Source organism: Magnolia sinica, chromosome 4, assembly GCF_029962835.1.
Source record: "Magnolia sinica isolate HGM2019 chromosome 4, MsV1, whole genome shotgun sequence".
NCBI lineage: Eukaryota > Viridiplantae > Streptophyta > Magnoliopsida > Magnoliales > Magnoliaceae > Magnolia > Magnolia sinica.
Window position 1 is genome coordinate 37,692,621 of NC_080576.1, and position 72,089 is coordinate 37,764,709.

Below are 72,089 nucleotides of genomic sequence, written 5' to 3' on the forward strand. Positions count from 1 at the left end.
ATCCCCATCAATTTTCAATGGTGGGGTCCGCTTGAACTTTAGATCTGACCCATTCTTTTTCTTGTGCCCTCAAATGGTTGGACGATTGGATACAACACATGCATCATGGTGGGTCCCATAGATAGTCGGCGTGGATGAAACAGGTGGGACCCACAAAACTTGGTGATGTCATGTATAGTAGCTAGGAAGCTGCGTCTGATGCAGCAGCTGCTGCTTCACATAGCATAGGTGGGTCCCACGTAGGGCCCACCATATCATTTATATTATATAATATATATATATATATAATATAAAATATAAGATCAACGTCCAAGCCCTGGACGGCCTGGACAGATACATACATCAAGGTTTAGCCCCACACGTGGGGTGGGCCACATACATCAAGCTGGCCCCACCGTCCAGTGGTCTGGACGGTGCAGGCGTCACACATACATCATGGTTGGACCCACCGTCCAGTGGTCTGGACGGTGCAGGTGTCACACATACATCATGGTTGGACCCACCGTCCATGTTTTGGACGGTGAGGATATATTACATGAGGTGGGTCCCATGTTTTGGGCCACCCTCCTTATAATGATATTATATTATATATATTATAATAATATCATACTTATTATTATTTTTTTTATATTACATATATATATATATTATCTTTTATATATATATATATATATATATATATATATATATATATATATATATATATATATATATTGTTAGCTTGCCAGTACACTACACTGTCAGTTCACACTTCACTGCTGGCCACGTCCAGCGTCCTTAGACACTGGACGGTGTGAATACAACACAGGCATCATGGTGGGTCCCATATGAACGTGGCCCACCTGATTTGGATCAATCTGATATTTGTGTTTTCCCCACATTCGGACCTGTGGGTTATGGGATGCCAGGCGGCCCACTTGATGGACGGCATGAATAAGATGCATACTTCATGGTGGGGTCCATCCGGGTGGACCACACGGCCATATCATCACCAAACAAAAGTGAAAGAGAGAGGGAGAGAGAGAGAGAAAGATAGACGAGAGATGTATCGGCGGTGATGGAGGGGCCTCGCCACTATGGGCCCCTTTTTGTTACAAAGCGTACATCAAGGTGGGTCCCAAATATATGGATCCTTAAATAAAAAAAAATAAAGGACAAAAATCCAAGTCACCCACCGATTGACCTTCTTCTTGGTCCGATGGAATGCCAAACTCATTGGCTTCGACTTTAACAGAGGATGATGGACATTGGACGGTTAGATGGTGGAGATGGGAGGTAAGAAGTGGGTGACACAAAGCTCTCTCATGGAGCTCTCATGCCTTAGACAGTTGCTTGCTTTAAAATGGGGAAATGAGAGAGAGAGAGAGAGAGAGAGAGAGAGAGAAAGAGAGATGATGGGATGTAAAGAGAGAGAGAGAGAGAGAGAGAGAGGGATGGGTGTAAATGATGGGTGATGTGTACTTGACATTTAAGGGATGGGTTTGTAAGAGAGAGAGTTGACTTTAGGGGAGGGGTAGTTGTACTTGACATTGATGTGTGATGTATACTTGATTGATGGGATTGATGTGATATTCTCTTGGAATTTGCAACGCACGGCATTTTTTCTCGAACAGAACGTGGGCTCACATCTACTGGCCTGGGTATCACATCGGTGTACGAGATACGGCATCGGAATTGCAGCGACGGTGCGGTCGCACTGGTATAAGTCTCGGGTCGAGCCGACTCTGATATACAGGACACGTCTCAAGATCGCGCGTAAATACCGATAACAGATCGCGGGTCACCGGAATTCGACTAGGAGGACCGCGAAAGCCTAAGAAACGGTACAGGCTAGGATATAGGTCTTACATAAAAAATATAAACTAAACTTTAATTATAAAGAATATAAACTAAATCATGGAGGTTCTGGAATAGCAAGACACATGCCAAAGCCTTCACGATATACGGCACGAGGCCAACATAAATAGGAGAAGAGTGACAATGGTCAACTCAACAGAAGTGGCAATAGCCAACATAATAAGAGAAGAGTGACAATGGTCAACTCAATAATAAGGAGAGTGGCAATGGCCAACTCAATATAGAGACGAGTGGCAAAGCCAACTCAAATATAAAGACGAGTGGCAGGGCCAACTTAACAAATTTAATAGGATAAGGGTAAGGCCTATATCCATGGCCCCACATAAATTAAGAGAAATCACTTATAATCAACATTATATTGTAAGTGAAAGGCAAATAATTGATAGTACAACACATGAAGATTTCAGAGTAACATGAAGGCATGTAAAAGGTAAAATAAAATAACATGAAGGCGGGTAAAAGGCAAGATGAAATACAGGAAGGCATGAAACAGGAAGGATAAATATAACAACTTAAATTAGTATAAGCTTAAAGGATAAAAGCTGAACCTCTAATTATTCGATTGTTGGGTCCTAAGTAACCTTAGGATAAAACTTGTTTCTTCTTATCCTACTTCACATGATTGGAGTAGTTAGGCTTAGTTGTAATTAAGTTCCATCTAGACTTAAGAAATATGAAGGAAATTCCTAGCCGTGAATAAAGGAGAAAGGTTTTGGGAAGGGAGGAGAGGATTAAAGATCTCGAACCTGGTTTGGGGAATAAAACGAAATCGAACACGCGTGTGGGATCGGATTGGTCTTCCTTGCTTCTTCTTTTTCTTTCTTTCTTCTTTTTCTTCCTGTCCTTGGTACGTCCAGCAGGAGGGGAGGCTGATCGTTGGCTGGATCTCTCTCTTTCTCACGTTTTTCCTCTCTCTTGTGGGGCGGTAGGCCTTTTATAGCTGTCTGAGTCCGCGAGCTCCCTTGCGTGAGTCTGTTTATGCAGCAAGGGATTTGCAAGATCTCCTTACGCAGCAATCTTTTGCGTAACCAGGAGAGGGAACGGCGCTGCGGTTTTGCTTGCACACGCACACATGTGCATCAACGTGTGAGGCTGACGTGGCTTGGGTCGGTTTTGGATGGCCGACAGACTGAACGATTTGGATCTCTTCGTAGACCAGTTACAATGGCCCACTACATCTTCAAATAGACGTCGTTTGTTTAACTACGAACGGATCCGATTCCGACTCTTTGCTGGAATCGATGGGGCCCACTTTCGATGATCTTTAAATGGATTTAGGTCGTTTACTTGTTTTTCAGGGTCGGTTTAGGCCATCACTCATGATTTGAGATGGCTCCGCGTTTTGGGTGGGTCACACCGCTAATCAACGTGGTGTTATGGTTACCTGTCATTGCGAGCTCGTGCGTATGCATGGATGCACATGAGCACCATGGTTTTGGTCGAATTCCCCTCTCGGACACGTTGGACGGTCCGGATCATCCATCCGGATGAAGGTGGTGGGCCACCATTCGTCCCAGCAGACGATCATCTGCACGGACGCGAGAGAGGAGAGAGAGACTCCCTCTCAAATTCAAGATCCGTCGGGTCAATCTATTTTGACCGGAAGTTCCGATCCAGTGCACTACGGTAACACGTATAGGATGTACACATGCTTTATAGGTGGGGTCTACCGAGATGTCTTTGGGAAATCTACACCGTCCATTCATCTTTCCATCTAACTTAAGGGTTTGAGCCCAAATTTGAAACATATCCAAGGATCAGGTGGACCGCACCACTTGAATAGTGGTTATTTGTGATTTCCACCGTTTGAAACTTGTCTAGGCCCTATAGGGATGCTTGTTCATCATCCAATCTGTCCATAGGATTATACAGACTTATATGAAGGGAGGTATATCTTAATTTGACTACCCGTGACCATTATTGGACATCAAAATCAACGATTAAGGGGCTGATTTGTTGATTGGGTATCTTCTACAATGATCCAAGGGCTGAAATTCTACATGTACGCTTAATTTAGGATTCCTATGCATGGTATAAAAATTCAAGTTAATCGGATAGTGGGAACTACGTGATCTAGAATTCAATTTTAGATTAATGGCATTTTCGTAATTATTGTTGATCTAAGAGTTTCATGAAATCTAGTGGGTTTACATGGTTGTAGGCACGTTTCTAATTCATTCTTATAAAACAACTTATGCCTAAATCATCATGGATGAAGGGTTATTCATTATTTTAGTTAACGGAACGAGTACGTATTACACTACGTGATCAACGGTCGGATGAATTGATCTATGGAATGGAGGTCATTCCCAATGGTTAGATCCATGTCAGTTAATAGATGTAAAGCTGGGATAGTTAGATTTGTATCGTACGTGTGTACATATTACATTAACTTCTTGGTAACACTCAAGACTTTCAATACACGGGTATTGAAAAGTTTGGGGCGTTACACTTACTGTCACGCCCCAAACTCGGAAAGCGGGCTCACAAAATTTTCGATCGCTGAATCCGGCACCGACAGCCTCCGTAGTTCCCTATTCTCGGCTCCCAGTGCCCATTCGTCAGTTTCCGATCCTGGGATGTTACGAGGAGAATTTTCAATGTCAGTTTGATTTATAATAAGCATAACAAAAGGCATAACACACAAACAACAACCAAAAACTCCATCACATTTTCACTATGATCAAAAACTTTACAAGTACAATGAGCATAAAGGGAAATACAATAATAATAGACAAAAGCTCCAAGATGATCTGCTATGCTCTCCTGCCTCAGCGCTGCTGCGGTCCAACGTCACCTGCACGCAACGGTCGTGCATAAGCTTATAAAAAGCTTAGAGGGTGGTGAAAGTATGTGATCAAGGTAGTAATACAATTATGTAGTATCAGAGTAATGTGGAATATGCTGACGAATCCATGAATACTATTAGCCGTACCAAGGCTATGCGATGTAAGGCATGAATGATGTCGGCCATACCAAGGCCATGCGATGCGAGATGCAACTCAAGCATACGAATCTTCATCTAAGTCCACATATCAATACAGCTCAACTCTGGAATATAACCGGAGTCTAGTACACTCCAACCAGGTTGCCGCCCTATTGTGCACAACAAGGTGACTGGAAAAGACCTCACTATCCGTCTGTCAATATCGGACTCAGCTCGTCGATAGCGGACCCATTCCTCGAGCTGGTCAGACTCAGCCTATCTTTGCCCCCTCCTCTCAGGAGGGTAAGGCTGCACCCCCTTCCAACCGACCACGACACAGTGAAAAGCACAGCCTCCTGGTAATCAACGCTCATGCATCCACCAGTCTAGACTTTGGAGTAACCTCCTGGTACCATAAGGGTTTAGGAACTTTCACCTAGGGATATTTATAGCACCCCATGTAAAACAAAATTTTTGGTATCCAATCCTGCCAACCACAATACGCCTGTGGTGGTTATGGCCCTGATGTCACTAGGGCGTACAGTAACTATGTCACGCAATGCAAGATGCATGAATCACTCAATCCAGTCATACAGCAAACATATGCGTATCGCACGCTCATGTAAGGCAACTCCGCCTATCAGGGAGCCCATAAACAATCTACTCGAAGGCATGTGCTATGATCAATCACTCATCTCATCACAAGCATGCAGATGATGCGTATGGACATATATCATGATGCTATGTTGTTACATAATCGATAATCGAAATCGGTAATCGAAATCGGTAAATCAAATACGGTGAATGGGGCCCACTTATTTGGGTTAACCCACGAAGAGATTGGGCCTAACAAGGCCTAAGGGAAGGTCACAATGACGACATTTAACCATCATTGCCCATTAATGTGGACATCTAACCAACATTGCTCCCACGGCATGACCGCTAAAAACATTATTACATACATCATGGTGGAATCTCAATCAAATGGGCCGAATCAATAGACTGCATCGAATTAGGCCGAATCGATGGGCCGAATCAATTGAGCCGAATATATATCAAAATCGAGCCCACCCCTATGTAGTTTGAGATCCGACCTATTCATAAGTTAGCATAGAGATGGATGAAGTGAAAACAAATATCAATTTAATTGGAAACTACCGTGGTTCATAGGAGTTTGAACGGTGGATGTCACGATCCACTATTTAAATGGTGGGGTCCACTTGAACCTTAGATCTAACCCATTCTTTTGCTCACGCCATAAAATGATATTTCAAATAGTTGGACGATTTGTATACAACACATGCATCATGGTGGGTGGCATAATTAGATGACATGGATGGATCAGGTGGGACCCAGGCATCTTGCTGCAGTGTACAGTAGCAAACTTGTCGCCGTGTACGACAGCTGCTGGTGCAGAGGTGGGTCCCATGTAGGGCCCACAATTATATATATATATATATATATATATATATATATATATATATATACATATATATATATATATGAGATATACAATATAATATATATTATATATATACAACTGCTACTAGTGCAGCTTTTAGCATTAAAGGGGGTAGGGCCCACCCTCATATGTAATATAATATTATATAATATTATAATATACTATATAATATATTATATTATATATTATATTAATATAGTATAATATATTAATATTATATATATATATATATAAATTGAAAACGTCCAGGCCCTGGACGGTCACAGCCGTTCAAGGGAGGCCCCACACGTGGGGTGGGTCCCACCGTCCAGGGATGGTGGAGGTCCCACACACACATGATGGTGTGGCCCACTCCAAATGGATGGACGGCGTGGTTGGGTCCTATGGACCCTACTGTCAGGTCACACTTCACTGTCAGCCTCCTCCACTAGGCATTCAATGCTAAGACCCCAGCGTTGAAAGGAGGTATCTTTCACTCCGCCTACCACTGGAGCTATGGATCTGGGTATGCACACGCACCAAGGAGGGCCCACACGGGCATGGGTCCCACCTTCCAGGGGTGGTGGATGGTCTGGATAAAGCACATACACCATGGTGTGGCCCATCAAAAAGGATGGACGGCGTGGATGGGTCCCATGGACCCCACCGTCAGCACCCACTCCACGGTTAGCACACCCACTGCCAGTACACCTCCACTGTCAGTTAACACTTCACTATGGTGCACGTCTAGCATCCCTAGACGCTGGATTGTGGATCCAACACAGGCGTCATGGTGGGTCCCACTTAGACGTGGCCCACCATATTTAGATTTATCTGATATTTGTGTTCTCCTACATCCAGGCCCACCTAAAGATGGTCAGCAAGGTGGGCACTACGGATGGGATGGCATGGATCATACATCATAGTGGGGTCCACAATACATGAGAAAGAGAGAGAGAGAGATAGAGAGACATCACTTAGGATGGAGGGGCCCCGCCATTATGGGCCCCTCTTTGATACAAAGCCTTCATCAAGGTGGGTCCCATCATAAGTGGGCCATTACATCATAAAAAGATAAAGAAATGAAGATCCAAGATCACCCACCGTCTCCTTCTTGCTCCCTTGGCTTCCTTCGCTCCTTGGCTTCGATCCTAATTAACGAAGGAGATGGAATTTGGATGGTTGAGATGGGAGATAAGGGGGTAGGAAGTGGGCCACACAAAAAGTTCTCTTGGAGGGCTAGGGAGGCTTGGGATTTTTCTTGCTTGGAAAGTGGTTTGAAAAATGAGAGAGAGAGAGAGGATTGTAAAGAGAGAGGGAGAGAGATGGGTGATGGAGTGATGGATGCGATGAGTGATGGGTGTAAGAGACTTTTTAACTTTAGGGTAGATTGTGTAAGAAGGGGTATGGGCTTGTAAGAAACTTTTGACTTTAGGGGTTGCTTGGTAAAGGGTGAGAGGTGATGTGTACTTGACATGTACATTACCCTTAATGGGATTGATTGATGGATTGAGGTGACATGTTGTAGAGATTCTCTTAGGTTTTCCAACGCACGGCGTTTTCCTCGAACTGAACGCGGGCCCACATCTCCTGGCTTGGGTATCGCCTCGGTGCACGAGTTGCGACATGGGAACCACGACGACATTGCGGTGGCGGGTAGAAGTCTCGGGTCGAGTCGACTCGAGTTGACAGCGTATAACTCAGGGTCACGCGCAAACGTTGAATAAAGGTCGAAGGTTGCCGAAATTTGACCGAGAAGATCGCGAAAGCCTACGAAATGGTACGGTCTAGGATATGGGGCTTACACTTACAGCCCCTACCCTCGGGCGGATAAGGTCACACCCATTTTCAACCAATAATGAGAAAGTGGGAGATACGACCTACCGGTATTTAGCACGTAAACGCTCATGTTATCCACTCAATCTCGACGTTGAAGTATCCCACTTATACCACAAGAGTTTAGGGACTTTCACTCAAGGACATCCATAGTGCTCAAGTGCTAGAACAGATATTTTCGATATTCAATCCAGTCATCCATGATATGCCGGTGGAGGCCACAACCCCGATGTCGCCAGGGTGCAAAAATGTTCGTGACATACAGGATACGAAATGCATGAGTCATACTACCCAAGTTATGCACCAAACATGCGCATACCGCACGATCATGTGGGGTGACCCTATCCCATATAGAGTCCCCTGAGTTTCTCAAGCCGATGGATATATGCTATGAAAAATCGTCATACATAATGAGCATACAAATTATGCGAATGAGCATATAATTCGGCATGATATCATTACACTGAGCATGTTATCATTGTGTCTTATTAGGCCAAGTACACTTGCATGTTATCTGACATATCATGTGATAATTGACCTTAATTATCACATCATATACATAGAGCGAGACCCGAACGACAGGCGCCACTAGAAATGTAAATGTCTATGTGGCATGGCCCACTTAAGACTAGAATTGGCCCCATACTTAGGCATGTACACTTAAAGGAGGTAACAAAACAGATGTACTATTTAGATTATATATATATATATATATAGGAAGAACCATGGCAGGCCCTTCAGTTTGGTTGGATAACAATTAAACATTACGGTGAGCCTAGGAAGATTTCCAATGGCATGCACCTGACCACCTCTAGTTTTATGTTGTGGCCCACTCAAATTCAAGCACCACGCCCCTACGAAGATGGATGGTAGGGTAGCCAACACATCCCTCCAAGTGGGATCCTAAAATAGGCCTGAGAAATAAACACCAAAGAAATCTAAGGAAGGTTTCAACAATAGACATCATTGTCCTGATTATTTCCTGCAGTACAGCCCACCTGACATCTGGATTGGCCAGACGTTTGGGCTCCTAACCTAAAATGATTTGGCAAAATAGATGGGCGGCATGGAAGAAATACATGCACCATGGTGGGTCCCATGAGTGGGCCCCCATTCCACGCCCTGGTGGGCATCCGCTCAACCTTTAGATGCTGGCAACAGTGCCATTTATATATTTAGTTTATATATATATATATATATATATATATATATATATATATATATATTTATATATATATATATATATATATGGGAAATGGTTCTGTGCGGTCAAGCTCATGGGAAGAACTTTCCATGAGGTTGAGCTGTGTGGACCTCACCGTAATGCGTGTCAAACATCTACCCCATCAGTCAGATGCACTATCCCATAGTGGACCTCGGGATTAAAAATCGAGTCAATCCGTGACTTGTGTGGGCCACACCACATACAAAAGTTGAGAGGGGTTTCCAGCCATGAAAACATTCATAATCATTTGTTGGGCCTACCGAGATATGGTTCACAAATCCAGCCCATCCATTATGTGTCCCACTTGGATGAGGGGTCAGACCAAGTTTCAGACACATCCAAATTTCAAGTGGGCCCATACAGCTCGACCTCATGGGAAGTTCCGATGAGCTCGACCGCATAGAACCTTTTCCATATATATATATATATATATATATATATATATGGAAAAGGCTCTATGACCTCATGGGAAGTTCCCATGAGCTCGACCGCATAGAACCATTTCCCATATGTGTGTGTGTGTGTGTGTGTGTGTGTGAGCCGTGTGGAAATGGTTCTATGCGGTCTACCTCATGGGAACTTCCCATGAGGTCGAGCTGTGTGGGCCCATGTGATGCGTGTTAAACATCTACCCATCAGTTAGATGCACCATTCCATGGTGGGCCTCGAGCTTAAAAATCAAGTCAATCCACGACTTGTGTGGGCCACATCACATACAAAAGTTGAGAAGGGTTACCCTCCCATTAAAACATTCATAATCATTTGTTGGGCCCATCGAGATGTGGTTCACAAATCCAGCCCATCTATTGTGTATCCCACTTGGATGAGAGGTCAAACCAAGTTCCAGATGCATATAAATTTTAGGTAGCCCCCACCAAGTGCTTTTATATGTTTTAGACATGTCTTCACATGATTTTAGATCGTATGGCCCACCTGAGTTCTGTATATGGCTGATTTTTGGGATATCCCCTAATTTAAAGGGAACCCATCAAATTCACGTTGCTGATGTTGACACACATCATGGTGGAGCCCACATAGCTCGACCTCATGGGAAGTTCCCACACTGCATAGAACCATTTCCTATATATATATATATATATATATATATATATATATATATATATATATATAGAGAGAGAGAGAGAGAGAGAGAGAGAGAGAGATGCTCACACACAACTAGTTGGACCATCTAAATTGGTCCAACTAGTTGTGCATTAAATGTCAAAGATTCCTCTTTTCATCTGCATGTAATGGGCTATATGTGAGGATATGTGACATTGAGTCTTACATAAGTATGATGGAAATTATGTGTCATAGATCCAACCCATTCATTAAATAGGGCCCACTAATGAAATTTTATGTATTAAAAATTAATAAATTTTCATCACCACTACAGTCACATATGTAACTTGAATCTGGACTATTGGAATGGATTTTTAACAGTTTGTTTTTTCTTGTAGATGATATCTTTCTATTGATCACAAAAAAAAAAGAAAAGAAAAGAAAAATTCCTTCACATGCTTACAATGGACCCTACCTAATTAACGGACCGGATTTCCAATATATGTGGCACATCACCCGAATATATCACATGTGCACAACTTCTTTAGTCATCCCATTTCTTTAAAAATATTCCTCTTTTTTTTTTTCTCTTTATTTAATGAGTAGTTAATGCTAGCAAACCATGATAGTTATTTTAATTAACAAATTGGATTTGCTTGCTTGGGTGGCACCCACTATAACATTAATAAGGAATCCACCCACCCATTAGGTGAGTCACTTCATGTTAGATCCAGTGCAAAAATACTGGCCCCATCCTTGGCTCACGTGAACCACATAATTGGAAAAAGTGTAGATAGAAAGCTCACTGTTCAAACTCTTTCCTTTGGTGTGGCCCACTTGAATCACTTATGGGCCTTTTTTTTGTTCGAGTCCTAATATTTGGTGTGGTAGCTAATGGTTGGATTTGATTTTATATTCTCATCATGATGGGCCCTATAAAAATCAAGGGCAGACATCTTTCTCAACTGTTTCAATTGATATGGACCGCTTAAATCATAGATTAACATGATTTTTTTGCTTCTGAATCCAATAAGGGATTATACATCTAATGATCAGAGTGGATCTCTGAACACCTCACAGTGGGCCCCTTAAAAATGAAGGTGGGCGTATGCTAAAACTATTGTTAGTTCCGAGAAAATGGTTTAGTTTCGTAGGAAGTGGATTAAGTATTAGCCGAGTAACACCATGGTGTTTCCCTAACCATGGGCTCATCATGATGTATGTGTTGCTTATCTACGCTGTCCATCAGTTTTTACGGATAATTTTAATACAAATTCCAAAAAAAAGGTAGATTCAAATCTCAAGTGGACTACACCACAGGAAACAGTGGACATTTAACGTCCAACATTAAAACATTCCTAAGGTTCATTATAATGTTTATTTTTCATCCAACCTGTTCATAATGTCACATAAACGTGGATGAAGGGAAAACACAAATGTCAGCTTGATCCAAAGCTTCCATGTCCCTTGAAAAGTTTTAAATGGCAGGCATTGAATCCCCGCTGATTTCTACGGTGTGGTTCACTTGAGATTTGAATCTACCTTATTTTTTACTTTATCTCCTAAAATGATCTTGGAAAAAAAGATGGATGGTGTGGACATAACACATACATCATGTTAGGGGTTGTAGACTTTTGCCATGTTAATGCATTAGGGACTTGATCTGAACTACACCATGCAACTGGAGTCCAGAGTAATGACACTTTATTAGGGGTGTACACAAACTGAGCTAGCTCGATTAGCTCGCTCAACTTGACTCGAAAAAGCTCGATTTGACTCGGTTCAAAGCTGACTTCGAGGTGAGTCAAGCTGATTTTTTGAGCTCGAAAATGAGTTCTAGCCGAGTTCAAGCAGGCCCCAGCTCAACTTGACTCAGATCAAATCCAGCTCGAATCGAACTCGGATCGAACCAGTTCAGTGACTCGATCACTTTGCCATTGATGTTGCTTACCAAGTGTTTGATAAAATGACTCAACGAAATGTGGCTGGTGGCAAGGAAGATATGTACATGAAACAAATACCCTTTTTCTCTTTGTTTTTATTGATTTTTATGTTGCTTAGAAGGTGTTTGATAAAATACATGTAAAACCATTGCCTTTCTTTGTAAAACAGTGGGATTTTGAAGTTGCAGTTCAGGTGTTTGTGAAAATATCTCAATGGCGAACTCGGCTCAATCTTGGCTCAAACTCTGCCCGAGTTGGCCTGAGCTATTGTAAGGCCCGTATCCTAGTCCTTATTGTTCCGTCGACTTTCACGATCCTTCCCGACGAATTCCAGCAACCTACGACTTATAATCAACGTTTGCGCGCGACCCTAAGTCATATCCCATAGATTTGAGTCGACTTAATCCGAGATTTGTACTATTGCGACCGCACTGTCGCCATGGTTTCAACGACGCGTTTTACACACCGATTCGATACCCTGGCCAGGAGATGTAGGCCTGCGTTTATTTCGAAGAAACGTCGTACATATGCAAACCCAAGAGAATCTCTACAACCCATCTCATCAATCAATCAATCAATCAGAGTACACACCCATGCTTTCTTTCCCCCCAAGACAAGCAACTACCCTAAGTCAACTCCCAAGTCAAGTACACCCATCACTCACACCCATCACCTCTCTTACAACCACCATTTCTCTCTCTCTTTCTCAACACATTTTCCAAGCAACAAAAAAAAAGTGGACGTCCAAGCATTTCAAGGAGAGAAAAGTGTGTGTGTGGCCCACTACCCACCCCAAGATCCATCATCCTTGCCCTTCAATCCTCATCACCTTCCATTAAAGTGAGACACAAGGAGATTAGCGTTTCATCGAACCAAGAAAATTGAACGGTGGGTGCTTTATTGGCCTAGATTTAATGCTTTGATGATGGGCCAAGTGAGGCTTACCAATTGATGGTATGGATTTCACTTTGGACCCTAAATGTGGCCGATGGCCCACCATAATTCACATGATTATTCCATGATGGGGCCATTCTCCATGGACCCCATCATGATGTTTACTTTCTAGTTTGAAAGGGGTCATCTAGACCTTCCATTTTGGTGAAGAAGGAATCTCCACCATTGATTTTGATTTGGTAGGCCCACATGTATTGGGACCCACTTGATGTATGATTGAAATGCATGGAAAGAGAGGGCTCATAGTGGCGGAGCCCTCCATCGCACGTCTCTCTCTCTCTCTCTCTCTCTCTCTCTCTCTCTCTCTCTCTCTCTCTCTCTCTCTCCTTCCTTCCCATATGTTATGGCCCACCTTGTGATATGTTTCATATCCATATCATCCACCTTCATGGGACCCACTTGATGGACGTGTTGGATCTACACCGTCCAAGCCATGTGGGCCCTACCTTAATGGTGAGGGAAAAACACAAATATCTGATTGATCCAAATCAAGTGGGCCACATCCATGTGGGACTCACCTTGATGATGATACACACACACACACACACACACACACACACACACACACACACACTGTCCGTCCAGCATCCCTGGACGCTGGACATGTTCAATGAATGTGAATAGACAGTGGGATGTACTAACAAAAAATATATATATATATATATATATATATGTTTGATTCTTTTGGCTTTTTGGGTCGGTTGCTCATGCAGGGCCCACCTTGATGTATAAACTTGACCCACGTCGTCCATCCCATTCCCCAGCTCATTTTAGGCGTTGAGCCGAAAAATAAAGTTAATCCGAATATCTGGTGGGCCGTATCTTGGAAAATAGTGAGTTTTTCATTAAAATCCGCTACAGCCCACTCTAATGTTCCTACAAACCGAAACATGCTGAATATTAGACTTGTTTGATCTATCATGAGTTATAGAATCCAATGGATGGAGCAGATCCTCCTGATGTGGGCCCCACCTGGGAAAAATTGTGGAAAAACTTGTTTAAAAAAAATACAAAGGCAGCAGGCGCTGCCGCTGACGTCCAGAGGATGCTGCAGTAGAGTCCTGCTACGTGGTGCAGCGTCCTGTGCCGCTAGGTGGAAAGGGACCAGGGACCGTGGGTCCCAGCCATGGTGATGCATGTGTTTTATATATGTCGTTCATCCATTCTGCAGGGACAATGGGTCCCACTGTTGTTTAACATCAGCAAGATCTGTGGGACCCACGTAGATGTATGTATACCCACACTGTCAGTCCATTTGGTGGGACCCACCTCTGATGTCATTAACGCCTGCAATTTCAGTGGGTCCTAATCATGAGGAATGCATTATATCTAAACCGTCCATCCAGTTGGCGAGCTTGCCTTATGGCTTGAGGCAAATGAGGCAGATCTGCCTATCAGGTGGACTACACTGCAAAGATCAGTGGAAGATGATCATCCACCATTGAAACCGTCCAGGGTCACAGAAGTTCTGGATTAACAGGGAATTTGTTTTCCCTCTTAATCCAGGCCTTTAAGACCTTATGATTAGATTGGGTGGAAAATAAACTTCATGGTGGGCCCTGTGATTTGTTTAACAGTGAGAATTATTATCTCCACTACTATTTGTGATATGGTCCAAGTGATCCTTCAATAAGACTCTTTTTTTTGGAATTTATGAGGCCCGTTGTTGAGGCCCACCCTTGATGTGTATACGGCCTGTTGTCAAGGCCCACCTTGATATATATGAGGCTCATGTTATGAGGCCCATTTGATGTATTGGAGGCCCATGGGTCGAGGCCCAATGGGATGTACATAAGGTCCATTGCAATGTGTGATTCCACCATGGTTTATGTTATGATGTTTATAGCGAGCTACGCCTTGGGAGCAATGATGGTTTGACTCCCACAGAACAATGTTGGTTAAATGTTCGCATTGTAACTCTCCTTAGGGCCCATTGATAGGCCCATACTTGTTGTGTGTAGGCCGTCTAGGCCCATCCTCGTTATGAAGAAAGTTCATCACCACATAACATGCTTAGTATAACTTCATGATTCATGCCCATACACATCATATGTATGCTTGATATGAGGAGTGACTGATCATAGCATATGTCATTGAGCAGATTATTTATGGGACTCACTGATAGGAGTTACGCACATGAGCGCGTGGTACACGCAGGATTGCTGCATGACTGAATAGCGTGATTCATGCATCTCGCAATTGTGTGTCATGATCATTGTACGCCCTAGCGACATCAAGGTCGTGGCCTCCACAAGCACACCGTGGATGACCTTATCGGATACCGAAAATACTTGGTTCTAGCACTGTGGGTACTTGGGATGTCCTTGGGTGAAAGTCCCAGTACCTTTTTGGTACCAGGAGATGCTCCAACGTCTAGACTGAGTGGATACACAAGCGCAAGAGTGCCAAATACCAGTAGGCCGCGTCTCCCACTTTATCGTGGTCGGTTAGAAGGGGGTGTGGCCTTATCCACCCGAGTGAGGGGATTATAAGCTAGACTGAGTTTGACCAGCTCGCAAATGAGTCCGCTATCAACGAGCCAGATAGGTATTGGCAGACTACTGGTCAGACGGATAGTGTGGTCTATTCCACTTACTGAGTTGTGCGGCTAGGGAGGCGGCAGTCAGTGTGAAGTGTATTAGACCTTGGTGATATTCCAAAGAGAAACTGTATTGATATGTGTACTTGATGAGCACTGGCATGTCATGCTTTGCATCTCGCATATGACATTTGGTTACGTAGGCCTCGCATCGCATGGCCTTGGTATGGCCGATAGCATTCATGCCTTGCATCACATAGCTTTGGTACAGCTGATTGTATTCATGGACTTACCCGTATATTTTCGCATTACTCTAATATTATATACTTGGTGCTTTCCTTGCGCACACACTTACACCACCCTCTAAGCTTTTGTTAGCTGATGCACGACCGTTGCGTGCAGGTGACGTTGGTTCGCAGCAGCGCTGAGGCAAGAGCGCGCATCAGATTATTTTGGAGCTTTTTGATCACCTTGTATTTCCCTTTCCGCGTTGTACTTAAAGCTTTTGATATAGTGGATATGTGGTGATGTTGTTTTGTGACTGGTTATGCTTGTGGTTATGCTCCATTATAAAAAATAAAAAATAAAAATTATATTGAAAATCTTCCTTATAGGATCTCAGGATCGGAATCTGGCATATGGGTGCCAGAAGTCGAGAATGGGGCACTACGAAGGCTGTCAGCGCCAGATTCGGTGATCGAAAATTTTGTGAGCCTGTTCTTCGAGTTTGGGGCGTGACAGCTGCTGACCGAACCGAGCCAAGCTGGCCAGTTAGGCTCGAGGACCAAGCCGAGTTCGAGCTGAGGTCAGCCGATGGCCGAGACGAGTCAAGCTGAGGCCTACTCGAATCGGTTCGACTCTATGTACACCCCTACACTTTATACATTGGAAGTAGATTAGGTGTCGCCTTAACCTCACCTAACGTGGTGCGTACCTGATCGTGGGGCCAACTTGATGCATGTATTGTATGTCCACATCCTCCATCCGTTTTTCCAGCTACCTTAAGGCATGAATAATAATTAAAAAAAAAAATCAAACAGATAAAATCTTAGAGTCAGTGATGAGTGTCACTATCACCCGATACTTCCACTTCCTGTGGTGCCATCCACTTGAGCTTTGATTTTCCTGACTTTTAGGCTTATACCTAAATGGTATGGCAAAATAGATAGACGGTGTGGATAAAACCCATACATCACGATGGCCCCTCAGAGCCCTTGCCCGTTCCTAGCTAGTAGTGGCGCGGTTAGTACCCAAACGACATTCCTTAGCACAGAAACGAATCCAATTCCCGCGGATTGAAAAGGCCCGTGCCATGGGAATTCCTTCCAGGGGAAGCCAAGTGGGGCCCATTGTGATATTTGTAACAAATCCATCCTACCCATCCATTTTTTACATCATGTTAGAAAATAGGACAAAAACTGAAATAGATCCAAAACTCATCTGAGCCACACGAAAAATGGGTAAGGGAATGACAACTGTTGAAACCTTCCTATGACTCCCGTGATATTTATATGCCATCCATACTGTTAATAAAGTCATTTATACTGGCATGATCTAGCAAAATTGGCCCATGTCCTGACATGATCTGGCAAATTAAATTGATGGATGAATAAATTTATCACAAACATCACGGTTGGTCCTACCTATCTTCTCTTAATAAGAAGGCTTTATTAGGAAATGCACCTCCATTTCCAATTGCATACGGATAAAGAGCATTAAATGAGGAGAGATAACATTAAGTAAAGAAGAAGAGAGAAAGAAAGACTTATTTTCAAAGAAAATGGATAATTAGACAAATTATGCACTCGTGAATTCTTGTGAAACACTGTATGAATAAAAATTCAGTCTATTGATCAAGCGAGGTTCCTTGTAAGTGTGTGTAGAACATAAAATATTATTTTTTTGTGATTAACAGAATGATATTTTTTCATAAGAAAATAATGTTATTAGAAATCTATTTCAACTGTCCCAATATAACTCAAATGTGTGGTTCCAATGATAATGATCATTTACTAATTTTTGCCAATAAAATTTAATAAATGAGACCTATTTGATGAACTAGCTGGATCGATGATGCTTATTCCTATTGTACCTATATCAGATTTGATGCCATATAGGGAATGATAGGTGATTAAAGAAATAGGTGATTAAAGAGAAATAATTTTGCTACTTAATACACAGCTAGTTGGACCAATTTGAATGGTCCAACTAGTTGTGTGTGAGCATATCTCTCTCTCTCTCTCTCTCTCTCTCTCTCTCTCTCTCTCTCACACACACACACACATATAACATTTTCATCCAACTAGCTGTGCATTTAATGAAAACTTTCTTCTTAAATAATGTAAGTGCTTTCATTGTCTACTAATTTCATTTTAGCGTAGAAAAGTGGCCACGCCTTGGGTGGGCCATCATGGTGTTAATGTAAAATCAACCCCGACCATCACGTATGTCACTCCATTTTAGAGTAAGTTCTCAAAATTTATCTCCATCGAATCAGTGGGCATGGAAAGGTTCACCCTCCGAACAGTTTCCCCTAGTGTGGCTCACATGAATGATATATAAATCTGATTTTTGGGACCTAGGCTTACTTTTCTTATGACATCTAATGGTTGGAATAGATTTCAAAGTTTCGTCGTGATTGGCCCGGTAAAAATCAAGGGTAGATGTCTCTCCCCTAATTATTCTCATTGGTGTGGCCCATTTGAATTGCTGTTTAGCCTGATATATTGACACTACGCCTATTACTTGATTATACATCTAATGGTCCGAGTGGATCTTACATACATGTTAAGTATATCCATTAAAAAAAATTAAAAATAGGAGTGGAAGTCCATGATATATGTGTTTCCAAAACACTAGTAGTACACGTATTTTAAGGTCGGAAGTTAATGCCGGTAAGTCATAATGCTTGCTGTTGCCGATTAGCTCCTTAACCTGAAGTGATGTCACGCGTTCTGTGGGGCCCACCATGATGTATGTGTTGTATCCACACTGTTAATACATTTGGAGAGATCATTTTAAGGCATGAGTCAAAGAATGATGTAGATCCAAAGCTCAAGTAAACCCCACCACAGAAAACAGTGGGGAGAATGACACTCACCGTCGATACCTTCATAGGGCCCACTATGGTATCTATTTGATATCCAACCTGTTTATAAGTTAACACGGACATGGAATAAGGGAAAACACCAATATCAGCTTGATCCAAAACTTATGTAGCCTCAAGATGTGTTTTAAGGGTAGGCATTCAATCCCCACTGTTTTCTGTGGTGGGATCCATTTGCGCTTTTGGATCTGCCTGGTTCTTTGTCTAATGTCGTAAAGAAATCTTTCCAAATGAATGAATGGTGTCACCATGGTGGGGCTACAGAACGTTACATCACTTCAGTAGCGAGACTCGCTTAGCTAATCAGCTAGCGTCAATGCTGGCGGAGAAGGGGAACGGATCGACTACTCCCCTGCCACTGCCAGCCAGTGATCAGTGCTCCGTCGGCCATACCATGATGTATGTGTTTCATCCATGCAGTATGTCTATTTTTCTAGATTATTTTATGATATAATATAAAAAATGAGGTATATCCCAATCTCAAGTGGACCATATTACAGGACACGGTGATGAATTAACATTAATGTTGACCATTGAAAAATTTTGGGGGCCATAAAAGTTTTAGATCAAGATGATATTTGTTTTTTTTTTCCCTTCATTGGGTCTGTATGGGCTAATCAACGGATTGGATGTCAAATAAACAGTACAGTAGACCTTAGGAGGATTTAAATGGTATATATCCAATGACTATTGTTTTCCTGTGGTGTGGTCCACCTGAGATTTATTTCCCTCTTATTTTTGGTGTAAAGTGCTAAAATGATTGGTAAAAACAGTTAAATGGAATGGATGAAACACTTACATAATGGTGTGGCTCACAGGATACTGACCTGGTGGTTAAATTAGAGAGCATTAAATAAGAAAAAAGATGTTAAATAAGGAGAGAGAAGAAAAGGTTGAGTGTTTACAAAGAAAATAATGGGGACACTATGAAAACTGTACATATATGATATATTTGGGTGATGCACCATATATATATATATATATATATTATCAATAGTACGATATCATCTGCAAGAAAAGTAAGTTGTTAGAAACCTACTCCAACATTTCAGATTCAAGTTACATATGTGGCTCTAATGGTGATGAAAAATTATTAAATTTTAGTACATAAAATTTCATTAGTACACTCTATTTAATAAACGGGTTAAATTTATGACACATAATTCCTAACATACTCATGTAAAACTCAACGTCACATATCCTTACATGCGGATGACCATATGAATTTTGACATTTAAAGCACAACTAGTTACAGTTGTGTGTGAGCATTTCTCATATATATTTATATATATTCCACCATCGAGTGGGCCCCATTTAAATGATCCAATCCGTCCAGCGGATGGGCCAGCTCGAGGAGTACAATGAAATCTTAGTGGGATTTGTTTGGACGAATACGCAGCCCACAGTGGACCTTGGAATGTTTCAACAGCTTGACATTTGTTTCCCTCAAAGCAGCAGACTCAAAAGTCAGAATTGTCTAATTTTTAGCCCATGGTCTAGAATGATACGGAGAAACAGATGAACAGAGAGGATTACACATAAACAGAACGGGTCTCATGTGTGAGACCCATATTTGCCCATCATGGTTCCCTCCCAGCACGGCATCAAGGTGCTTGGCTCTTTTATTATAATTATAATTATTATTCTTTTTTTCCACCATCAAAGTGGGACCCATACATATGATCTACTCTGTCGACCATTTTAGCCTGCTCTAACGGGTCTAATAGGTTCTGAGTTGGACTGATTTGGATGAACAAAGAGCCCACGGTGGGCCTTGGAAGGTTTCAACAGTCAGGAATTGTTTCGCGTGCAGCCCACTAAAAAAATTCAGTTTGGCCTTATATTTTGGATCATGTATTAAAATGATATGGAGAAACCGGTGGATGGCTTGGATTAAACATATACATCAAGGTGGATCCCACCAGTGGAGACGCCCCTCCCACGCATGGTTGAGGTGAGTGGTGCTCCAACCCACTGTCGCCTCTGGTGTGGTCCGTTCAATGGCTGGATTAGCCCGACGTTTGTATTCTATGGTTAACTTGAACCGGGAAACAGATGGATGGTGAGGATCTAATAAATACAGCATCGTGGGTCCCATGAGTTGAAACCCACCCCAATCTTCCCATGCATGGGCGTCTCTGACAGGGAGCTTCCCAGTGTCTTGCACCTTACGGTGTAGCCCAATCTAGAGTTTTATCAGCTTCAGTTTTGAGCCCAATAGCCAAAATGATCTGAGGAAGTGTATGGAGGGCGTGGATGGAGCAAATACATTAAGTTGGGTCCCATAAGTGGGGACCCACTCATCCAGGCGGTACTCAGCAGAAGCTGTTTGCATCCAGCAGCCACGACTGCTGAGGGGTGGTGGGGTCCACCTAGACAAATCCACTCCATTCATCAGATTGGGCAGGTCATTGTAGGCCAATGGGCTTTTGTTCAAACTAATTTCAGTGGTTTCCCACCATCCAACAGTGTTGTCCATATCCACATGTTAAATGACAAATAAATATCACGGCGGGCCACAGAAGGTTGTCCGCGCTGTGATAGTGTGCAAGGCATGCTTTCCATCATGTGGGGCCCACCTTCAATATACATTGCTCATCATGTAGAGCCCATCTTTGATGTGGGTTGTCCATCACGGGGGGCCTGCCTTGGATGCGGGTCATTCATCATTAGGAGCCACCTTCAATGCCAACTGTTCATTATGTGGAGCCCACCATGATCTGAATCATCCATAATGCTTGGGCCACCTTCAATATCAATTGCCCATCTTGCATAGCCCACCTTTGATGTAGACATTCCATTGTGTGGGCCCACCTTCAACGTGGGTCGTCCATCATGCGGGCTTTGAATGTGGATCATTCATCATTAGGGGATGACCTTTGAAGAGGACCGCTGATTATGTGGGGCCAACCTTCAATGTCCACTACCCATCATGTGGAGCCCAACTTCAATGTCCACTACCCATCATGTGGAGCCCAACTTCAATGTGGACTGTTGACTGTGTGGGCCTCACCTTCGATGTCGGCTGTGCATCATGCGGGCCAAGGGGAGAGAAAGTAGAAAAGTGAAAAAATAAAAAATAAAAATCATTTTTTTTTTTTTTAAATATCTATAAGCAACTTTAAGGTACTTATCACAGTAACTTAAAAAAGTAATTTTCTACTATATATATATATATATATATATATAGGTTTTACTTATGAAGTGGTATCCAAACAAGCCTTATAGTGAAGTTATGCCCAAATCGTAATTATTTTCCACAGAGCATTCGAACTATGGCATTCCAGATGGCTATTATGTTTCTTTCAAGCTCGGCTATAAATGAGTAAGACTGAAATTAGAGGGCCACGTCAGATCGCGTTATTTTATTAATTTATTTTTTTATTTTCCTTTTTATTTTAATTCACATTGAATTCTCTTGTCAGTCGAAGACTAGCCTGCTAAGCCTTACTATTCACAATGACTGATAAAACAATGACTACAAATACCCTCAACACCCTTGCAAAAGGAAAGGACAAAAAACTAACACCTTTCATGCTTCCCTCATATGAATACTAAGAAATATCATTAATATTATGGTGTAGAGCGGATCGCGGACAGTTACATGGCCAAGATGGATCAGAAAAGGCCCGGTTGACGACAGAAATGATCCAGACCATCGGACCTTAAATCGGGCGTATCTCACAATCCGGAATGAGTTATCTGACGTAAAATATATGATTTTGGGGTAGAACGAGCTACTTTAGCCAACCAACCATGCTACGCTGGGTTGCGCAAGCCGGATTTGTGAAATACCCCTGGATCGACGGTCATTTCCCTGTTTTAATTTCATTTTTACTATAAATAGTAAGTTTTAGTTTGATTATAACTCTTCATCCATCGGGCTTTAGGAATTGCGCCCAACATGAAAAGAGCTTAGAATAATTAGGAGAACGGCTTGGTGAAGCCAAATAGGACACTTATTATTTTTGGCTGAAAACCTTCCGCACTAGTAGACATCACGTCTGTCTATAAATAGTAAGTTTACTATTTATAGTAAGTCACGAATTTTAGGAGTGTTAGTTGTAGTTTGATTCTGATTTCTTTCCAATTGCTTGGTACCCCTATTTAAAGGGTTGTGAACTCATTTTTATGAATTTATTAATCAATTTCGAATTTATTAGAATTTATTTCTATTTCTTGCTTTCTTTCCTCGTGGATTCGAGAAGTCTCTGTGAGGAGTCTAGAGAAGTTCCATGGATTCGGTATGGTTATCCTCTTGAGGAATACGGTGCTTGACCTCACGTCCTCCCCTACGTCACATTATTTCCTCCTTTAACTGAATTTTTGCAATTCAATTTAGATGCTCATCCAAGCACATCCTAAAATTCATCCTTTAAATAATTTTTATTTTTTTAAAAAAAAAAAGCGTACTTTGTAGATATATAAAATCAACAATGCAAATAACTTGAATAGAATTATAACTTACACGGTTTGCCAATTCATGATGTTGGATCCTTACTCTTGCTCGGGTGGCAGACTCTCAGGAGTTTCAATACCCGGTCAAGGGTTCGAGTATACATAGGTGGTGAAATTCCACTAGCGTGAGTGTGTGGGGTGTGTGTGTGCGTGTGTTTAAAAAAAAAACAAAAAAAATATATATATTCTTGATGTTGGCCAACCCATCTCTTTAGTGTATGAAAGTGACACCAAGTGGTCATCTTCATCTGTAGAATATTTGAAGCAGTGCTCTGTTTGGATGTGATATCCAATCGAATTGCAATCATTAGTTCAGTAATTTGGAAATGACCAAACTGTAATTATATTAGCATTCATGAAAGAGTATGGTCCAATAGTGATTACATTCCTTTCGTTTAGGATGTGAAATAATTGTAAATTCATCTCGAGGGCTATATTCTCATGGACACTAAAAAATGTTATTGAATGGATACTCACAATCCAGTCCACTCATGCATTCAAACACACCTATAGAAAAATGCAAAATCACATGACATAAAGAGGAAAAGACACTTGTTATTTTAAAGAAGAAATGGATTTTATACCTTCTCATCTGTTTATAAGTATCCAATAAATTACAGCAGTAAATAGCCTTCAAATGTAAATATGCAAATCGAAATAATGTTGTAAAGCACTCAAGAACCTGTAACAGTTACAGAGTTTTCATCTCTTCTACATTTTTATGTGCAGGCTCAGTCTTCCTAAACATTATTTTAAGTTAAAGCATAACATGCCGCAACTCCAAAATGGGTGAAAGTAAAATTGAATAGCTAAGATAATGGAGCATGGACCTCTACTTGGACCCATGGTATAAATGCAAGCTAAAACTGTGTTGGTTAGCTATACACTTGAAAGCAGTCCATCTTCACATTAGTTACATCAAGTTGCAAGCACTCCGCTGTGCAGCCTAATACTAAACAGATGCTAGGATCAGTTCGGACATACACACACACCAGCTTGAGTACATAGATGCAATAGAAAATACTGATCGCTTCCAGCAATTCTCTCAACCCACATCCAGTGCATTCTCCATTTGTGTTCCAATGGACTGCAATGATGAAGAACTGTAATTGGTTTTCTTCACAAAATATCCATGTTCTTGAGTGAAATACAGCTCACAGGTCGGTATCCTCAAGGGTGTGAGAAATCCATACTAGGGCAGTGTATAGCTTCTGTTTCTCTGCCTCTCCTTCACGCATCAGGTCCTAAGTTTTCAAGCGGCCTGATTTTCAGAACTCAAGGAGAATATAAGAGGTGCAGATGGTAGATGAATTGGATCCTATGCAAACATCATGTTGGGTCCTGCGTCTCACTTTGCAGGTCAGGTCAAGCATACCTACAAAGCTTTGGAGTGGATCCAATAAGCATTACAAAAATGCAAATTTGAACACAATCAACCACAAATTTAATTAAACCATTTAAGAAACTTGTAACATCTAACCTTTAGCACCCAATCCCCGTGACTACAATCAACGGTTTGATTAGTGCCTTTGATGAAAACCCATTTTCACCATCATAATTACCAAATTCATTGACCATTAGAGAAGCCCAACCCTAGCAACTTTGACCGTTGTACAGCCACTATGGGCTCAACCATGCCTTGAGCATCTTTTCCCAACCCATGACCTTCCACAAATCCCATCTTGGACAGCATCTTTGATCCAAAGCCCCTTGTGTGCATCTCAAATGCACCCAACCTGGTGGACCTCGCGATAGTCTTCATTCCACAGGCAGCAACATTCTCGCTCAAATCAGATGTCTCTATTTCCTCTACTGGTTCAACTTTCTTAATGCCACTCGATACAAATGACATAGGCTGATCGCCATTTGTGGTGGGAGGTAGAGATGAAGCTTCTTTCATCACCCATTTTATTTGTTTTACCTAGGAGAGCAAAATTCAAGGGGTTACTAAATCAAAATGCCATATTACTGTTGATTTTGTAGATTAAGGGATACAATTTTCAAGACCCTTCCCATGTCCCTTCTTATTACATGGTTCAAGTGTTATGAATGGCTAATTGTTTGTAATTTTTTGCCCTAGCATTACTTGTTATGCAAACGGTACATATGCAGTTTTCCACCTCTATTTTTTACCAGAACATGCTAAAACTAAATTATTTTTATCACAGGTTATTCATGTAGCATTTTTATTACTGTTATGAAGTTCAAATTACTTGAAATAAAATACAAAAAAGGCACAAAAATGTTTTTTTTTTCACTTGTAGTATTCCTGATGACTAACTAAGCAACGTATGCTATGGTCTCACAACATTAATAACAAATTTCATTTCTTCCAATTCCTATGTATATAAACAAATTTCACACCTCTGCAACCCTTATTCTAAAATGCATTAGCCATCTAGTTGGTTTGATCACAAATTGTTTTCCATCATGTATCAATTGTCACATGAACGAAAAATAGAGAATGGAACGTGTGGGACATGTAAGTTGTGCTCGAGGTTGATTCCACCAATTCACCTTGTAAATGACATGGATCAAATGGAAAACAATGCATGAATGAGCATGTAAGAATAATCAATATGACCTAACAAACCTTTGCCAAAAACTTACTTGTTTAAGTTGTGAACTCCGATTCCTGCACACCAACAACCCAAAAGATACATATCAGAATCAACAAAGAATGCAAAATGTAACATCACCATGAACAAGCATGTACGACGGTAAATGCATTGGACTAGGCCTGGGCCAATCAAAACAAGCACAACCTGATGGGCCAAGCCAGTTCAAAATTTGGACTGAACCAATGCAAGCTATGTATATTAAAGAAAAGTTTTACATTGTGTTAGATGTTATTTGATGCCCAAAATAAGAAAAATACAATAACAGAAAAGTATATGCATAAATGACTCTAGGTCATAGATGCGTAAGGGTACATAAGTTGGGATATGGGAATTGGAATCTAGTGAGTAGAATGATAATAATCAAATAATGATGGTGACGACAACAGTAATGCTGATCATAGTCTTTGCAAGAATATCTGCAATATTGATGCAGGACATGATGTCCTCATCAAATATGATCCTAAGATGGCGCATGTGGAAGAGAAATAATCCTAAATTGAAACTTCTTGTGAATGAAGTGACAATCAACCTCAGTGAGTTTTGTCTTTTCGTGAAAGACCAGAATAGAGACAATTTGGACAGCATTGTTGCTATCTACATGAAGAGGAATCAAGATAGAAGTTTGAATCCCAAAATCTAAAAGAGGTCCTCGAAGCCAAACGATCTGACTGCGGGAGGAAGAAATAGCTCTATACTCAGCCTCTGTGCTGAATTTGGCGACTATTGCTTGCTTCTTGCGCCTCTAAGATATAAGTGAAGTGTCAAGAAGCATACAATACCCCACGGTAGATCTTCGGGCGAGGACACAACCAACCCAATCAACATCTACAAAAGCAATAAGCTCAAGGGGAGAAATAGATGCAAAGAACAGTGGCTGACCTATGATGCCTCTCACATATTGGATAATCCGCAAAATAACAGTCATATGCAAGGTACAAAGCTTGGCAATGAACTAACCAACAACCCGTACAGCATAGGCGACATCAAATTTGTTCATCATCAGGTAAATAAGACTGCTAACGAGACGATGGAATAAGATAGGTCGCTTCAAAAGATCACCATCTTGTTTACCATATTGAATATTAAATTCCATCCGTGCCATGATAGTCCTTTGATCAGAAAGGTATGTGAGGTTGATGAGATCTTGAGTATAATTTGGTTAGTTGAAAAGTACGCCACGATCAATTTGAGAAACCTTAAATCCAAGGAATTTGTAAGTAGACCCGGATCCTTCATGTGGAAGGATGACTGAAGAACCTGTTGAAGCTCTACAATTTCAGCTCTTTCACTATCAATCAAGAGCAAATTGTCAGCATAAACTAAAAGAAATATAATATAACAGGCTGAAGACCATGTTGATAATGAAGGATCACGACCTCTTTGGTCAAAACTAGCCCCAATTACAACTTCGTGGAATAGTTAAAACCAAGTACAAGGTGTCTATTTTAGCGCATAAAGTGATTTATGATGTCTGCTTGCTAAATCTTTCTGACCCATGTTGGAAAAAGGAAGTCATGTACACAGTTTTTTTTTTATAAATTCTCGTTAAGTAATGTATTCTTGACGTCCATCTATCGAATAGACTTATACGAGTAGCAACATTTGAAATGAGCATTCAGGCAATCTTCATCTTGGCCAATAGGGCAATGGTCTCCTTATAATCAATGGCATACTCCTGCTTATAGCCTTGGGCCACAAGATAGACCTAATACAGATCAAGTGACCAGTATGATTTTAGAGTGATAAAATAGACCCACTTACTACTAATCACCTATTAACCAAGTTGGCAAGGAACAAGATCCCATGTATGATTATCTGCTATACGAGTGGACTCTCTCTCTCTCTCTCTCTCTCTCTCTCTCTCTCTCTCTCTCTCTCTCTCATCCGTACTAATCAAAGACATGCATAAGATAAACCTAAAAATCAAGCATGTGTTCCTGACTGCCTTGGATGTCTTACTACACAGATGAGAACATAATCGAACCGACACATCTTGCTCATTCTTTTTCTGGTGTTTGTTCTTTCATGCATTGCAATGCATGGTACTCATGCAATTGCTCATGGGGATCCATATGAAGCCATAGTCAGATTATACCAAGACCATGCTAAAAATGTCAAACATAGACAATCATTCTGACCATCAATCTTTTCACAGAGTGTAGACCATTGACTGTTATTGTTTTCGTTCGTTCATTTAATGCCACCATTCAATCATTGGCATTATCTTTCCAGCATGATTTGAACCTTGGCCCATACACAGTAATTCCCAACAACATGGTTTATTCCAAAATTGGATGGTTCCAATTGTCCAACCATGGATGAGTGTGGGTCCCTTCTAGAGAAACATGCATGGGGAGCAAGCAATGCAGGAATGCAAAACGAATTCAGTTTTCTGAGAAGAGTCGCATATAATTGTTACCAAAAACAACAGCATCTCATTAATTCATGTGAAAACCATAAAAAATAAAATAAAAAATAAAAAAATAAAAAAAAAAGTCAAAACAAACAAAAAGAAACCATAGAAACTGTTATCAACTGTAAGAAATACATGGATTAAAAAATGCTATGACCTATTTCTTATATCATATGTATGGAAGCGGGTTCATTGCAAATTATAGAGTTGATACTTTGCACAGAACCTGCTTTCAATCCCGAGCTATTGTTGGAATCTCTGTACTTGCATTATGCATAAATGGGATTGCAATAAGTAGGATGAAAAATCCAAACAACTTTCAACACAAGATGAAAATTTAAAATGTTGGTTCACCTCGAAATCATGGTTGAATCAGCATGTTCATTCCCTAGATCAAGTGAAGCTAAGAAACTTGATAATCCCTCCATGGGGTCAATTCTTTTGGGATTCTTAAGATGTGAAGTCTTACCCCTGCAATAAAATAGACAGGAGTATTAGCAACAAGGCATGCAAGACACTAATGTCATTGCATCAAAAGGTCCTCGCAAGTGAAACTCAGCCTGTTTTTTGATTTAATAATGGAAAAGAATATTTCAATAAATATTACTATAATTCTTTTCACTTTGGTATCCAACATGTTCAATATTCATCATAGCCATTTCCAAGCTGCTTGGGTTTGGCTTCATGAATCCAGAGATTTGTATCTGAGCCATGTCGATGAAAGCATACAAAAAGAATAAAAACCAAACACCAGTATATGGCTGAAATTAACATGGTTTTATAGGCAGCTAATTAATTTTTGTTTGCCAAAAGGTGGGCGTTTCAGCAATCATCTCAAAATCAAGTGCATCATGGTAATTCATGGAAAAACCATCAAAATAAAGTAAAAACCAGAAAACATAGCACTTAAAAATATAAACAGGAGAGCAATGTAAATGATCTTACTAAGCTTAGATGATTACTGACACATTTAGGACCATGACCTCCTACCCCTGCAATAAAATACCTGTCAGGTGCAACACCTTTTGCTTTATTCTTTGTTTCAGGCTTCAACTGAGTAGAGGCACTCATTGGTAGACCATCAATACTTTCCACCAAAACTGCTTTCGTCCAGGAGCTATTCTTTGAATCTCTGTACACACAATTTTTGTTAATAGGACTGTGTTAAGATGTAGTCACCAAGAATAATGACATCTTCCAATCAGTTTTCGAAATATTACTATCGTGTTAGATATCGCATCCTTGGGATACAGATACCGATCGGTTATCGCACGAGATATATTGTTTGTATCGGGTAATTTATCACACTTTTTGAGAAACATGGGGAGACATTGAGAAAATGGTTGAATTTTTCAATGAAACTTCAGGGATTGTTAAAAAAAAAAACCTTAATACACACTTTTAAATCATAGCATCTCAAAAAAAAAGTGCACATAATAGGTTTCGTACATAGAAGGTCCTCAGCTATGCGCTATCTAATTGAACTAATGCAACTATATTCACATTGAATGCATAACATTTAAGGCATATGTGATGATCATTTCATCAAACACTCCTAAATACTTTGAAATTAGTCTCAACTGACAGCTGGTTGAAAGAAATTTTCAAAAAAAAAAAAAAGCATGGAGGCGACGAAGAACCAATGGACATCAAAATCAAAGCTCCAACTCCATGATTTTTCATGCAAAACATGAAGAACCAATGAATTTATAACCATTTGACACTGATTTAATATAATTTCAACAACAAAAAAAAAGGATTAGAAATTCAAAATGCTCACCGGATCGAACATGTGGTATATATCTGCACTGTCTGTGCATTTCGTATCGCACAAGTAGGATACAAGATATATCGTGGGATCTATCGACCAATATTGTCGATATTTAAAACATAGCTTCCAATATAAGATGAAATTTGAAAATGAATTGCAGGGCTCTCTGACTGTTGGCATATACACAATTTTCTGATGTGCAGTATAATGTTCATTTGGGACCATGGTTCGGCTTATCCAGAATGTTGATCTGGTGGGCACACCCATGGATGCTGATGCCCCAAAAGGCTCACCAATTACAAGATCCTAGTACTTTAATTATTGCCCAACAAACAGCCACATTCAAGTGGAATGAAGTCCAAAGATTCAAAAATTACGATCTTCCATTCTACAAGATATCTAGGACACCCATGGTAGGGAGAGATCAACCATCCAAATCATAAAGTGATGGATTTCACATGTTCACAACTCTTTTTTTAAGGGGCAAGACCATATAAACAATTCTTAAATGTAAAATAACAACCTACCTTAACTGTTGGGCTGAACCACCATGCTCATTGCCATGATCGAGAGAAGCAAAAAATCTTGACAAGTCCTTAAGGTTGTTGGCACAATTGATTGCTTTGGCCAAACTCCTATCATCCTTGGCATTAAAGAAGCATCCTCGATGCTTCGCGTCAAGGACTATTCTCTTCCAGATAGAACCACTGTTAATTAAAGTCTGGCCATTCCCCAAAATCCAAAGGCAGTGCCTACAATGGGAAAAAAAAAAAGTACTACTACATTAGTGATCTCTATGTTGTGTTTGGATGTATAATTGACCTGGAAAGTTACTACAAGCTGGAAGTGAATGATCACACTTTTTATAATCAGAAATATTATTTCCTACTTTGCTTGCACACCCTTTGGGGCCCATGTCTAATGAATTGGGCTCATGGAAGTACTGGGCGGGACTGTTCGAATGCGAGTGGTGTTAATGTGAGCCTTTAGAAGAGCCCAGTAAAAAGATGAAGGTTGACACCTGGTGGGCAGCTGATTGTAAAACTTTCACCAATCTGGAACTTAAAAGTCAACCCCAAATTGCTGGGAGAAAGGTTAAGGGCATGTTTGGTAGACAAAAAATGAGTTTATCTGACTTTAGTTTATCATAATCATGTATTAGAAATCACATTTCTTTTCATTAAGGATTAAAATAATCTTGATAACCAACAATCATGATCTATAATACATAATTATGGTTAAATAAAATGAACTTATTTTTAGGTGTCTACCAAAATAACCAACAAACAATGAAGATGACTACTGTTGGTATTTTTCCCACTTAATTTTATCTCGAACTCTCTACTCTAGATAGGGTAAAGATTAGGACAGTCTGCTTCATTGCAACTTAATAATAGTATTATAAATTAGTACATCCAAACAAACTTAGTAAAAGGATTTATATGTGCTTTTAAGTGACGGGATGGTAAGTGATGGCTCCAACTAAGTAAGATAAGCATACCTGGCCCTGGTCAAAGCCACATTTGTCCGTTGAGTATTGGAAAGGAAACCGACTGATCCGTTATTGTTAGACCTGACAGTAGACATTATGATCACATCCTCTTCGCCACCTTGAAACCCATCAATGGACTTGACATTCACAACAAAGTTTTCATACGGTTCATATGTTTTTCCAAGTCTTTCTTGAATTGCAACGATCTGAGCTGTGTAGGGTGACACAACACCAACAGTAACCCTCTGTCCCAAAGCAACGGATGCTGTAAAAGAAAAATTAAAGCTAAACTATTCATGCCATAACTAAAGAAATGAAAAATGCATAAAGAGTGCCAAAGAAATACTCATTGCATGAGTATATGCATAACCATTAATCAAAATGTGGCTGATATCCCACAACCAAAGGAACAATATATGTAATATGTATAGCTAATGCCTAGTATATAATTCCTTCATCTGTCGCTTAACCTCAACTGGGTGCTATTCGCACATGTCTAGGGCATGCGAATTCCCATACAGACATGAGGGAGGAGTGCACTAGATCCAGTTCTCTCATCATATAGGCAGACATCAAGGCATTTCAATTTCCAACTGTCCATATTTCCTCAAAGATTATAATGAGGAGGCCACACATGACTGAAATGTCGGAGATTACAAAGGGGAGCCCACTTACCAAATGTGACCAAGAAATCAGAAGCAATGATCACTAGACTGTCACTACAACCTATAAAAAGATTATCTAAACATCGTTTTGAAAAGCATCCGTGTACTGAGAGGGTCCCACCTTCTAGATGAGCCGGCCCAAAATCAGGCTGGCTTAATTATCAGGTGGGCCACACGTATAACAACATTCTTTAAAATAACTGATACATCAAACAAAAAATAACAGAAGTGAATTTGCATATTCATAATCCCAAGGTGAAATATTTCCTGCTAAAAATGAATTGTAGAGGATAATATTAAACGATGCACGTACCTTTGAAAAGCTTACTCAATATTTGCAAAACTGCAGCCATCTCTACCATATTCTTCCGACTATGACCTTCATCGACCATCTCCCTTCCTTTGTCAATATTAATAAATGAATATGAACCATACATACATTGTAAAAGGTATCGCCTTTCATGACTTTTATGCTTGACACTTGGAGCATCGAAAATCTTGTTCTCATAAAAATTGGCATTCGGGAAAGTACTTATGGAAGGATGCATTCGGTACTGAATGTTGAGAAGGTGCTTCCCATGTCCCAATGAACTCAACCTCTTAAAGAGGCTTCTTCCAAAGCCAGCTTTCTCTGAAACCTAAAAGAGTGCAAAATATAAAAATACAGAGAAATATATCAGTGACAATAATATGCCATTAGCGACTATCGATACAAGAGAAGATTTTTTGGGTGGGAACAATCCAGTAGGGCTCATCAGATCAACAGTCTCGAACACCCAACCATTGGCCCACTTCTACAAACTGAGGACCCAATGAAACAACAAAATATGGTCCATTTGTACAAACTGTGGACCCAATGAAACAACAAAATATGCAGTTAAGACCCAATAGAGAAGCAAATACAAACCTTGCTTTTAACAAGTGCAGGCAATTGGCACTCATCGCCAATAAGAATAGCATGTCGTATGCCCGGCAGTTGTAATGGAATCAATGACTCACATTCTTTCAGCTGAGCAGCTTCGTCGATAACTACCATCTCAAATGGTTCAATCTCTAAAGAATGCAATTTAGATGAACTAGAAGCCGTGCAAAAAACGAGGGTAGCACTTTTCAAGCAAAATTCTTGAATCATATCTATGTCGAGAAATTGGGGAATCTTAATTTTTCCTTGAAGATCTCTTAGAACTTGAAGACACTTGTTACGGGCCTTGCACATATTGTTTACTCCTTTGGACTGCATAAATAGTTTCTTGAGTGTCTTGTTACTGGCATTATTCGCACGTAACAAGCTTTCAAAAGATTCAATTGAATTGAAAGCTAAAACCATGTTGTTGTAGTTCTTTTTTGAAAGTGAAGACGATGGTAAGTGGGTACAAAGGCACCTTATATTATTCTTCAATGACTTCGCAATGGCACCAAATCGGCTCTTGACAAACTCCCGAAACGTCAAGTCATCCATGCCCATCTTATCCTCTTTTGCCTTTTGATTTGCCAAATAGATATCATACTGAAGAACACAATCTTTGAGAAATTGTATCATTGACACTAGCGTGTATCTCCACCCTGATAGTGGTGCAAAGCACTCCAAAAGCCTACTGATGCGGTGATTCAGAAAAATATCTTCAAGATCTTCGGTAATGTTCATACGTTCTTTATTTCCCATTAAAACTATGTCTCCCAATGGGCATGGATCAGTAGGACATGACCCTCTTAACAACCTCAGAAGACGTGAGGCCACTTCTAATACTGCAACATTTGTCGGTGCACACGTAAGTGTTCTGCATTTCAATGCTCGAAGTGCCAGTAGCATTGTACTGACTGTTTTCGTCTTTCCTGTCCCCGGTGGGCCCCAGATTAGTTGGATCGAATGCTTGTGCTTGCATTGCTTTGCTTCTATAGAACTCAATACTGCTCTGATTTGTGACTCATTCAGCTCGAATGAGTATAAACTGGATTGCACCTTTTGCAACAAAACTTTGATTTTCTCTCCAAATTCTCCTGAAGAACAGTTTTTGCAACTACTCTCAACCTGTGTAAAAAAACAAAACACTGAAACAGGTTAATCGCTGAAGCAAGGCTTCTGGGTGACATGACAATGCAAAATGCTATAGATAATCTTCTATTGCTCTTCTTCAGAGAAAAAGTATTGATTGCTTAGTTGTAGGATTTCCATAAATGGACCCACCATGGATTGGGGATGCTCCAACAGTACTTTAGAAACTTAAAATAATAATAATAATAATAAATAAATAAATTTTTTTAAAAAAATAAACTTGACTCACCTGTGTTGACTCGAATGGACCAGATTTCACTAAGACTCAAGAAAAACTCGATCTGGTCATGACTCAACCAAAATTCAAGAAAAACCTGACTCATACTTGAAAAAAAAAGGTATCTACAAATCTCGACAAAAATTGACTCAGCTTATATATATATATATATATATAGGGAAAAGGTTCTATACGGTCGAGCTCATGGGAACTCCCCATGAGGTCGACCTGTGTGGGCCTCATCATGATGTACGTCGAACATCAACACCGTGCATTTGATGGGTCCCCTTTAAATTATGGGATATCCCAAAAATCAGCCTTATACGGAACTCTGGTGGCCATACCATCTAAAATCATGTGAAGATATGCCTAAAACATATAAAAGCACTTGGTGGGGCCCACCAGAAATTTGGATGAGTCTAAAACTTGGTTTGACCGCTCATCCAAGTGGGACACACATAATGGATGGGCTGGATTTGTGAACCACATCTCAGCGGGCCCAAAAAATGATTATGAATGTTTTAATGGAGGGTAACCCCTCTCCACACTTGTATGTGGTGTGGCCCACAAAAGTCATGGATTGACTTGATTTTTAAGCCCTAGGCCCACTATGGAATGGTGCATCTGACTGATGGGGTAGATGTTCGACATACATCATGGTGGTGCCCACACTGCTCGACCTCATGGGGAGTTCCCATGAGCTCGACTATATAGTACCTTTTCCCATATATATATATATATATATATATATATATATATATATATATATATATATATCAGCCTGACTCAAGTAACTCACCCGAGTTTTTGAATCAACTCAACCCACCTAGGTTTTAAGTTGAGTTTTCATGTTTTTAAAATACAGCTCCAAATCTCCCAAATGTTAGTTCATGATGCCTCAATCATCGGCCTACAAATGAATAGTCAAGAAACTAAAGGACATTCATCCACATTAAATGTGAATTAAACCAAAGATGAAAGTCATAAGATCTTCCAATCTAGGAGACTTTCGGGACATCACCCTTCCATAGACTCTCATTCATATTATGAATGGGCTAATAAAAGAAATGGGCTTCATTGATATTCCCTGTGACCTACATAATAATAATTAAACTCTATTAGCGTGTATTTGAAAAAAAAAAGAAATTCAAAGTAAAAGAGGTATGTTTGCGAGAAAACATGGCCAATGTATCAAATATATCAAAAGACAAATATTAAGGGATGTGGCATACCAAAGAATTGGTGCATAATGCTTCCTTTATGACATTGGAATTTCTATGAATCGTATGCAAGGCCATCCAGATACGATTGTTCGGCGTTATATTGATCAAGAAAACAGCGAAAAGAGATTTCTCCTTTCCTTTTGGAGCCACAACATCCTTCAATACTTTGGCTCGAATTTCAAATGGTGGGCCACTTTCAGCATCTTCATTCTTAGCAACTAAACCAAGAGTGTAGAATCTTCCATCACAGTTTAGATCAGCAACGCTTGAAGGTGCCACATCACACAAAGCAAAGATATCTCCGTTCTTTGGACCGGAAGTTTCTTTTCCTCCCTTATCTGAAACATTTCTGAAAGGTACCATTGAAATGCCATATACCGACTTGTTAGAACCAGATAACCCAACTGATTGTATTCTATAGACTGGTGCTTTAGAGAGAACCTCCATACTCGAACACAAGTCAGACCGTGTTTCCTCGATCAAAGGAAAAATGAAAGATCCATAATACTGCTCAATGGATTGAAATGTATCTGGGATCTTACTCACCTGCAAAAACAAGTAGCTATCTGAAATTTCATATGAAAGTAGAAAACACAGAGAAGTCAATGGAACATTGATTCACCACAGACCAATTCAAGATATTTCAAGTTCAAGATAAGATGAAGAGTGAGTTGAGAGAAACATGGTCAAAGATGAATAATGTTGTTTTAAAGCACAAAACTTTGTTATGTTTCTCTTAATCTACTTTGCGATTTGCTTGAGAGTTCTTATGTGTTTGGATGCACAAACAAATATTATCTTAAGCATTCAATTCAATGAAGAGCAAATTACTAGTTTAATGATGTTCCTAGTAACTCCAAAACAGCGAAAAGAGATTTATCCTTTCCTTCTGGAGCCACAACATCCTTTGATACTTTGGCTTGAATTTCAAATGGTGGGGCACTTTCAGCATCTTCATTCTTAGTAACTAAACCAAGCATGTAGGATCTCCCATCTCAGTTTAGATCATCAACTCTTGAAGGTATCACATCGCACAAAGAAAAGATATCTCTGTTCTTTGGAACGGAAGGTTCTTTTCCTCCCCTATCTGAAACATTTCTGATTGGTTCCATGGATATGCCATATACTGACTCCTTAGAATTAGATACCCCAACTGATCGTATTCTATAGACTGGTGCTTCAGAGAGAACCTCCATACTCGAACAAAAGTTGGACCGTGTTTCATCGATGAAAGGAAAAATGAACAATCCATAATACTGCTCTAAGGATTGAAATTTATCTAGGATTTTTCTCACCTGCAAAAACAGGTGGCTATCAAAAATTTCATATGAAAACAGGAAACATAGAAAAGTCAATGGCACTATTGTTTCACCTCAAACAGACCAATTCAAGATATTACAAGTTCAAGATAAGATAAAGAGAGAGTTGAGAGAAACACAGTCAAAGATGAATGATTATGTTACGTTTCTCTTAATATGATTTGCAATTTTCTTGAGAGTTCTTAGCCTGCTTTTGGATGCACAAACAAATATTATCTTAAGGATTCAATTCAATGAAGAGAAAATCACTAGTTTAATAATGTTCCTAGTAATTCGGAATCCATATTTGCTTTTCCTATCAACTCCAACTTCAAAGTAGGAAAATGTCTACATGGATGCCAAGGAAACAGAAATATGTTATTTCCTCTTCATTAGAGCAGCACTTGCAATTTGATTCGATCGAGAACCAAATGCACCATTGGTGCACTGAAGTCTGATTGTGGAAATCCAATGGTAGCCAAGTAACAGAAAACATCACATCATTTTATGAATGTAGTGTGTATGAAAAAACTTTTAAGAAATATTTTTTTCCAAAGCGGCTAGATTTTAAGGTCTACTAGAGATAATCCATTCATATATCTACAAACTCCTAAATATACAAGCTAGATGTGTATGTCAATACTGTTGGGGGACCGGGGAAACACAGAGATGAATCAAGCAAGTATTCCAATCGTACAGTCAAGGCCCAACCACTCCGAATTTGACGTGGAAAAAACCCTTTTGGGAAAAAATACCACAGCACAGCGATAGATATCACTATGAATGCAGAAATTACAAGAGATGGAGAGAATACCCGATTCAAACAAGCCTCGAATCGTCTTACAAGCCTTTGAAAACCCTAGGAATGAATTATAAAGCTCTAAGATGTGTAAACTAATCCCAATTACACCCATATTTATAACTTATGGGAGAATCACAATCGAAATAGGAAAGAAATCCCATAGAAATCATGCACTTACGCAATTCTGCGTAACTCTGTGTGATAGTTCGATGGCACCTTTGATGGGACTTCGATGGCATCGACATACCGTCAATGGCATCGAACTAAGGAACAAACATTTCAACGACTAAACATGAACTTTCTGAATTTTAATGATGGCATTGAGCAGGCCTTCGATGTCATCGAACAGCCTTCGATGGCATCGAACAGGACACCTAAAGTTTCCAGCAACCAACTAAATAAATTCTGGATTTTTACGATGGCATCAATGTCTGCTCGATGGCATCAAATTGTCATCAACGGGCATGTTGATTTACAGATTTAAGACATCAATCAACAATCTCCACCATGTCTTCAATTGTCATTCTTCTTGGCTTCTTTTTCTTCATCTCTAATTCCACCTTGCATCATAGATCCACCAATGTTTCTCATGCATCCTCTGTCTTCCTTTACGCCTTCGCCAAGCCCAGTGAAGTTGCATAGAACTTGAACTTCTCCGTGGGAACCACCTTAGTAAGCATGTACGCCGGATTCATGCTCGTGTGAATCTTCTCCATAGTCACACTTCCGTCCTCAAGCACCATGTCTTCAATCGTCATTCTTCTTAACTTCTTTTTCTCCATCTCTAATTCCACCTTGCATCATAGATCCACCAATGCTTCTCGTGCATCCTCTGTCTTCCTTTACGCCTTCGTCAAGCCCAGAGAAGTTGTATAGACCTTGAACTTCTCCATGGGAACCACCTTAGTGAGCATGTATGCCGGATTCACGCTTGTGTGAATCTTCTCTAGAGTCACGCCTCCTTTCTCAAGCACCCGTCGGATAAAATGATGATGAACATCAATGTGTTTTGTATGTGAGTGATGAACAGAGTTTTTAGCTAAATTGATAGCGCTCTCGTTGTCACAATTAACCGGCATGGCCTCCTGCTGAAGCCCCAATCGATTTATCATCCCTCTCAACCAAACACCTTCCTTGAATACCTTCGTCACTTCCATATACTCAGCTTCAGTTGTGGAAAGAGCAACCACATACTGAAGTTTCGACATCCAACTAATTGCTTCACCCGCTAGCACAAACGAGTAACCGGAAGTCGACTTTGTAGAATCCACATGACCAACTAACTTAGCTCCTGATTTCTCGAAAGATAAGACGTAGTCTTACGTACCTCGAATATATCGAAGTAGTTATTTCACTACCTCCCAGTGTTGCTTTCCGGGGTTAAACATATATCTGCTAACAACACCCACTGCCTGTGAAATATCCAGTCTAGTACAGACCATGGCATATGTCAAACTGCCTACTGCAATTGAATAAGGCACACGAGATATCTCTTACTTTTCTTCATCGGTTTTATGACACTGTTCAAAAGAAAGCTTAAAATGAGCTGCGTGAGGAACGCTGACCAACTTTACCTTGTCCATCTCATACTTCACCAATACCTTCTCAAGGTACTCCTTCTGAGATAACCAAAGCTTACTCTTTTTCCTATTTCTATGTATATCAATACCGAGAACCCTCCTTACGACCCCTAGATCTTTCATCTCGAATGTGCCTAATAACTGAGCCTTCGGTAAATCGATTTCAGACATGCTATCACTGGCGATTAACATGTCGTCGACATACAATACCATGATGATGAATTTTCTATCACTCAGTGTCTTGAAATAGACACAATGATCAAATTTACTCCTAGTAAACCTCTGACTCACCATGATAGAATCAAGCTTTTTATACCACTGCCTAGGCGATTGTTTCGGGCCATACAACGGCCTCTTTAACCTACAAACCTTGGTCTCTGCCCTTTTTATTTCGAAGCCTTCTGGTTGCTTCATATAGATCTATTCTTCCAATTCCCCATGCAGGAAGGCAATCTTCACATCCATTTATTCCAGCTCGAGATCGTAATGGGCAACCAGTGACAACATGAATCTGATAAATACTTGCTTCACAATTAGCACGAATATCTCAGTGAAGTCAACACCTTCTCTCTGAGCGTAACCCTTCGCTACCAACCTTACATTGTATCGATCATGTTTCTTCTTAAAGATCTACTTGCACCCGATCGCTTTTCGGCCAACAGGAAGCTCCACTAGCTCCCACATCTCATTCTTGTACAATGAGTTCATCTCATCATCCATCACAGCTTTCCACTTTTTGTCATCCGACTCATTAAGAGCCTACTGAAGAATAGACGTATCCTCATCATCCATAATGAAGGCATATGCGATATTAGAGTCATCCCTGTATCTCGCCGGCAACCTGTGATCTCACGGCGAATTCCTTCTCATAAGTGGCTGCTCCACCTCCTCTTGTACCTGTATCAATGTATCTATATCAGCCTGAGTGTCATCTGTGTCTACCTGAACGTCTACAATGAACTTTTCCGATTCCTCTTGCTCATCCTTATAGAATAAGGATCCTTCGTCAAATTTGACATCACAGCTAATGATGATTTTCCATGTGACCCGGTCATATAGCCTGTACCCCTTCACACCACCACCATAGCCAACAAAGATGTATTTCTTGGCCCTTTGGTCTAGCTTATCTCTCTCAACTGACGATACATGAGAGTAAGCTTCACAACCAAACACACGCAACCTGAGTAGTCTACCTGCTGACCACTCCGTACTTCCTCTGGAATTTTACAATCAATTGTCATAAAAGAGGACCGATTCACTAAGTAAAAAAGCCGTATTAATGGCCTCAATCCACAATTCCTTGCCCAACTTAGCATTACTAATTATGCATCGGGCCCTCTCTAAGAGAGTTTGATTCATCCGCTCGGCCACACCGTTCTGCTCTAGTGTGTGGCACATTTTATCCTTACAATATTGATTAAATTCACCTGAAATAAATTCTCTACCTTTAGTCTAGCTTATCTCTCTCAGCTGACGATACATGAGAGTAAGCTCCACAACCAAACACATGCAACCTGAGTAGTCTACCTGCTGACCACTCCGTACTTCCTCTGGAATTTGACAATCAATTACCATAGAAAGTGACCAATTCACCAAGTAACATGTCGTATTAATGGCCTCAATCCACAATTCCTTACCCAACCTAGCATTACTAATCATGCATCAGGCCCTCTCCAAGAGAGTCTGATTCATCCGCTCGGCCACATCATTTTGCTCTGGTGTGTGACACACTGTGTCGTGCCTCACAATCCCTTCATCCTTACAATATTGATTAAATTCAACTGAAATAAATTCTCCACCATTATATGTCCTTAGAACCTTCGCCTTTCGCCCTGACTACTTTTCCACCATCACTTTCCATTACTTGAAATTGGTGAAAACATCAGATTTATTATTCATAAAATAAATCCACACTTTCTTGGAAAAGTCGTCAATGAACGTGACGAACCACGACGACCCTCCAGCAGAAACCACGGGCGACGGCCCCCATACATTAGAATGCACATAATCAAGGAAACCCTTACATGTTTTCCAAATTTAAAAGATAACTTTGAATGTTTACCATATATACAATGCTCGCATATACTTAATAAAAAACTCTAAAAGCTGGAATTAAACAACGGTCAAAAATTACCTTCATGCCCTGCTCGCTCATGTGACCCAGATGTACATGCCACATATGTGCAGACGTAGAATCTGCTATAGACGTTGCAGCTCCACCCAATGAAGTACTCCTGATCAACCTGTAAAGGTTCCTGCTCCTTTATGCCTTCATAACAATGATTGTCCGTTTTAAAACTTTAAGAACATGATCAAAGAACTTGCACCCAAGCGGCTCAAGTGCACCAAGAGATATCAAGATCTTCCTCATATCAAGAACGTGTCTCACCTTGATCAAGGTACGCTCCATGCCATCAAACATCTTGATGCGCATAGATCCAACACCTACTACATTACAAGTATTGTCGTTGCCCATAAATACTTGTCCACCATCACACTCTTTGTAACTGTTGAACCAACTCTGATGAGGAGTCATGTAATATAATGCCCAAGTATCCAAAATCCACTCGTCCCTATAATCATCGTACAAGTGTCCAACCATAGATAATGACAGCACATCACTTCCACTCGTACCTTCATAAAAATCGGCGATGTTGGCTTTCCTGAAAGAAGCTTCTGAGTTCTCTTTTCCAGCCTTAGGATTTGTACAATCCTTTTTCATGTGCCCAAACATCCCACAATTCCATCACTTCAACTTGCCCTTGCCCTTGGATTTGGATCTCGATCGAGAAGATCCATTGTCTCGCTCAAAATTCCGCTCCCTCGTAACCAATGCATCAGTAGAGGCGCCCATGTTAGCGTTTTTCTTTCTCATCGCCTTTCCTTAAAGGGCTAAGATAACGGTATCGAAAATGAGGGACGATTTACCGATGCACAACATGTCTTTAAAAGACTTATACGATGCCGAGAGAGAATTCAACAAGATACATGCCTGATCTCCATCCTTAATCGTTTCCTCCACATACAGCAATTTGCAGATCATTTTGTTAAAGTTGCTAAGATGTGCCTCAACATCACCTCCCTCTGTCATCTATAGATTGAATAACTGCAACTTGAAGTATATGCGATTTTCAAGAGATTTCTTCGCATAGATGTCCTCTAACTTTGCCCACAAACTTGTTTTAGTTTTCTTTCTCATGACATTGTAGACTGCAATTTAATGTGGAAAAAAAAAAAAAAAAACCTTTCGGGGAAAAAAACAAAACATGGCACAAAGTAACAGATATCACTATGAAAGCAGAAATTACAAGAGATGGAGAGAATACCCGATTCGAACAAGCCTCAAATCATTTTACAAGCCCTTGAAAACCCTAGGAATGAATTATAAAGCTCTAAGATGTGTACCCTCATCCCAATTACACACATATTTATAACCTATGGGATAATCACAATCGAACAATCGCAATTCTGCATAACTCTACGCGATAGTTCGATGAGACTTCGATGGCACCAACAGACCGTCGATGGCATCAAACTAAGGACCAAACGTTCCAACGACTAAACATGAATTTTCCAAATTTTACCAATGGCATCGAGCAGGCATTAGATGTCATCGAACGATCTTCGATGGCATCAAACAGGACACCTAGAGCGTCTAGCAACTAACTTGATAAATTTCAAATTTTTACGATGACATCGAGCCAGACTTCGATGGCATCGAAGTCTGCTCGATGGCATTGAACTGTCATCAACAAGCATATTGATTTACAGATTTAAGACATCAATCAGAAAATACTTCATCATTTTTATTTATGATTACCCACTCTATAAATGTGTATCTCATCTCACATAAATATGAGGTTTTTTATTATTTTCTTCTTGAGGTCCAGAACGTCTCACCCCTGTTAAGATACACTCCACCCCATCAAACATCTTGATGTGTATCGAACCAACACCAACAACCTTACAGGTAATGTCATTACCCATAAATACCTGTCCACCATCACACTCGATGTAACTAGTGAACCAATCTCACTGAAAAGTCATGTGGTATGAAGCCTCTGTATCCAAAACTCACTCATTGTTGAGATCCTCATATCTGGATGTGTCAAGACATCACCCCAATCCACCTCCTCACTAAATTACACTGTATTGTCCTCCTTCAACTTATTATCAGACTTCTCTCCATTCTGTGCCTTAAGATTCTGACAATCCTTCTCCATGTGCCTTGTCATTCTACAATTTCAGCACTTCATCTTGCCCTTCCATTTCGATTTGGATCTAGACCGAGAATTCTCATTCTCCCTTTTAAAATTCATTCCTTGGGAACCAATGCATCTATAAAGGTATGTCACCACTATCTTTCTTTCTCAACTACTTCTCATGAAGGGATGAGATGACAGTCCCAACATCGATGATATCCCTACCATGGATCAATGTATCTACCAAATTCTCGAAAGATGATGGAAGAGAATTCAAAAGAATTAAGGCTTGATCTTCCTCTTTGATCTTAACCTCCGTATTTGTTAGTTTATAGAGCAATTCGCTGAATGTGCTCATGTGTTCATTGATATCGGACTCCTCTGTCATCTTAAGATTATAGAATTGTTTCTTAAGATATAGACGACTATCAAGGGATTTCTTCATATACAAACTATCTAGTTTCGTTCATATCCCTTTGGCGGTCTTTTGATCCAAGACATTGCTAAGAACGTTGTTCACTAGACACAATTGGATCGAGGTTGTAGCCCTCTCATCAAGTTCATCACACCCTTCATCACTCATAGATGAAGGACGCTTCACCTTACCAAGGAGAGCGTGTTGCAATCCTTATTGAACTAAAAAGCCTCTCATCTTCACCTTCCATAGTTTAAAATTATTTCTACTAGTGAACTTCGTTGTTTCATATTTTACGTTAGACACTTTCATTGACATTTTTCATATTAGAACTCGAAACCCTAACGTTAGCTCTGATACCCCTTGCTGGGGATCGCATGGAAGCCAACCCAAATTCATTGAAACAAGACAAAATCGAACGCAAGCGAAAGCACGCAGAGAACACACAAATTTTACGTGGAAAAACCCTCACGGGATAAAAACATGGCACAAAGCGACAAGCAATCCACTATGAAATGATATTACAAGAGATTGATGGACTTACTGATCCGAACAACCTCAAAATCCTTTCTCAAAACCCTACCTTTGCTCTAGAACACCTTAGGAACATCTTAGAATTCACCTCCCATACCCTAATCCCGATTACACTTAAGATATATACTATTACAACCAGAATTAGAAACAAATCGCATACTTACACAATTCTATGTGCGACATTGATGGGACCTTCGATGGTATTGACATCCATCGAAGACCAGTCGATGACATCGAAGCTACCTTTAATGGCATCGAGTGGCAACTCCAAAACTATTTAGTGAGCAATTGGGATTTTTTTGGATTTTCTCGATGGCATCAAGTGGTCTGTCGATGGCATCGACGTACCCTTGATCTCAATCAGATCGAATACATTTGGCAACAATTTACACAATGAGAATCACCAAATGAGAGGCGTTGATTTAGCACACGTGTTTTCACATGCTATGTGAGCTTAACTTGCCTTTATTTTTACAAATACCAAAAATCTCCTCGCTTAGAGGACTTGGACTGCATAGTGTAGCACACATCACCAATGTAGGTATTGTTTGCTACTAAAAAAACTCTGTAGGCACCATCATGGTGGATGTGTTTTATCCACGCCATCCAACCATTTGTAAGCTCATACTTGGGCATGAACCTAAAATTGACTGGGTCCAAGTCTTAGGTGGACCACAACACAGGAAATAGTGGTGATTGAATGCCCACCATTAAAAACCTCCTATGGCCCACTGTAATGTTTATGTGCCATCCAACCTGTTGATATGGTCATACAGACAAGGATGAAGGAAAAATACAAATATCAACTTGATCCAAAACTTTTGTAGCCACAAGAAGTTTGTAATGATGGGCGTTAAATCACCATTGTTTCTTGTGGTGTTGTCCACCTAGGATTTCGATCTACCACAATTTTGTCCTTATTCACTAAAATGATCCGTAAAAATGGATGGACAGCATGGATAAAACACACACATCATTGTGGGGCCTATAGAGCATTTCTAATTGACATTGTTGTTGTGTGCGACACCAAGCCGAGTCCCGTTCGTCACGACCATTGTCCGAGCAAATGGATCAGTGGCTTAGGTGGGCCCAACTGTGATGTTTACGTAAAATCAATCTCGACCACCAGGTGCATCACCCCATTTTAGGCTAAGGGCCCAAAATTAGCTCCATCTATGATTTAGGTTGACCACATGATTGGAAACAATGTACAGGGCAACGCTTGCCCTCCAGACTTTCTCCATTAGTGTGGCCCAAGTGATTCACATATGGGTATGATTTTGGGGCCAAAGCCTAACTTTTTGTGTGTAATATAATAGGTGAAGTGGATTTCATAAAATTATCATGATGGGCCCTTTAAAAATCAAGGTGGACGTCTCTCTCTCAACTATTTCCTTTAGTGTGGTCCACCAGCATCACAGGTCAACCTGTTTTTTGTCTATAGACCTAATATGGGGCTCATTATCTAATGGTCGTAGTGGATCTTACATAAACATCATCGTGGGCCCTGTCAACGTCAACAGTCACATCCCATACAATTCTTTTTCTAAACAAACTCTTTATACAATTGGAGAGGGGCGCGTGACATGAATTTTAGTGGGGCCCACTGTGATGTGTATGTGAAATTCACTCTTGAGCATTAGATTGTAACCCTAGCTTAGGCCTGAATCCACAAAATCAAGCCAACTTGTGGCTCATGTAGACCACACCAACGAAAATATTTAGGGGAGAGACGTCCACACCCACCATGATGATTATATAAAATGGATGTAGATTTACTTTGACACACTATTGCAGTAAGTTCTGTGCTCAAAGGCTAGGTGGGGCCCATCATGCTTATGAGCGGTGGGCCCCACCTAGCTTCTGACAGCAGGAACTTCTTGCGAGGTGTCGTAGGCAATCCGTGTCCATATAAAATCCACTCCAAATTGTTAAAAAATCATGTCACTTTATCTCTAATAACCTCGTCACTTTATCTAGTAACCTCGTCACATTGTCTAGTGGAACCCCATCACTTTGTCTCGTGGAACCTTGCAATTTGTCTAGTGTAGCCCTATTACTTTATCTAGAAGAACCCTATCACTTTGTCTAGTGGAACCCACAACTCTGTTCGACAATCCCATCACTTTGTTTAGTGGAACACCATCACTTTATCTAGAGGAACCCCGTCATTTTCTTCAACAACCCTGTCACTTTGTTTAGTGAAAACCTATCACTTTAACTAGTGTAATCCCATCACTTTATCTAGTGGAGCCTCATCACTTTATCCACCAACACCATCACAATATCGAGTGGAACCTCGTCACTTTGTCCGACAACCCAGTGACTTTGTTTAGTGGAATCCCATCACTGTCTAGTGAAACCCCATCACTTTGTTGGGCAACCCCGTCACTTTATTTAGTGGAACCCTGTCACTTTGTCCGGAAATTCCATCAACTTTATTTAGTGGAACCCCATCACTTTGACTCGTCTAACCCCATCACTTTATCTTGTTTTACCCGATCACCTTGTCTAGAGGAACCCCGTCACTTTCTTTGACAACCCTAACACTTTGTTTACTGAAAACTTATTAATTTGACTAGTGTAATCCCATCAATTTATCTAGTGGAACCCCATCACTTTGTCCGGCAACCCGTTACTATATCTAGTGGAACCACGTCACTTTGTACGACAACCCAGTAACTTTATCAAGTGGAACCCCATCACTGTCTAATGAAACCCCATCACTTTGTAGGGCAACCCCATCACTTTGTCTAGTGGAACCCTGTCAATTTGTCTTGTGTAATCCCGTTACGTTGTCTAGGGGAACCTTGTCTATTTATCTCTTGTAACCCCACCAATTCAACTAGTGGAAGCCCAGTACTTTGTCTCGTTTAACCCCATCACTTTATCTATTAAAAAAGTAATGGGGTTGCATGCCAGACAAAGTAACGAGGCTCCACTAAACAAAATGACGGGTTGCTAGATAAAGTGACAAGGTTCCACTAGACAAGTGATGGGGTTGCCAAACAAAGTGAACGGGTACCGTTAGACAGTGATGAGGTTGCCGAACAAAGTAATAGGGTCCACTAGACAAAGTGACAGGGTTGTTGGATAAAGTGACGGGTTCCACTAGCAAAGTGAGACGGTTGTTGGACAAAAGAATAAGGGTTCTACTAGACAAAGTGACAGGATTGCGAAATAAAGTGACATGGTCCGTTACACAAAGTGACAGGGGGTTTGCCAAACAAAGTGATGGTTCCACTAGACAAAGCGATGGGGTTTCCTCATAAAGTAACGGGATTGTTAAACATTTTGGAGTAGATGTTATATTGACACAAATTGCCTATGACACCCAATCACAGGCAATCCCTGTCCATTTTATATAATCATCATGGTGGGTCCTGTAAAATTCAAGAGTGAATGTCTCGCTCCCAAATATTTTCTTTGGTGTGGCCCACATGAATCACAAGTCAGCCTGATTTTTTGGATGCGAGCCTAAGCTGGGATTATGCATCTAATGGTCAGAATAGATTTCACATACGCATCATAGTGACTCTTAAAGTTAATAGGGCCCATTGTGATGTTTACATAAGATCCACTACAACCATTATATATTGAGTACCATATTAGCCTAAAGACAAAAAAAAAAATCAGGGTCACCTATTGTGATGTTTATGTAAGATCCACTACAACCATCATATATTGAGTCCCATATTAGTCTAAAGAAAAAAAAAAAAAAAAACAGGCTGACCCGTGATTCCGGTGGCCATACCAACGGAAACAATTGGGAGAGAGATGTTCACCCTTTATTTCTAAAGGGTCAACATGATACTCAAATGAAATCCATTCCAACCATTAGATTACACTAAAAAGTTAGGCTTGTGACCCAAAAATCATACCCATACAATGAATCACTTGGGCCACACTAATGGAAAATTTTTGGAGAGTGAGTGTTGCCCTTTACACTGTTTCCAATCATGTGGTCAACCGGAATCATAGATGGAACTGAGTTTTGGGCCTTAGCCTAACATGGGGTGACGCACCTGATGGTCAGGGTTGATTTTGCATAGACGTCATACTGGGGTCCACCAAGCCACTAACCCATTTGCTAGTACGACAGTTGCGGCGGACGAGACTCGGCCCAGTGTATCACATTGCACCGACGTCGGTAGTGTGTGCTATTCGAAAAGCTCCGTGGGCCCACCATAATGTATGTGTTTTATCCATGCAGTCCATCCATTTTTACGGATCATTTTAATGCATGCCCACAAAATTGAGGCAGACCCATATCTCAGGCAGACCACACCACAGAAAATAGTGGTGTTTAAACACTCACCATTAAGAACTTCTTGGGGCTACAAAAGTTTTGGATCAAGCTGACATTTGTGTTTCTCCTTCATCCATGTCTGTGTGACTTTAGAAACTGGTTAGATCGCAAGTAAACATTACGTGGGCCCTGGGAGGTTTTTAATGGTAGGCGTTCTTGTGGTTTGGTCCACCTTAGATTTGTATCTACCTCATTTTTGGGCTCATGCCCTAATATGAACTGGCAAATGAATGGACCGCATTGATAAAACACCAACATCATGATGGGGCCCACAGAGCTTTTTTAGCACAGTACCCAAGTTTGTGCTCTGTGATGGGGTCCTCTTAACTTAGAAAATTTTTGGTATTTGTAAAATTCAAGGCAAGTTAAGCTCACTTGGCATTTGAAAACACGTGTGCCGGATCAACACCTCTCATCTCGTTCTTATCATTGTTTAAATGCCACGGCTAAAGAAGGCCCATACGAGCATAAGGTGGTTCCATAGTTAGCAAAACACCATGCAATAGAGAAATGGTACGGTAATTGTTTGCAAGTTTCTATCGTTTGAAAATAAGTAAAATTTTGACTTGAAAAAATGAAAACACCTAGATTTAAAAATAAAAATTTTTTAAAAAAAAATACTTATTTAATACACACAAAGTAATCAGATGTAATGTTTTTGAAAAGTATTTGAACAAGGTACTGCAATGTGAAGTTCCATCTTAATCAGGTAGTTTTTTGTAATTTTTCTTTATATTAATTGTTGTGCTGATTTCAGCACAGATGACCCAACTAGATTCGAGGGCACAGGAAATCCCTGAAGCGGATTGGCTGGTGTACCACGCACCACCAATATGGCTGATGTGTTGACGTCACCAAGTTCTGTGGGTCCCATCATGAGGTATGTGTTGTATCTAAACCGTCAATCCATTTGAGGAACTCGTCGTAAGGCTTGAGCCAAAAAATAAGACAAATCCAAATATCAAGTTGACCACACCCAAAGACGTAAGTAGGGGATTAAACGTCTACCATTGAAACCATTTTGGGGTCACAGAAATTTTGGATCAATATGATATTTGTTTTTCCTCTTCATCCATGTATGTGTGACCTTATGAACAGATTGGATGGAAAACAAACGTTATGGTTGGCCCTACAAACATTTTAACAGTGAGAATCATTGTTTGTGGTCCACTTAAGCTTGGATGTGACTCATCTTTTTTATCTAATGATCTAAAATGATCTCGCCAAATGGATGAACGGCGTGGATATTAAAAAAAAAAAAAAAACATCATTGTGTGGCCCATGTAACGTTGATCTCCTTTGAACCGTTCGTACAACTCGGAGCTCGAGGAGCTCGTCTTCGCACGACACGTAACCACACCGGCCATAATGGTGGCGTGTGGTACACCAGCGAATCCACTTCAAGAAATCCCGGTGCCGTCGGTGGACGCGGATTGCGTACTACCTCCGCCCGTCCCTAGCTCCGAACGGGCAGTTCTGTGGGCGGGCCCACCGTGATGTATCTGTACATCTAAACCGTCTATCCTTTTTCTCAAATTATTTTACGGCAGGAATACAAAAATGAGGCAGATCCAACGCTCAAATGGACTACACCAAATAATAAGCTTGGTTGCATTAAAATGCGCAAAGCATTAGATGTCAGTTACATTAAATGCAAGAGTGATCTGTGGTGTGGTCCAAATGATCGTTGGATCTTTCTATTTTTGTTTTGATGCCTTAAAATAACTTGAGAAAAGGGATAGAGGGTTTGGATGTACAGATACATTACGGTGGGCCCGCCCACAGAACTGCCTGTTCGGAGCTAGGGACGGGCGGGGGTAGTACGCAATCCGCGTCCGCCGTCGAGACAGACGATCTGCAACGTGTCGGCTGCAAAAATTAGATTTCCAAATTCTAAGTACAATAAATTTCAAGCTGTCAGAAAAAGGTTAGCTGATTTGTTACTCTGATAATCAAATAAGCATAAGATCTGGCACCCGATGACACAAAACTAGTAACATTTGAGAAGTTGAATTTAAATTGCTTGCATGCCAAGTATGCACAGCGTGCGTAGCGTTTAGCTGACTACAGTTTGACGTAGCTGCGCCTACACGTGCCAAACCATACATCTGTGTGAGATTCAAGCCATGAATCACGTGGGAACCGTTGTCTAAATACCATGTCCCACAAATCAGGCGGGACCGCACATCAGGTGGTACCACGCATAAATACGTAACGGACTGTTGAAAGAAATTCCGGAACGAAAACCGAAATGTAGCCTACTGAATGAGCGGATCCTGGCCGCTAAAATTTCTAACACAGTATGATGATCGGGTTAGATTTTACACGTGTGCCGAGTTGGCACTTGCGAGCGGCGAGTAGTAGAGAAAAAGGAAGCACGTGTAATCTCCAGGAAAGCAGCAAGAATCGAAGATCTAACCCTTCCTTTGAAGAGATTGTCGTTGAGTACGTCTTGGATGGACCAAGAGAAGACGAAATCCTCCAAATCCTTCTCCGCTTCCTTTGTTGACATTGCCTCTACTGATTTCTACACGCACTCACCTGAGCTCCGCAAGTAGAGTTCTCTCTCTCGCCTCTACTGATTTCTAAACGCTCTCACCTGAGCTCCGCAAGTAGCTCTCTCTCTCTCTCTCTCTCTCTCTCTCTCTCTCTGAGTGTAGAGGGTAGGCATATAACGATTAACGAGTAGGAATTCTTGCTTAGGAATTAAGAAAAGCATTTTGGGAGAGAAAAAGTCGGCGTCTGTTCAAGCCGCATCCTCTTCTCTGTTTTTGCTTTTTCTTTCTTTCTTTCTTCGTCGATTGACGTTTGCCATGATTCTCAAGCGTTTGGAGCCCATGCCATACACACGGAGGCACTTATTTCAATTAAGTCACACGTGTGCTTAAATATGAGCTTTCCATCCGGTGGGCCACGCTCGTTAGATGTTCTGGTTTAAAAGTTAAGCCGTTTCTTTTCGTTTCTCAAGTCGGGTACGTAGTAGAAAACATAGGACGATGATTTTTTTTTTTTCTTCATAGTCATCCGCTCATTTTAGTAGGCTGTGGCCCACCTGAGGAGTGAAAAGGTTTGGAGAACAGCATTTAAGCTCTTTGGTACAGTGGGTGAAAACCCAGATCTCTCACGTGTTTTCCATATTAGCATGTGTAACTGAGTGTGTATGGTTGGCATCTACACACAAGTGTAACTTTCTCCCGAGCCGGTTGCGTTGCTTTACTTCGCACTGCTTTCCTCGTACTGGTTGGAGTTGGACGTTTTCAAACGCAAAGGGAAAGCGGCTTCGGTGGATTCCCGACTGTGGGGGCACATTGATGTATGTGTCTAATATCCTCGCCGTCCATCCGTTTCAGATCAATTTGGGAACGATGGAAAAAATTGCAAAAGATTCAAATCTAAGGTGGACCACACCACAGGAAATAGTAGTGATTAAACACCCACCGTTGAAAACTTCTTGAAACACACAAAATTACATTAATACAAAACTTTTGCAGCTCGTCTTGGTATCGATCCCTAGTGGGGGTGGCTAACTGTGAAGTGTGAACTGACAGTGGAGGTGTACTAACAAGCTAACAAAAAAAAAAAAAAAAACCTTTTGCAGCTCCTGAAATTTTTTTAATGGTTTATCACCACTATTTCCCGTGGTGTGGTCTACCTGAGATTTGAATTTCCTGTGGTGTGGTTTATCTGAGGTTTGAATTTGCTGATTACCTGTGGCGTAGTCTACATGAGATAAAAATGAGGAATATTAAAATCACATAGACATGTACGAAGGGAAAACAACCACCGTTGAAAACTTCTTATGGCAACAATTTTCTCAAACTGATATTTGTGTTTTTCCTTCGTCCAGGTCTCTGTGACCTGATCAACAGGATGGATGGCTAATAAACATTACAGTGAGCCTTAGGATGTTTTCAATGGTAGACATTTTATCACAACGGTTGCTTTGGTGTGGTCCACCTAAGATTTAGATCTGCCCCAAATTTTTATTTTTTTTACTCGTGCATTAAAACGATCTGGCAAAATGGACGAACGGAGTAGATAAAACACGTACATCATGGTGGGGCCCACCCAACGCCAGTGTAGGTAATGGAGGGGTCACTACGTAATCCGAGTACTCAAAAGTCGTGCTGGTAAAAATTTCAGATGGGCCCCACCAGATAGAACGGTTTGATGAAAACATCCACCGTTAAAATCTTCCAAATTGTGAATGGGCACCGTGATGTGCATATGACATCATCCAATCTATTCATCCTACGCACTGTTGCAGATGAAGTATAGACATCAAAATCAGGCCATTAGAAAACTCATGTTGGCCACACCACGTGAAATTATAGATTTTAGCAATAATTTTATATTGTTACCTATGTCATTAACAACATTATATCTATTTAAATTTCTGGATCCACGGTTTAAATGATTTTATGTACCTGATGGACGTAGTGGATTAGATGCACCTTTTTCTTATGTGGAGCCCGGTTAGCACAAGCATGGCACGTGTGATTCCGCTGGCGTGACTCTTGCGAACGGGGAGGAATTGTCAACAAAAAAAAAATACATGGCCTGCTACTTCCAGACGCCACCCAACTCCAAGCGCCAAAACACAAATGAAGCACAAGCAAGACACGTGCCACCTTTGAACACGTGTGTGATCCCAGGCATTATGAGAATTTGTATATACTCATGTTTTAAAATCAGGCTATTTTATTTATGTCAAATCTGAACGTATCAAATCCAACGATTTAGATAAGGCCACGTGACACCGCGTGTAGTGATTGATACAGTTTTATAATATAATATAATGAGTAAGATATTTACAAGACCTTTTATGAATCCTGACGACAAGGAGACGAATTCATAAAAAGAAATTCCTGTAGAACTTGGACCACACTTTCTTGAAACCTTACGAGTTTTTCTTTTTTGCTTTTTTTTTTTTTTTTTCCTTTTTTACACACGCACACACACCCCACACACTCACGCTGGTGGAATTTCACCACCTATGCGTACTCGAACCCTAGACCGGGAGTTGAAACTCCCGAGAGTCTACCACCCGGGCAAGAGCAAGGACCCTCTTGAACCTTAGGAGTTGGTTCTGTTGGAAGCGGGCTTATTATCGTTTAATAATAAGTTTGAAAGTAGCCTGTAACAGCTTTCAGAATAAGGGCAGATCCAAACGGAGCAAGCATTACTGTAGGCCAAGTAGGCAAAGCTTCGGATCAAAAATCTTTATAGGCTTATGAGCCTTTTGTTTGAAAGATTTTTGAATGGCCGTTGAGTTACTATGGATACTTATTCTCCTAATCATATTCAAGATTAGCTAATACCTCCTCAACCAAGGATCAATTGGATCGTTCAATAACAATTTGGTTAAAATCTACTATCACCACAACCTCTTTTATGGGCAATACGATCAAGAGGCCCTAAATCTTGGAACCCTTGGAGAGTAGTATGTCTCATGGGGCAAACAACCTAGGTTGCAACCTTCTGCACCTCTGGTAGTTAATCCAGTTCCATCACCAGTTGTCAACCCAGTCGGTCTGGAGCCACGGGCACATGTTCAGGTAGTCTAGATTGGTTATGATGATTTGATTAATTTAATTCAAAAGGTTATAGGCCATCAGTATGACCGCTACATAAACAAACCCTACTTATAGGAAACATTATTCAAAATGGATTCAACAGTGCTATGAACTGCCGAGGGGTTATTGTCCCCCGAGTTTACTTTGTTCTTAAGAGAGTGTTGTCAATAAACAACCAAGCATATCGGTCGTTCCACAATCTAGTGTAATGAAGTATCTAACCAAAATTTCTTGAATTTTCATCTATTTAAAAACTCTATCATCAGAATAGCCTTCATGTGGTATATTAGTCTGTCACCTAATTCAAATAACTCATGACCAAATATGGAAGAGAAGTTTCATGCACAATTCTTTATATAACTCAATCAGAAATATCCATGATTGATCATGTATCTCGTTTATGGTAATTAGTAGGAAAAATAACAGATAAATACATTATTTGTCTCAAGAAAGCAAGACATAGATGCTTGGTCACTATACCTGAAGCCAAATTCATTAAACTAGCACAAGATGGTCTAGATATAGAGCTAGGAAAGATATTTGAGTGCACATTTAAATATTTCTATCTATTAACTTGCTAGAATGATTTCTTAGAAAGGAAAGTCAACGGAAAAACTCCTCATTGAATACTTACTATCAAGACCCAAAGGTTGTGGCTAGAAAGCCATTAATCTATAAGTCTCTGACTAAGGACTTGTTTGCTCCATCGATCAGAATATGAGGGAAAATGTATTCAAAATTAGCAAGAGATATTCTTTCAATATAAACCGTAGTGACAAAATCTCCGATCACTTAGGCAAAGGGAATTATTTGACACTCATGGCAAGTAGGCAACATTTGGTTGCAAAAAATAGATTTCCAAATTCCAAGTACAATGAAGGGGAGTTATTTGATAGTTTGATCATGCCTTTTATGTAGGCACTTAGAAATGGTAAACATGTAATGTGGACTCAAATTAAACAAACTATACTTGCTAGGGCTGAAAGTCGGGCTGGTCGGGTTGGGAATTCTCAACCCAAGCCCAACCCAAGCGGGCTCGGTTGGGTTGATCGGGTATATACGTGTTAATATTTTCATTATTACATTAGTTTATTATATTTCAATATAGGACTTATTTTTTGTATCTATGATTTTATTAATCATATATGTGATTATTCATTATAAAGAACTTCATTTTTTTTCTTTAAAAAAACAAGCTAAAATATAAGACAACTACTCCATTAAAAGTCATCTAACATAGGACCCAATCTATTTGGGAGAGAGAAATCCGGCATATCTTGTCAGCTTGAGTCCTTGGAAATGACGTGGACAAATGAGACCCAACATCACTAGTGTGCCTTCGACACAAATGATCCACACTCAATTATAATTTATAAGTAACTTATATATTGATTGGGTTCGGGTTCAGGCAACCCGAGCCCAACGCAAGTTTTATCGGGTTGGTGTTTGTATAGCCCAAGCTTGAGATCGGACGTGATATATCCTGCCCGAGCCCAACCCAATGTCGGGTCGGTCACGGGTTGAACCTGCCCAACTTTCAGCCCTAATACTTGCGCCTTCCAAAAATCAGATTGGTTGATCAATCTCAACCTCTGATTTCTGAACACTTGTTTGTTGAAATAAATTCGAAGGACATAATTTCAAGCTGTCAAAGAAATGTCAGCCGATCTGTTACTCTGATAATCAAATAAGCATAAGATCTGGTACCGGAATATTAATCTTAACTAATACCATTTGAGCAGTTCAATTTAAATTGTTTGTATGCCGAGTATGCACAGCGTGGGAAAAGAAAAGCCTACACGATAGGCGCATTCCCCTGACTAGAGTTTTATCTAAGTGTCATTACACGTGCCAAACGGGGTTGGATTTTTGTATGTGTGCCGAGTTGGCTAGTGCAGGCGACGAGTAGTTGAGAGAAAACGGAAGCACTTGTAAACGCCAAGGAAGTTTCAAGAATCGAAGATCTAACCTTTCCTTTGAGGAGATTTTCGTTGAGTACGTCTTCGATTGACCAAGAGAAGAGGAAATCCACCAAATCTTTCTCCGCTTCTTCTGTTGCCATTGCCTATGCTGATTTCTAGACACACTCAACTGAACTGGGGAAGTAGCTCTCTCTCTCTATCTGGGTAGGAATATAATGAGTAGAAATCATAGCTTAGCAATTAAGAAAGGCATTTCGGGGAGAGAGAACGTCGGCGTCTCTTCGAGTCTCCTTCTCTTCGATGTTTTACTTTTTCTTTATTTCTTTCTTTCTTCGTTGATTGACGTTCTCCTTCTCATGTTTTACTTTTTCTTTCTTTATTTCTTTCTTTCTTCGTTGATTGACGTACGTTTACCATACAAACGCAGGCACCTATGTCGATTAAGTCGGACGTGTCTACTTATGACCTGTCCATCCGGTGGACCACACTCTTCAGATGTTGTCGTATAAAACTTAGGCCGTTTCTTTCTATTTCGCAAGTAGGATGCTTTGTAGAAAACAACAGCCGGTGAAATTTTTTCTTTTTATTCTAGCTATCCGTTTCTTTTCGTATGCTGTGGCTACCTGAGTAGTGAAATGGCCTGACTTTGGGAGAAAAGAATCCAAGCTTTTTGGTATACTAGTTGGAACATATTTTCTATATTAGCATGTATAACGGAGTACGTGTCGTGCGAAGACGAGCGCTGACGGTCCTCGAGCTCCGAGTTGTACGAACGGTTCAAAGGAGATCAAAGTTACATGGGCCGATGGTGATGTATTTATTATATCCACACCGTTCATCCATTTTCGAGATCATTTTAGAGTATTATTCAATAAATGAATCATATCCAAAGATGGAATGGACCACACCACAAATAGCAGCAGGGATAATGATTTTCACCATTGAAAAATTCGTAGGGCCCACCATAATGTATATTTTCCATCCAATCTATTCATAATGTCACAGAGACCTGGATGAAGAGTAAAAACAAATTTCATATTGATCCAAAACTTCTGTGACCCCTAAAAGGGTTTCAATGGTAGACGTTCAATCCCCCACTGCATTTTTCAGTGTGGTGAAATTGATATTTAGATTTATCTTATTTTTTGTCTCAAACCTTAAGACGAGCTCTCCAAATGGATAGACGGTTTGGATATAACACATACCTTATGATGAGACCCACAGAACTTGCTGACGTCAATACATCAGCTATATAGCTGGCCAAGACAGGCTCGGTCCAGTCAGGGGCTCTGTGTGGCCCACAGTGATGTATGAGTTTTATCCACGCCATCCATCCATTTTTTCATGTAATTTTATTATTTGAGATAATAAATGAGGTAGATCCAAGTCTCAACCGGACCACATAGTGGGGATTGAATGGACACCGTTAAAAACTTCTTGTGTACTGCTGAAGTTTTGACCGAGTTGATATTTGTATTTATCCTTAAGTTGATATTTGTATTTATCCTTAATCGTCGACGTGTATGTTACCTCATGAACAAGTTGAATGGCTAATAAACTTTACGGTGGGTTTAAGAAAAGTTTTAACAGTATGTGTTATTACTTCCTCTGGTGTGGTCAACCTGAACTTTAGAACTGTTTCATTTTTGAGCTCATACCTGAAATGATATGAAAAAATGAATGGACGATAGGAATGAAACACATGATCACGGTGGGCAAACTTTTGAAGACTTACAGTGATGTATTTGTTATACCCATGCCATCACCCATTTTGAAAGATTATTTTAGAGCATGAGCCCCAAAACAAGGCAGGCGTAGTGAACAAGACCTGAAAGCAGCAGGGATAATAGTGCCCACCATTAATGGAAGCAATGGTGATAATGACGCCCCGTTGAAACCTTCCTAGGCCCCACCATGCCATCCATCCCATTCATAATGTTACACGGATCCCAATGACGGTAAAACACAAAAATCAGCTTGATCAAAAACTTTAGTGTCCCCAGAAGTTTCATCAGTAAGCATTCAGTCCCTACTGTTTTTTGTGGTTCAGTCCACTTAAAGTTTTGGATCTGCCCTATTTTTGAGCTCACACCTTAAAATGTTTTATCTAAATAGATGCATGATGTGGTTAAACACACATTATTGTGGGCCCCATAGAGTTCATTCTAGGACCGACTTCATCCCGACAACGGTTGGACGCAATCTGCATCCGTGATTAGTTGGGTAGGCCCACGGGACAATTGGCTAGACCCGCTTCTAAGGTAGGGTTAGTTGGCCATGCCCAAGTTAGAAAATGTGGCCCATTTAATTAAATAGGTCAAGAGTTTCAGTTGAACTTTACCCAACATGTCCCATTCATATCCATTATCAATGGGTTGGACCATATGAACCGACCCGACCTAGATCAAAACCTTAAATATGCTAACAGATTGTAAGTACATACACATAGGAATGTGGTACATACTTATCAAATACACATACACAGTGTGGCCAGGCTACATATACCATTTGCCATGTATTCCCTTCTCAAGCATAAGTTGGGTTGTGCAGAGTATTGTCAGGTTGGTCAAGTCCGACAGTATTACAATTAAATGGATTAGGTTGGGTCTAGATTAGCTCCATTAGTATTAAGTGGGTCGGATTTAGTCGTGATTTTGCATAATGAATATTAAGTGGGTCAGATAGCGCAACCAGGCAATGGTTTGCAAGTCAAGATCATGCTAGAAATCTTGGCTTATTTAGTAAATGGGTAAGGCTTGAGCTGATCCTGATCTGACGCACCCACACCACCACCACCCCCTCCCCCCCCCCCCCCCATCTACTCCCTAGAAAGCCGACTCTTGTATGTATGATTCAAATAAGGGTTCTCACATGATGGCTGGAGTAGATTTACATATACAATATGGTGGGACCCACAAAACTTAAGTGCCCTATAGACCCGTCTAAAACAAGTGCCATGAACATTTATAGTCCAAGGCCAATTTCCTGCGAGTATATGAGATTGTGAGCCACATCAAGAGGAGCCTTATAAAGAAAATCTCCATGGCCCACTGTAATGTCTGTGTAAGGTCCACTCTGTCCATCAGCTTCTCCAAGATATGCTAGGAAATGAGCCCAAAAAAGAGGTAGATCAAAAACTTAAGTCATCCACGCCATAAGAAATAATAACGATGGGAATGCCTACATTTGAAACTTTACCAAAGCCCACCATTATGCGCATGTGACATGGCTAGTACAATGAAATAGGCAAAAATCGCAGTGACATATCAGTGGGGTATGCCTCAATTAATAATGGAAATTGAACATCCACCAGTGAAGCCTTCATGGCTGTCGGATGTTTTGGATCAAACTAATATTTATGTTTTGAGCCCATACTGGCTCGAATAACCTTATGGATGGTTTAGATAGAATATCAACACCACATTAACCCTAAGACAGTCTCAATGGTTGTTATTTCCATCTCCACTACTTATGGTGTGACTCATTTGAGATCTGATTTGCCTCACTTTGGGCTCATGCCCCAATGTGAGCCATAGAAATTGATGGACAGGGTGGATATACATTAGGTGGGCTCCATAAAAATTTGACTTGCCGATACAGGCGGCACATTTTACTATAGAATCATCCTAAGTTTTTGGCCTGTAATAGACACAAGGTGGTCGCATGGACAGAGAAAATCTCACTGACATGAAGTTCTCTTTCCATGTTAGCAAATAGTCCTAAGCCACGTGATTAGGTAAATATATTGTTTTTAGAATCACATCACAGGCATTTTGCCAAGCGAAGCAATCGAAACCTTTGATACAAATGCTTGAAAAGTACCTGAAAATTATAAACAGCGGGTGTACAACTACAAGTAGTCAAATTGAGCAGCCTAAGCGCGCGTTTGATTTTCTAAAGTAAGTCTAAGTGCCCGTTTGATTTTCTAAAGTAAATGTATGGGCCTGTTTGGGAGCGTGGATTCGAAACCCCCTGGATTTGAAACCCCCTAAATTTGAAATCCTCTTATTGTGTTTGGCACCCTAGATTGAGACTCAACTTTAATCAAGAAGTAGCTATTCATGGTGCATTTGCGTGGGTTTGAATTTAATTACTAAATCAACTTTAATATCTCTAATTAGTGAACTTATGTAATTTTTGACACAATGGTTGTAATAAGCCCACTGAAATATATACTTTGCCAAAAAATGATGAAATTCCAAGTCTCGGATGGGCCACAAGCACAAAACCATGTCCGAGTGACTAACCAAAGATTTTTAATTGTTGATTTACATGGACAATGTTTGGATGGTGCTGATCATCGTATTAAAGTAATTATATTGATGCAATTGCTAATCTAATTATTTTAAGATATCATTAGTGGGTCATGTGTCCAATAGATTAATAGTTTAGTGATACACATGTTACGCATGCAACTATGGGAATGATTTTAATTGTAATCCAAGGTCTCACCTTGGATTTCAAATCCCCTGAATGAATGAGGGGAATTGATACCCCTTGGATTTGAAGCACCCCTCGGTTATTTTACGGTGCCAAACAACCAAGGGGATTTGAAATCCCTTCAAATCCCCCTGAATCCATGGTGCCTAACGATCCCTAAATGCATTACAAATGGGTAATAATTATTTCCTTTGGTAACTACCCCTCGTTCCAAATGCTAAAATTGAGGGTACTGCCAAATATACGTGGGGCTCACCATGATGATGTGGATTATCCACACCGTCCATTTCTTTTTCCAATTGAATTTAGGGCATAAGCCAAAAAATGAGGCAAATTCAAAGTTCAAGTGGATCACACCACAACAAAAAGGGAATCAAACACCCACCGTTAAAAACTTCTTGGGGTCACTATTTACTTTGGTGTGGGCCACTTGAATGTTGGATCTGCCTCGTTTTTCGGCTCATGCCTCGAAATGTTTTGATAAAACGTATGGACGATGTGGATATGTCATATATATCATAGTGGGGCCCACAAATTTAAGCCAATCCTTTTGAACCATATTTCAAAGTAGAAATACCTGCCTATTTTCAAACCGAGTGAAATTGTAATAATTCGTTATTTATAAGGCATTTATAGTGATTTTGGAAAATCAAACAAACCCTAAATTATTATACAAATGTATATGTATTTTGCACGCAAAAAATAAAATAAAATAAATAAATAAAGAAGAAGCTTATTTACTTATTTGATTACGATATGAATTAGGCGGTGAGGAGCTCACCGAACTCAGGATAGCTCACCACACAATGTAACCTGGCGAGATTTGATTAGTGGGCCGGGACGTTTATCGTCAGAGATGGCACGAGCTTTTTTTTAATAAACAAATTGGCTGAGTATGAAATCGGCTCATCTCTAACCATGTATGGTCCACCCATCAAATCTCACCGCATCACCACACCATCGTTATTATCGGATAGGTAAAAACGAAAATAATTCAACAGTCTTATATATTTTTCACAAACAAGTATTCATTGGAACTATCAGACACTGATATTCATAGTTTAATTGATTTTATCTGAGTTAATTTCCACCAAGTGCACGCGTGCTTATCATACCACGCATGAGCAATCTAATCCGCCCACCACTTCACTACGTGGAACCAAACCATTGATCCCTTATAATCGAGAGACTCTCATTCCTCATGTTAGTCCACCATGGATAGACCATGATGTGTGACATGTGGATAGGCAGGGTTAATAATCCAGTCTGCTTTTTCTTTTTTTGGGCCACCGCCATCGATATTGGGACACACCGAACACATCCATCGATGGCATGAACATATGTAGGCACAAAAATCCAAGCCATCCAAGCATCGAGAGGTCCAATCAAAAGGAAAACCTTGGTCATCTTTAACAGGTGAAAATGAATTATAATAGGCTTATCAAATAAGCTCCAGATGTCCCAGCAACAAATTGGTAGCGTATTAGATGTATTTGCTAGAATTTTCAAAGCAAAGGTTGGCTATATTATTTATTTTTTATTAAAATATTTTTCTAAAATGACATCCTCCAAAAGATTGTTAACATACGTCTAGTGCACCGATTTATGTACTTTATTTATCAATCACATTAGTCATTATGTCATGTAGACGGTTGAGCCCTTAGAAACTAAAGACCGAAGACACTGGTGAAGGTGGAACATTAAGAAACAAAGAACATGTATATACAATGTCTTGGTGACCCTTAACCCTTGACCCAAAACAACATAAACCTTTAAATGATCTTAAACCCAATAGAAAAAATATTTATTAATTATCACTTAAGCAATGGGAGCCTAAATTGACCATTCTTAGATTGACTTTAGAGGTCTCGTTTTGCTGAGAAAATTGCATAATTTCATCAACCTTTGGTCCCACTGAACCGACCGTTGGTTTGACAAAAAACAGCTAAAATATGACAACGTGATGAGATAGAATCCTAGGTAATTCGATTGCAACTGAGTGCACCTTTGGTCTTACCAAAGACCACTTTCGATGCGACCGAAGACCATCTTTAGTGTGACCGAAAGTACCCAAGTCTGTCTAGCAGCTCTCTTATCTAAATTCAGTTTGGCCGAACATCAATTCGGTGTGACCGAACATGCACTCAGTGCGACCAAAGACTAGTCGTTATAGATAAAGGTGTACACGAATCGAGATAGCTCTGTCACGCCCCAAACTCGGGAATTGGGCTCACAAAATTTTCGATCTCCAAATCTGGTGCCGACAGCCTCTGTAGTACCCCATTTTTAACTCATAGGGCCCATACGCCAAATTCTGATCCTAGGATCTTAGAAGGAGGATTTTTAGTGATTTTTTTTTTTTGTAAAGCAGCATAACCACAAGTATACCTAAATCATAAGAACAACATCATCACCACATATCCATTAATATAAATATTAGAATACAGTGCTGAAAGGGAAATACATAAATAACAAAATCTCCAAAACAATCTTCAACAAGCTCCTGCCTCAACACTGCTACGACTAACGTCACCTGTACGCAACGATCATGCATAAGCTTACTAAGAAGCTTAGAGGGTGATGCGTGTGTGTGCAATACATGTGTCAAGCACACAAATATCAGAGTAAGCGGAAATACTGGCAAGTCCATGGATACTGTCAACCACAACAAGGCTATGTGATGTAAGACATAGTATGCTAAATGTCATCTGTTGAGGATGCAATGCAATGTGCAAATCCAGACAAGTCCACGAATACCATCAACCTTATCTACGCCATGTAATGCAGAAACATAGTAAACCAAATGTCATATACAGAGGATGCAATGCAATATGCAATGCAAAAGAAATGACAAAGCTGGAGTGTGTAGTTGGGATAATAGTATGTGGTATCGTAGGCTGTGGGGTTCATCACAAGGGAATTCTATCCAAACCAGTCCTATACCTAAATTTGGATAGCTAGACTCAATGTGGTAAACTCCTTATCTCAAGTCGGTCGCGCGCCTAACCGAAATCCTAACCATTGTGAAAGTACACATAATGATTTCGTTGTGTACCACCAGCCTGAGTGGACAGTGAATGAATGAATGAATGACTCAAGTTCTAAGTACGCAACTCTTGCTCAGCAAGTCCACATGACCGCCACAGTGCTTCCGATGTGGGACAAGGTTCCGCCTCACTGTATGCACAGTAGCCTGCTAGCACAGTAGCCTACCAACCACTGGTGCTCGCCCAGCCTTTAGGCCCCACCCACATCAGCGTCCATCCATGTGTGCAACAGTAACGAGGCGTCACAATATCAGTATCGTAGATCTTTGGGATATCACAGGGGTCTAGTACACTCCACACTTGCTGCCGCCTCCCTAGCCGCGCAACCAGCAAGAGGAAAAGACCTCACTATCCGCTTAACTAGTAGTCTGTCAATACCTACCTGGCTCATCCATAGCGGACTCATTTACGAGCTAGTCATATTCAGCCTAGCTTATAACCCCCTCACTTGGGTGAATAAGGTCACACCCCCTTCCAACCGCCCACAACACAGTGGGAGACGCGGCCTACTGGTATTTGGTACTTGGGCGCTATGTACCCACTCAGTCTAGATGTTGGAGCATCCCGTGGCCGCGGAGGTTTAGGGATTTTCACCCACAGACATCCAAAGTACCCATATGCTGAGTCCCAAACATTTCTAGTGTCCCCTCTGGTCATCCATGATATGCCTATGAAGGCCACAGCCCTTATGTCGCTAGGGTGTACAGTGATCATGTAATTCAAAATGCGAGATGCATGAGTGATACCATCTAGTCATGCATCAACCTCGCAAACCGCACGATCATGTGGGGAAACTCCGTCTCGTAAGGAGTCCCCTAAATAACTCAGCCCAACGGCAATGCTATGATCAAACATTCCTTACAACAGGCAGACAAATGATGCGTATGAACATGTATCATGGTGTAATACTAAGCATGTTCTCAGTGTGTCCTACTAAACTAAGTACACTCGCATGATTATCAGATATAGCAGGCGATGATCGGCCTTAACCGGTATGTCACTTACAAGAATAGGGGCTAAACGATACGCCCCACTAGACATATAGAAGTCTATATAGAATGGTCCATGTTAGACTATCATAACCTACTTAAGGTACTAGCATAACATATATCCTAAGGCGTGGTTCACTAAAAGGATGGTGGATCTAACCCATGTATCAAGGTAGTCTCCACGTAGAAGATATACCAAATTTGATACCACATATTCTTCCATCTACGGCAAGGGGTGATGATGTACTCTCCTCCAGATAGCGGATGGCCTAGATAACACACTAATGTCAAGGGTGGACCTCACAGTCATCTTAATAAGAAGATGGACGGTGTGGATGATATGTTCATGTTACGAGGTCCTAACAAATGGGGTATAAAGGTAGGATACATTTCTCGTGGTGAGTCAAGTGGGTATACAATGAGGTGAGTTCACAGGGTGAGTTAAAAGGGTGTACAATTGGGCTTCCTGAATCTCTTATCATGAATAAACCGGGCTTCCTTATGGGGCCCGATACATACACAAAGTGGGCTTGGTGGAGTTCATACATCTAGGACGATGTGTCCTTTTAAGTGGATTGGGTAGCTCGCTCAACACCTAAGTGGGCCTTAGGTATGGCCACTAAACTTGGGCAGAACATATATCTAGGTGGGACACATTGCTATGGAAGGCCCGATATGAACATAATGTGGGCTCCAAGGTTTGGACAATCCTACAGGGCATGGTGGGAAGCACCATTATCAATGAGGGACCAACGGTTTGGGTTAGCCCAATGGGTATTATTAACATCGGTGGGGACCCAACGGTGTGGGTTATCCCAATAAGGTAAGGGTGGAAATAGGCTTGACAATGGGCCCTAAGGAAGTTTACAATGGTGGACATTTAACCACTATTGTTTCCTAAAGTGCGGTCCATTTGGGATTGGAATCAGAATCACAACGGGGCCCTTGGCCTTCCAAATATCTAGAAAGACGGATGGTCCACGTGTGTATCACATACATCATGGTGGGCCTACATGAGGTGGCCCGTAAAATGAATGGGTAGTGTGCATATAACACACACGTCATGGTGGGTCTTATACAATCACAATGGGCCTCATACAATCATGAGGGGCCTTATACAATCACAATGGGCCTCACACATATAATGGGCCACATTCCAATGTAGATGGGCCCCATATATACAACAAGTGAGCCGCATGCATCATAGTGGGCCCGACGAAGCAATGAGGCTGTGGCCAAACAGATGAATAGTGTTTATATAATACATACTTCATGGTGGCCTCACACACACAATTGGGCCTTACACATACATTGGGCCTCACATGCGGGCCTCATACATCACAATGGGCCTCATCACATGGGCCTCATATACATCACAATGGGCCTCATCACATATAATGGGCCTCACACATAGGCCTCATACATGGCCATAATGGGCCTCACATACATCAAGTGGGCCCTGCACATACAATAGGTGGTCCTATACATCGGCAAGTGGGCCTCACAGTGGGCCTACAAGATGGACCCCACCAGATGGACAGTGGAGATATAATACATACATTGGGTGGGCCAGCTAGTGGGCGGCAAGCCCACCAATGCCCGGCCTAGATGGGCGTCTAACAAATGGACGGCCTAGAAGAAAACACATCTCAAATGATCAGCGGTCTGTCCCACGAGGGTTTGAACTTTCCTTTAGTATCTGGTAAGTGCGGTAGTAGAATATGCTTCATGACCATGTCACCGACTTTAAAACTTCTTTTACGGACCCTTTTATTATAGGCACATGCGATCCTTCTTTAGTAGCATTGTGAGTGACTTAGCACGCGCATGTGCTTTTCGTCTGCCAAATGCAATTGATCATATCTTGCTTGTTGTCACTTGCCTTCCTCGACTTCACTCTCCAGTAATACTCAGAATGATGGGATTTTGATTTCAACTGGTAACACTGCTTCCATTCTGTATGCGAGTTCATATAGAGTTGTGTATATAGCAAACCGTACAGACGTCTGATAATTCCAGAGTGCGTATGGGAGCATTTTCAACAGTCATGATACGTTTTAACCATTTTCTCCAGTATGCGGATGATGGTCTTATTTGCAGCTTCGACCCCACCATTCATTTGAGGACAGTAAGGGCTTGACCGATGACGTTGAATTTTGAATTTGTCAAGGAAATCGCCCATCCTTTTATTTACGAATGGAGTCCCATTGTCTGTAATAATGGCATGAGGAACCCCGTACCGGCTGATGATATTGCTTTTCATAAACTTGATTACGTGAGATGCTGCGATGGTGGTGTAGGATGTTGCCTCTATCCATTTGGTGAAGTAATCTACTGCCACCAGGATATACTCATGCTCGTTTGAAGCTTTGGGGTTGACTTTGTTGATGATGTCAAGTCCCCATATAGAGAAGGGCCATGGTATCGTCAGGTTATAGAGTTCGGAAGCAGGCACGTGGATCTGGTTCGCATGCTCTTGACACTTGAAGCATTTCTTGATGTGTTTGTAGCAATCTGTCTCCATCGTTACTCAATAGTAACCGACCCATAGGATCTTCTTTGCCATCATATGTCCGTTCATGTGTGGGCTGCATAGTCCTTTGTGGATTTCTGACATGATCTGTGCCATTTCTGTTTCATCCACGCAACGAAGAAGGACTTGATTCAAGGATCGCTTGTAGAGGATGCCCCCAGTTGTGGCCCATAGTTGAGGCCCACTTTGATATATATGTAAGGCCCACCTTAGTTACTTGTGGCCCATGATTGAGGCCCACTTTGATATGCATGTAAGGCCCATGGGTCGAGGCCCATTGATGTATTAGGGGCCCATGGGCTGGATTCGGCGATCGGGAATTTTGTGAGCCCGGTTTCTGAGTTTGGGGCGTGACATCGGTGATCATGAACTGGGCTACTAGCGTTGGATAGTGCGACGATCAGTTGATGTCGCTCCTTCTAGGTACTTTTGATGTTCGAGATATTCCTTGATGTCTGTGTACCACGGCTGACCGTTCGGAAAGGTTTCGACTTCGTCGATCTGTAGGCAGAATGCGTGTTCTTCCTGGAGTTCGAGGGTGAGTTCCCACTCAACTACTCCTTTTGGGATTTTCAGCATCGAGGCAAGGGTAGACAGAGCATCCGCGAATTGGTTCTTGGCTCGAGGCATGTAAGAGAACGTGATCTCTTCAAATTCCTCGGTCAGATTCTCTAGACAGACTTGATAAGGGATCAGCTTTTCATCGTTGGTCTTCCAGTCGCCATTCGTTTGATTGATGATGAGTTGTGAGTCTCCAAAGACTCGCAACTTCTTCATGTTGAGGATTATGACTTCTCTTAGACTAGCGATACATACTTCATATTCAGCCACGTTGTTGGTGGAGTGGAATGCTAATCGCCTGGAGATGGGAATTGGGATGTCATTGGGAGAGTAGACTATTGCTCCTACCCCACTTCCTTTTGAATTCGCGGCTCCGTCGAAGAAGAGTGTCCACTCTCCTGCCTTTCTTTCTTCTTCTTCCTCGATTAGGAGGATGTCCTCGTCAGGGAAAAAAGTCTTCAATGGTTGGTTATCTGGTAGGGAGTGTGTTGCTAAATGGTCAGCCAGTGTTTGCCCCTTGATAGCTTTCTGAGTGAGATAGGTGATGTCGAACTCGAAAAGCAGCAGTTGTCATTTTACGATCTTGCCCATTAGTGTCGGTTTCTCGAACAAGTACTTTAATGGGTCCATGCGAGTGAGCATAAGGATTGGGTGAGTGATCATGTATTGTCGTAACCGTTTCAAACTCCAATGGTAAAAAAAAGGGGGCAGAAAATGGCTCTGTCGATGTCATCGAAGAAAATGGCTTTGTCGATGTCATCGAAGAAAATGGCTCTGTCGATGTCATCGAAGGCCCTTCGATTCCATCAAAGACACATTCGATGCCATCGAAGGTTCCCTCCATGCCATTGGTAAAATCAAATATATATGATGATTTCTTACTAGATATATTTAGGGTACCTTCGATGCCATTATTCTCAACCCCAAGTGCAGGGTTGCGATGTAGTAATAACTTGATGAATGAGGTTAAATCCACAAGGAATGGGGAACACGATCTAGCTCTAATCTAAGTCTAACTTGGTTGGTCTGGGTTTTTAATCCAGCGATTTAGAAAAAAAGGTTTTGAAATAAAAAGATCAAGGAATCCACTTATAGCAATCTTAATATTAATCTACTTGATTCAACGATAACTCGATTGGAATCGAAGTCCTATCCTTCCAATCGAATGATAAAGCAATTAAATAAAAATGGAATTCCAAACTTTCATTGGATTAGTTCCCTCATGAATCACCAATGTGATGATCGTAGGAAATTCTACCATCTACCAAGCCCAGGAGACAATGGTAAGTCATGAATTTTACAAATCACACAATTGCAAAATAGATAAGAAGATATCAAAATCTTTCCAAGCATCTATTATAATTGGAGTCGCAATAAACCACAGAAATCTGGAAATATTCCTTTATTCAAACAAAAATCACTGGAAGTTCAACCATATACTTGAATCAAAGTAAACTAAACATCGAAATAAACTACAGGTTTTATCCCTTAGCCTTAGCCAAGAGATTAGCTTAAGAAGACTAACATCATATAATAAAAATAAAAAGATCAACTAGAACCTGTGAAGAAATCGAAGCGGAAGAACATTGTCGGCGCTTCACCTGGGCCTTTTCTCCCTTTTTAAACCTTAGAAGATGATTTGGAATAGCCTAGAGACTCCTTTAAATAGTTTTGCAAGTCAAACTTTCACACCGCCTCAGAAAAGTTCATAAACCACCTCAAATTTACGTACCCTGTGCATCTTCGATGGCAAACTTCGATGCCATTGATCAATCTTCGATTACACCTTCGATGATATCGAACAGTCTTCGATTCCATCGAAATTTGTCCAAAACTCGTGAAATTCATAAATTGTCGATGCCATCGAAGTTACTTCGATGCCATCGAAGTTTATTTTGGTAATTATTTCAGGAATTTCTCTTTTAGACTCAGAGTTTCAGAATATCACTTTTTTGGCCAATTTTTAGGATTCCTTTTCTTCACTTCGAACCTTTGATTTTCTTCATTCCTCACTTGGTTTTCTTGAAACTTTGCCATGTGGATTCTTAATTAATTACTTCCAAATCTCCAATTCTTCATTATCTTCTTTTGAGCTCTAAATCCATCCTTTTAAGCGCATATTCGTCATAAGCTTCTGAATTATCTCGCGTGACAAAAACGTATATAATTAAATCAAATTATTAATTAAATTTCAGAAAAATTAATTTAATTGAAGGGTTAAATATGCAATATTTGAGTAACAACCATCGAGCGATCCTTCGATGCCATCAAACTCACACTTCGATGTCATCGAAGGTTTCCTCGATGTTATCGAAAAAGTCAGAAATAAATGTGATTTCTTGTTGGACAATTCTAACTCTCAATAGCTGCAATCAAGAAGGCCTTTGATTTCATTGAATTTACCTTCGATGTCATCGAGAAAATCATAATAAAAATAATTTAGTTGACGGACGATTCTGACTCTCGATCGATGCTATCGAGGGGGCCTTCGATGGCAACTCGATACCTTCAAACAGCCATAAAAAACTGATGTTTTAGGCCATTTTTACACAGCAATTTCACACTTCTTCTAACCTTATTTATCATGTTCCTCTTGGTTTTCTAAGGCTAAGGGATGATCAAGTATTCCCATTAGGTCAAGATCATCTAGAGGTAAATGGGTTGTTTTGGGTCAAGAGTTAGGGTCACCAAAGCTCATGTTTACCTATTCTTTGCTCCTTGATGCTTCATCTTTGCTTGTGTCTTCGATCTTGAGTTTTCAAAGGCTTAACCGACTATGCGACACAAGGACTTGATTGACAAATAGGGTGTAAAAATCAATGCACTAACGGGCGCTAGAAAATGGGTTCAATCTAACAAGTAAGTTGTCATGTGTAAGAGTCTGTATACACTCATTCCTTGTTAGGATTGAGTGTCAGAGTTTGAATTGCCAAACTCAACTTGATTCTTGTGTAGGACCTTGGCTCTTGTGTAAGGCCTAAATCAAAGTCCTTATGTAGGCCATTGGACATGGGTGCCTATGTGTTAGTCTCCGTGGGAGCATCTTGTGGGAGTAAACATAGGGCCTTGGATTAGGACCAAGGTTGTTGGTTACCTTATAGAAAACCAACTAAAGTTTCCTGTGAGAGCCTCCGACTAAAGTGTACTCAGTAGGTTCTTATGTAGGATCAAAGTTCATAATGAGCCTATAGAAAACCATGTAAAATCTCTTGCGGGAGCCGATCCTTGTGTAGGATTATAAAGTTAGAGGTGAACTTGAATTAAAACCTTCGCAGTAAAATCTGGCATAATCATGGGTTGAGTGTGTCTGACGGAAGTGGAATAGAGAAACCGAACCACTATACATGCTTGTGTTTAGGATTGTTATTTGAGCACTTGTTTAATTATGCTTATGTGGTGAATGTTTAATTATATGCATGCATTATTAGATGAATGATAGGTGTTGATAGTTAGCACATCCCATACACACATGTACACGATCATGTTTATAGACTAGTTGCTTAATTGACATACATTTTGTAGTTTATGTGATTGAACCCTCTATTAGATTAGAAGCCTTAGAGTTAATTGCATTACTTAGTTTAATAATTTGTATATTAGTTTAAGTAGACAATTTTTTTTAAAAAGGACTAATTTTTATTTGGTCCTAATCACCCCCCCTCTAGGACATAACTATCATTCCTTAGCTTTACCAAGCTTCTGCACATAGTCGTGGTATCCCATTCCCAGCAATTTCATGACTAAATAACATGTAATGTAGGGCTCTGTTCACAACCCCAAGTGTAGGGTCCCGATGTGGCAATAACTCGTGAGAACGAGGTCGAATCCACAGGGACTAAACTTGTATGTATTCTGAAAAGAACTAAAACTAGAACTAGAAAAAGATCTAAATCTAAATTCTGGAATAAAAGAGAGTAATTGTGAATAATATTTAAACTATCAATTAAAGGTGAGAACTAGGGTGCCATGGATCCACTTGTAACTATCAAGATGCTACTTTATTTGATTCAAGGAACACAATTGGAATTGGAGTCCTATCCTATCCAATTAGAAGATAAAACAATTAAATCAAATTTGAA

General features: G+C 40.6%; 2 protein-coding genes across 3 annotated transcripts; both read right to left on the reverse strand.

The window, feature by feature from the left end:
- Positions 1-24,768: 24,768 nt before the first annotated feature.
- On the reverse strand, positions 24,769-56,629 carry LOC131243036 (helicase sen1-like). 2 transcript variants are annotated; one of them, XM_058242092.1, is made up of 10 exons: positions 56,488-56,629; positions 35,812-36,348; positions 33,217-34,338; positions 32,623-32,947; positions 31,654-31,909; positions 30,680-30,904; positions 29,388-29,513; positions 28,736-28,852; positions 25,958-25,982; positions 24,769-25,268 (listed from the first exon to the last, which is right to left on the reverse strand). In XM_058242092.1, the coding sequence occupies exons 1-10, from the start codon at positions 56,578-56,580 to the stop codon at positions 24,915-24,917; spliced, it is 3,180 nt and encodes a 1,059-aa protein (XP_058098075.1). In that variant the 5' UTR covers positions 56,581-56,629; the 3' UTR covers positions 24,769-24,914. The 2 variants fall into 2 exon arrangements, with proteins under 2 accessions (XP_058098075.1, XP_058098074.1); XM_058242091.1 differs by lacking the exon at positions 56,488-56,629 and adding an exon at positions 51,362-51,595.
- Positions 56,630-67,827: 11,198 nt separating this feature from the next.
- Positions 67,828-68,226, reverse strand: LOC131244119 (uncharacterized). Its single transcript, XM_058243774.1, has one exon. It carries the CDS (start codon positions 68,224-68,226, stop codon positions 67,828-67,830), a length of 399 nt encoding a protein of 132 aa, XP_058099757.1.
- Positions 68,227-72,089: the final 3,863 nt, after the last annotated feature.

Bases quoted from the DNA above. Each gene is read 5' to 3' on its own strand.
- LOC131243036 (XM_058242092.1), bottom strand. From the start codon at position 56,580: ATGGCAACAGAAGAAGCGGAGAAAGATTTGGTGGATTTCCTCTTCTCT. The intron at 30,905-31,653 runs GTATGCTTATCT...TTCCCATTGTAG, and splicing joins GTGGCTTTGACCAGGGCCAG to GCACTGCCTTTGGATTTTGG. The intron at 29,514-30,679 runs GTAGGTTGTTAT...TTGTGTGTACAG, and splicing joins GGTTCAGCCCAACAGTTAAG to AGATTCAAAGAATAGCTCCT.
- LOC131244119 (XM_058243774.1), bottom strand. From the start codon at position 68,226: ATGAAGAAGTTGCGAGTCTTTGGAGACTCACAACTCATCATCAATCAA.